At 38.1% G+C, this 72,089-nt stretch overlaps 2 protein-coding genes across 2 annotated transcripts; both read right to left on the reverse strand.

Moving 5' to 3' along the window:
* Positions 1-18,869: 18,869 nt before the first annotated feature.
* LOC149594062 (uncharacterized) lies at positions 18,870-20,965 on the reverse strand. The gene is made up of 4 exons (XM_089861604.1): positions 20,608-20,965; positions 19,833-20,544; positions 19,474-19,763; positions 18,870-19,382 (listed from the first exon to the last, which is right to left on the reverse strand). The coding sequence occupies exons 1-4, from the start codon at positions 20,963-20,965 to the stop codon at positions 18,919-18,921; spliced, it is 1,824 nt and encodes a 607-aa protein (XP_089717730.1). The 3' UTR covers positions 18,870-18,918.
* Positions 20,966-45,247: 24,282 nt separating this feature from the next.
* On the reverse strand, positions 45,248-45,769 carry LOC149594063 (uncharacterized). Its single transcript, XM_089861605.1, has one exon. It carries the CDS (start codon positions 45,767-45,769, stop codon positions 45,248-45,250), a length of 522 nt encoding a protein of 173 aa, XP_089717731.1.
* Positions 45,770-72,089: the final 26,320 nt, after the last annotated feature.

Raw genomic sequence — 72,089 nt, forward strand, 5'->3', positions numbered from 1 at the left:
TAAGGAAATTACTTTGGAATCCAGCAATGAAAATTCAAATATGGATATTTTTGGATAATGGATATTTGTGGCTGAATAAACACAAATTTTCACTGTGCATCTTTATATTGATTTGAAAGCGGAAAATAATTGTATATGTTGTAAGCATAGTCTAGAGATGAATGCCAAATTTCAGACAGATTCAACTCTTATCTAACACACAACCAGTAATTTCTATGTTTCCATTTCCCATAGGATGAGAGGTATAATTTTGGTTTTTCCCACCAGGGCCGGCGGATGCCGTGGGTATGGTGGGTAGGCCTACCCACCCGGAATCTCACGGGGAGTATGTGTTTAATATTAAAAATACACATTTCATGAAATTTTTCAATTTATGTTTTTTTACAGTTGAAAAGTTAGAATAAAATTTCTTAAATCAGTAAGAGCAAATTATCATCAGCTTATGGCATTTTTAGACGATCGTTCTGTGGACTAAGCCGACTAAATGTATTTTCTGCGTGGTATTTATGGGGCGCGTCACTACACCGACTTGAAACCTTTTGATGTAGACAACCCTCTGTATTGGGACATACTAGGGGTTGATACACTGCTGTCTCTGAGCATTCTCATGATTCAAAAGGGTTATAACGCCGGCTGTCAAAAAAGTGATACGGAAGGCAAAATTTTAGCGCCTTGCATTTCCCTCTTAATTATATCGAAAGGGTCTATTACTCTTTCTCTATTGACTTTGAGACGAAAATCAAGATTATATTAAATATTAAGTTAATATTATACATTTTCTTCGTTAGTTATTCACATCCTTGTGCGTTATATCGTTTTAAAGGAAGAAAATTAAAATTTTTGCGACACTTCTCTAACACTGAGGTTTGAAGTGCAGCGTATGCCACTTTGTTTCGCCTCAAAGAAATCGATAGTATAAACGGGTTTCGAATCACAGGTTAGAGTTGTAAGCCCCACAAAACTGGTAGGCTTACCCTAGAGTAATAAAGCACTGATTTCAATAAGATCCTTTTTGGTCCCCAGCCCCTCCTTATAGAGACACAGGGTCTCAAGTCGGGTCTATGGGTTCCTACCCCCTTGACTTTTGGCCAAGGCAGGGCTCCCACCAAAATCTTTAAAAAAATAGGGAAATAGGGGATTTTTCAGGCTAATAATAGGGTTAAATAGGCACCGAACTTTTTAACAAGGGACCAAATTGGAACCAAAATGAGATCTTTATTTAAACTAATATTTTCACAAAATGACAAAGTCAGATATTTGCAAAAATATTTTCTCATAAAACTGACTTAGTTTTTGCTTATTACATTACTGTGTTTTATCTATCACAATTCTATCACACTTAACAATCAGTATTTTTTCGTTTTTCAACGAAATAAGAAATATAAATGTGTAAATTGGACTTTGGGTTGAATATTATAAGCTGATGGCACGTTAAACTAGGAATATGGTGATTTAGGGACCAAATAACAATTCTGTGGTGGTTTAGGGACCTCAAAAGAGTTTGGGTTTTAGGTATTTTAGGGAAGACGAAGAGAGTTGTAGGGTGGAAAGGAACTTTCTTAGACCCCCTGATAGTTTTACAAGCCTATGCTCGTTCCGCTTCCACCCCAAGCTCGCTAATTTTAACGTTATGAGGAGCAACGGCCTACCAAGGGTAACGCCATTTCGCGTTTGCGATATGGCTGTTACAGAGTATGAAAGGTAGCTATGGAGGAAACCCGCCATATGGAGACTAGATGATTCTCGTAACCATACCCATCAGCTGAAACCAATCGAGTCGGGCCGACATCAAATCTGATCAATAGGCCCAGTGGAGTTATCTGACTGTCGGTCCACAATACTCCATGTCCGAGCCATTGAGTAATCAATGTGCATTCGTAGAAGAATCCAGCGACCTTCAAGCCAACCAAAATCTAACTATTCAAGTTACAGTCGGAATATTGTAATACCGTCACCCAACCAACTCAAAACTGACTAGTCGAGCAGTAGTTAGAAAAGGAGATGAGCGTCACTAAACCGACTTAATATTATTAGTCGGTTTAGTGACGGCATCTCCTTTTCTAACTGCTGCTCGACTAGTTAATTTTGAGGTGGTTTAGTGACGCGAATACAATATTCCAACTGTCGCTCCACAAGTTAGTTTTTAGTCGGCTTGAAGACCGCGTTATTTTTATCCGAGTGTACCTTGACAACTCAATGGCTCAGACATGAAGTATTGTGGACCGACAGTCCGATAAGTCTATCGGGCCGATTGATCAGGTTTGGTGTCGGCCCGACTAGTATTTGCTACTGGGGTCCATTTCCAAAAATGAAAAGCCCACTGCAGTTTTTTCATTGCGCGAATAGAATAAAAATTTTTAACAAAATTATTAACGATCTCTTTAAATATTATCTTTTTCTCAATTACTTCACATACTACTACTAATTATTATAATTATTATTATATTTTATTTTATGTAAGATAATACAAAATTTTCAGAAATCAGTAGAGCACAAAGTACCCACCCGGGATAAACATGATCCGCCGGCCCTGTTTCCCACTTGTAATTTTATTTCATAAATACTACCTGAATATGTTTTAAATATTAAAGATTATATTGTTATTTTAGATTCATTGAGTTAAAAATATTGGTATCAGTATTTCCGTTAAGCTTTGATATTGACATCGGTTAATTGACATCCCGTGTGCAAACGAACCACGTATCCTTTATGGATTAAGCGACTCCTGAGGTCGATTGCCGGGGTCAGGTCGATGTTATAGGCCTTGACCTGGCCAAGGCCGTCGACTGCGTTTCTCACTCTTACCTTCGTGATAAATTAGAGGCCCTTGGATTGATTGGTCACATTTTGGCATGGATTGGTGACTATCTGGATAATCGAGTCAATGTCATAAAATGCAATTCGCTAGCGAAAACTACGTAGACGCCACCTATCCACACTGCGAGGAACTATATAGTGTTGATCCGAAAATAATGAATCGGCCGGGTTTCCCGGGTAGACTCGAATTCCCCAAGCCTTGCCGGCTTTCCGCGTTGGTATTGTTAATGCCAAGAAAGAAACGATGGAATCTCAAATTGGTATGACATAGTTTAATTATTATGAATTAAGTTATATAGTGCTTTAATTCTTATTTTTTTCATAATAGTGAATCTCACCATGTTTGAAATTTTAAAGTATATTGGAGACAAACCACGGGCATTAGAAGAAGGGGAGAGAATGTTCAGCCAGAAAGGGTCCCTAAAATTTTTTTTTCAAACGAAAAAGACGGTGTAGTTTTAATCGAAGGATTTGTGATCCAGTCCAGTGCACCGAGTGGAGAACCACATTCCTTAAAGATACAATTTGAAGTACATGATGGGAAACATGCCATTAAGAATGTGCACTGTACAAGTAAAAGCGGGTAAAATATTTTATTACTAATATAATTATTTCTGAATCTAAACTATAACGTATGATATTTTCATAGAAACTCAGGATTTTGTAAACACGCTGTCGCGGGTTTATTTTACATAAATCGCTAGGGAGAGTTAGACCAATTGGCTAATGATGTCTCGTGCACTTCAAAGCCTCAAAAATGGGGGAAAATGAAGGCAAATGTGCAATTTCACTATCACGCAAAGAAAATTAAAGATTTAGATTTTGTAAGAAAAGTCGTGAAACAAGTATTTTGTATTAGTAGTTTGGAAAATTGTGAGAGTAGAATTATATCTAGTCTGGCTTATGAGCCAATGTGTGCCAGACATTTACCCCCTAATTTAAAATAATTTGTTAATTGGAACGAGAAACCAAAAAACCCTTTGAAGATACAAGTGCCGTGTCTAGTATTACGACTGTGGAGGCAAATGAGGAAGTTATTTACAACCCATGTAAACGTCGACAAATTGATCACTCTGATTCTGCTGAGTCAGATACACAAATTTCTATCGATATCCTTTTGGGAGAAACCCTCAATGTTCCAGTCCACAACAAAAACACTTTTACTAGTAATATGTCAACAGAAGAAACCCAATTCTTCAAAGAATTTGTTAAAGGAAAAACGCTTCCTCAATTACACCAAAAATCTGATGAGTGGAAACAGGCAAGGAAAGTGAGATTAACTGGGACAACTTTAAAAAAAATTGTGTCATCAAGAAAAAAAAGAAACCACCGCTTCCAAGCTTCTCGAAAATCATTTGTCGGGTAAAGAACTTAATGTACCGTCTATAGTCTATGGAAACAAAATGGAGAAAGTTGCCAGAGCCAAATTTTCGTGGCTGAAGAAAGTCCAAGTAGAAGAATATGGCCTCATAATAAGCCTTCGAAATCCATTTCTAGCTTTTAGTCCAGATGGAATGTACATGGAAAATGGAGAGATGACCCCAGTAGCACAAGCCTTCCGCATAACAGTCGGTTAAAGGTCAAATAGTCGGTTTACGGTCCAGTCAGCTGTACCATGCTTATTCCGATACTTTTCCGACCCATGAAGCCGACTACTTCTTTTAGTTGGCAATGCCGACATCTATCTGACAGTTGGAATTGAGATGGTTTAAAGTAGGCTTGCCTACCGTCTAGAAAATTTCAACTTATTTTTTGCCAATTGATTACCGACTCTCTCGCGCTAGTCGGTATTGTGACGTTTAAGAAGAGTAAAATTAAAAGCAAAGTTATGCTTAGGCCGTTTAGTAACCGACATTTATCCGACAGTTAGAACTGAGATGGTTTAAAGTAGGCTTCCCTACCGTCCTAAACATGTAACCCACTTTTGCCAATTGATTACCAACTCCTTCCTGCTAGTCGGTATGGTCACGTTATAAAAGAGTAAAATGAAAAACGAAGTTGTTGTATAGGCCTTCTTTTCCGTGGGACGGTTTTTTTGACTTTTACTATTCCGTATATGCCACCAAATTTTTTTTGTTATATATTTAACTTATACTATATTTCGACCCACAAGCAGAAGTTGATAATACTATATTTTTGGCAACACTAGAAACATAAGGTTACAAAAAAACTGCAAAGCAAGAAAACACATCTTATTTTCTAGTTTGAATTTTCCCTCCTGTAATTTCTCGGGTCAGGTGACACGCCTCTGTTCTATTGGCGTAACTAAGATAACGCCATGCACGTCATCATCGAAGAGGGCGCTGCTAGTGCGAAAGCAAGTTAGCCTTTCCAGAGAAAAATGTGTGAAATAATACCCTTTAGAATTGTATGTTTTTCTTTTTCCTTAAAAAAATCTGTAAGTGTATATCAGGGTTGCCACAGTACCTGGATATCCTGGAAAAGTCAGGGAATTTAAAAATGGTTCAAAAGGTCAGGGAAAAGTCGGGAAATTTTAAAAATTTTGGCAAATTCTGGGAACTTGATTTTAGTGGGTAAAAGTATTCATTGAAAGAGTAATGAAAGTTTCTCCTTATCCTCTCTTAACACAGAAAACTCCATGAGCAATCCTTAAAAATGTCTAGAATTGTTTTTATTAAGTAAATGCCTTCAAAAAAGCTCTTAAGACTGTTATTTATAGTAAACATTATTCTTATTCATTTTGGTGCAACAAATACGGTGGAAAACTTAATGTAGAGGGTTTATTTAATTATAAGCACTTAAAACGTGCTGTAAAAATTTACCCTACCGCCTTCAAAGGTCTGGGAAAATCTGAGAAAAAGGTCAGGGAAAACCTGGAAAAGTCCGGAAATTTTGTTCTGAAAATTCCGTAGCAACCCTGTATATTTTTCATTAAGATTTTTGTAATTTAAGAGAAAGTAACTGGCCACATCGAAGATATTAACAATGAATATTAATAAATGCTTTAATTGTTGTAAATATTATACTCGCCCTAAAACATTTACTTTTGGTTAAAACCAATTAGCTAGGCAGCTAATATTTCCATTCGACTAGTCGTGTAATATCGAATACATTGTTTAATATTTGAAATTGTTATAATTGATGCTCAACCTGTATGTTACTTGAAATATTCAAAGTACAAATTCTAAAGTGATTTTCATTGAAAATGTATTAAAGAAATTTCAATACTTGGTATCAGTATCCTCTACTATAAGCGAATGAAGCCTCGAGTTAAGGCTTGATCGTCGCAAAACCGTCGAGCCTCGAGTTAAGGTTTGATCGTCGCAAAAGCGTCGGACCTCTTGCTGACAGGCGGTTAAGTCGACTCTCAAACGGTTGGATGAGGGTCCTATTTCATTCGTGTCGTAACAGTCGGTAAACCAGTGGGCAGTCGTCCCACCTGGCGGACATTTCGATTCTCAAACCCTTACTCTACCAGCACTTTCCTGACGATTTACCGTTCCTATACTAAAAAGCCGCGAAATCGTCGGATTGAGCGCGGCTTTAGTTAGGCATAATGACGCCGACCTATAGTCGGCCAACAGTCGTTTTATGGTCGCCTCATAACAGTCTGAAAACCGGCGGGCCGTCGTCCCGCCGGGTGGACATTTCGACTCTCAAACCCTTACTCTACCAGCCCTTTACCGTCGATTTACCGTTCCTATACTAAAAAGCCGCGAAATCGTCGGATTGAGCGCGGCTTTAGGTAGGCATAATGACGCCGACATATAGTCGGCCAACAGTCGTTTTATAGTAGCCTCAAAACAGTAGGAAAACCGGCGGGCCATCGTCCCTCCAGGCGGACATTTCGACTTTCAAACCATTACTCTCCCGACTTATTAGTGACTTTTTACCAACTCGTCGGTAACACACAAAGCCGACCATGTAGGCCCTACGTCGGCAGTGCTACTGGGGAAGCCGACCATGTAGGACCTACGTCGGTAGTGCTACTAGGGTAGCGACTGCGGCGCCTCCTATTCCCGTTTCGCTAGCGAATCCACTTAGCAATGGAAGCCAGAAACTGACAAGACATAATTATGGCGATATAGTTAAGAATTCGAGTTATGAAATTTAACTATTCATTTGTGCGTGAAATTAATTTTGCCTTGCACCGAACCGATAGTGCATCTTTAAGATGACACACATGTCTTTGAAAGTACGGACTTACATGATGAACATAAATATTTTACTGGTAAAACAATTTGTCAAAATCCAATTAAAACAAGGTCAGTCGGTGAGGTAATACGTTGGATATTTCGGGGTGTGTAGGTGTCAGTCATCGCGTTCGAAGTTGGAAAATCGGACTATATGTTTTCGTAGAAAGCAATATTGGCTCTTACTATATTATCATCGGTAGGATTAAGAAGTACTCGGCGATCGTCTAGGGTTCCGAGAAACGTCTAGCCTCCCAATGGCAGGGCATCCACCAAAGATTCACGCAATTGCGGGTTATCTTATCATTTATTGTGAATCAATCGCCTTATGTACCCCAAATTTCCAAAAATTGTTAAAGAGGCACACACGAGAATTCAAACATCAAGAATAGCTATGTTTACAATGATATTAGGAATAATTCCTTAAAAGGATTTTAATAAAATTTAGGTTAATTAATGAAAATTTAAATAATCATTATCAAATATATTTATTTAATTATTTAAGATAAACCTCGTAATTGCGTCTCGGCTAGGAGAGGTTTATTTTGGTTTCTCAACTTGTTAAATTGATAAGATCGGCTTTTAACCCCACAGAGTAACGTATGTCACTCCCATGTTTTGTGTGTCTGTCTGCCTGACTGTCTTTCCGAGTCCGTGTTCACAGTTCGCAAATGGGAGGAAAGTTGCTCGCAATATCCGGATCGCGTTCGATAAATTACATATAAAAACCTTTTCTTTAACGCCAATCGTTATCTAGACATGGGCTAGCTTAATGCCAATTCATTCATTCACTAAATAGAGCCTCTGCTTTTTAGACACCAATCTGTACTTATCGGCTTCTAACAACAACACCATGTGCGGTAGCTCCTTTATATTAGACTTCATACTGACTATAATGTATAAGGATGGTTTTATGATACCATGTGTTAGTGCGCACGTCTATTTCATGTGTTAGTGCTTAAAGATATAATTTAGATAAGAGTACTAATTTTACACTTTTGCTTCTACTGTGAAAACTACGGGAAAACATTTTGATTGTTAATTCAAGCAGTCAGGATGGACAATTATATAATAGATGGTTTATAGTCCAAACGCGTTATCTAATGTACACGTAACGCCCAAAGACTAGAAAGAGTGCCTGATTTTCTCTCACCGTGACACTTGCATCTATTGAAAAACATAAACTCCTTTATTCGAATGTGTATTTAACATTTTGAAATGTAGCAAAGCTTAATTAAATTTTTCCTAATTTAAAAATTAGGAAAATTAATATCAGCAGAATAAAGAACGAAACATCTACAAAAAGAGACGGGTTTCTTTCCTCCTGGTGTAAATGGTATGATTCCTCCAGATGTGCAAATCCTGTATATTAAGATCAAACTTTTGTGAAGCCTTAAAACATAATTAAATTTTTGTAATATTTTCTAAATAAAGTGGTAAATATATGGTATTTGATGTTCATTATAACAATTTCAAGTTTGTATTATGGATTGAAGCGTGGACGTCATCAATATTGACTGTAGTAGCCCATTCGTGTGACACTGTCAATTATACCACTGTTTTTCCCAAATCTTTAGCACGACAAAACTCATTCACATTTACATTGTTAGACACTTTAGTAACCATATTTACCGATTGAACGTCGTACTGCAACATTTACTTTTAAACCCATCTATCATAATTTCTTTCTTTGATTATATCACACTTACAGTCAATGGTATCCCATAGGGGTAGGGTTGCCTATGGGGCTGTGATACTTTGAATGTTTATACTGAATGACGTTTTTGTCTCATAACCCTTGAGTGAACCCACTTCAGCATATAAGTAGGATGTTATTATATACTATAATTAATATTCTATATTGCATTAATTATATAATTATTATGAGAATTGAATGGCTTTAATAATGGTCAGTTGGCTCATTCGATGCTCATGTTATTTTCTAACGACGCAGGACGATAAATGAAGTCACATTAATGATTAAACTTACATAACACCTAAGCCTTGGTTGAAATAATTTTCGATCACGAGCTGAAACGTCTTACACTATAAATGAACGTTTAATTTTATTCAACTATATTGTCACTGATGATTTGCAATTGATAAAATAAAAGCATACCCGTCCAATGCGACGATTTAAGTAAATCGCTCTTCTTCAAATAGGCATACGTACTTAGCAAAATATTAACCGTACCGGTGTACCCAAGTCGCCCCTAACAATGGTGAAGTGTAGTCTGCTACGTTCAGCATCAGAAACTAAAGCAAAAGCACCGGTGAGTTAACCGGTTGATGACGCTGAACGATTTACCCATCGAAAAACCGTATTTCAAATTTGGTGGATATCCGCAATTCAATTTCGTCTTGAAAGTCGAAACCTAAGCCGCCAATAAGAAGCCAGAATCCAGTTCCTTTACGGACCAATGAGCGACGAGAATCCAAGTGGGCGCGGAAGGCTAAGCCTGCAGAATACGGCGGCTGTTTCGATTTTTAATTATTGAAGTCTAAGTATTGTACTTTAACTAATTAACAAAGTACATCAAAAAAGTACTTTTGGATCAGAAGTCAGCCTAACCTTATAGCGCGCTTAAACCTATTTCTTCATTTCGTTCTCGTTGACAACTAGAAGGGCCTAGGTTTGTGGGTGCTAACAAGTTACGTTGAAATATTTCAAATGTTGGCTTTCTTGCCGATTTTCCTAATTTCTTAGCAGTAGACGTTAACAAATTATGCGGCATTTCATCCGAGCTTGAGCACCTTTATATGTATTTTCTAATTAACTGTAGCACCCTAATAAGAAATACGTCGTTATCAGGTCGAATTTTCGTCTAGAAAAGTAATTCAGGTAAATAATTACAGTTAATAGAGGTTTTTATATCATTTAAAGTAAGCTTTTCGACGTTCTTTACGGCCAAGGCTTAAGTTGCATTTTAGTTTGTCTATGTAATATAGTTTTTATAGTGTCTTTCCTTTTAAAGATTATAAGAAAGCTAATTTCCAGCTCTGTTTTGGAATTACAAAATACGTAGTCTGCTTCGATTCATGCTACAAATTCCAACCCTATAGCCTAGGTTTTACCCTACTTAATACTGTATTCATGACAGTGTGTTGGCGCGTCTAGTTTTAAGTAAAAAATGGCATATCTATCCAAATTATTATGGTATAGAAATCAACGGTAATGTTTTCACCCTGTGAAGAATTCAGCTTCAAAATATTACAGGAAAGACGACAAATTTTCTATGTGTTTTCCCTGCGGCAGTTAAAAGAGTGGTGTTTACGTTAGCGCAGTTGATTCAACATTCTCATTTGAAAACAGGTATAAACGGTTTCATTATTTGTTAATCTCACTAAAATTCTATTAATTGTGAAGGTGTGTACTGACTTTCCAGACCTAACCTTAATAAACTAACACTATAAAAAAAACATGTACATAAATGATTATTATTATAGCTTGACACTCGTTTGCGTCAAAGGACCGATCAGTTAGGCGGTGTATATTTATTAGTGTTTACACCATTTTGGAAATTACATACAGAGGAACTAAAACACAGGGGCGATGCTGCCATTGGGGTCGCGACATAGAAATGTAGCATTTCGATATTCGAAGTTAAATGTATAAATTCGCGTCAAACTGTATATGCGTCTGCTATTAAATATTTACATTTTACTTTCGAGTTACATCAAAGTTCGTTTGCTCTTTTTAGACACTTAGTATTATATTTCAAATATTCAATATTGAACCCTCAACACGTACTCCCTTCAAAATAATTAATTTCATGATAAAATGTTTTCGGAAAATGGAATTATTCTTGAAAAAGCGTAGATATGTAATTTTTTAAATTAATTTAGAGGGAATGGATCGATTAACAGTAAAATCAGTTGATTGAATTAAATATTAATTAAGGATTAAAGGAATAAAAATAATTAAAAATAAATTGCAATATCTGATACTTCAGTCAAATGATAAACCTCACACATATCGTTTGTTTTTTAGGCCTTGGTCCAAACCAAGACATTTTTTTATAATAAAGAATAGACTTAACTAACAAGAAAGTTTCCACAATTCGAATAACATTTCTAAATAAAAAAATACGCGATGATTGGATTAAACTAGCTAAAAAACACAAGAATTTAAAAGCTAACGATGTTAACAAAGCCCTAAAAAATGAGAAAATATACTTTAACGAGCAACTCACGCCATTAAACAAAAAAATATTGTATGAAACCAAACAGCTTGCTAAAAATAATAACTTTAAATACGTATGGATAAGCGATGGCAAGATTTTTATCAGGAAGAATGATACTTCATTGGCCAAAAGAATCAAATCCTTAGCTGATTTGAAATCAATCTAAGTTGATATATTAATGAACTGATTAACTTAGAACGAAATATATAATTATTAATTATGGTTAATTCTAATATTGATTTTTTGTTAAATAACTCTCACCTGGATATATTAACTAATTCTAATGACCTTAACATAACCGATATATTCAATATCATTCATTTGAATATAAGTAGATAGAAAGTACCGAATTGGGGACATGGCGTCAGTGTGGCAGATCTGCCACCAGTAAATATGGCGTCAATGAATCAAACATGGCGCCCACAGCATTTTTTCTTCTTATGGCATCAGTGAATCAAACATTTTTCTCACAATCTTGTTGTGACGTCAGTGAAACGTACATGACGTGTCAGTTAATCAATCATGGCGTCAATGTTAGGCTTATGCGTCATATTACCTTTCGGATATATTGGTTCAAACGCATATGACGGTAGAACCGTTATCGTAATTAACACTGTAATTATGTTCTATCAACACGCGGTTTAAACGCCATGTTCACTATAAGAACATGATTGGTCTAAAAGAGTGACATGTTTACATGGTCAGAAAGTCACGTGACATTAAAGTATAAAAGACGAGGACGGTTTAAAGATAAGGCATTCTACATCCTTCCTTGAAGTACCGATCCAGATTCGCAAAATGTAAGTATAATTATTTTCATATATTTATGCTAGTTGATTTCGCCCTTATTTATGGATATGGTTTTCTACCACAACAGGGTTGAACCTTTAACATCCTTTGAAACCAGTAATACACAGAACGGGCTTTCCAACTCTAATCGGTGTAATGTGGATCCGAGATAGAATTATCCCATTATTGTAGAATCTGTCGTAAGACGAAAGAACTTAAGAAGAATTAGGAAATTCGAAACCATCGGACAGGATAAGGATTACGGGAGAGCCGAACGTACCTTAGATTCAGAAGCGGGGGATTTAGTAATAAACCCCATACCGAATGAAGTCTTTAATTTATATGAGTGTGGCGAATATTACATATTACAATACGTTAATGCCCCTTACATAAATTTAGGTTTGAAGCACTTAGCGTTGTACAAGTTACTAACTTTCTCCGTCCAACTCCCACCAGGGACATTAATCGACATGTTTGCTAGACAGTTTCCATGTATCATAAATAATAGGACTCATTATTTCAAATTGAAAGAATTCGAGGGGGATTTGATCTATGCACATTATGTACATCTCTCCCCCCACAAAATGTACGGAATGCCCAACCCAAATATTTGCCAGTTAGGAGTTGCCATCCTCGCAATGAGGAGGAATGTAAATTTCGCACCTTTTACTACGGGGGATACGAATTTCATTGTCCCTACCAGTACTTAAGAGTTCTAAACCTAGCTCTCCATATGTGCATGTTTATGGTTTATAAAACTAACAAGGCAGTTAGAAAAAACTATAAGGATAAAAACGAGACGGCCATGCATTATATGTTCAAGGCCATGTATATTTGCAAGTTAGCCGAGTGTCTGTATGATAACACCCACAGTTTAATGTTTTACGAAGTTCATTATCATATGAGATCCAACGGATCGAATCATTATTTCGCCAATAATTATTTCGCAGACTTTATTTAACTTATTGGTTAAAATAGATGTTTAATAATTGTACTTAAGTTTTCAATTCTGTAAGCAAATGGTTTCTCTAAAAGTGTATGTAACTCATCCTGTAAATAATACTTTGAATTTAAATAATAAATATTCGAATTTAATACTTTCTCATTTTTTTAACTAAATATAAATAATACATATTATTACAGCATATTATTATTATTATAAAAAAAATCACACGCCTTATGTCCCCCATGTACCTAAAGGTAACATTTACCCTTTCTTTTAATGAGGGGTTGAAATCCTTGGGAACGGAATGCTCCCAATCTTTTTGACAATTCAAACCCCTCATTAAAAGAAGGGAACCGTTTCTTAAAAGAACCGAAATGGTCGCCCGAGATTCGCCTTTAGGCCGCATCTGAAATGTCCTTTCAGCACCGAAGGATAGGGAGGCGAAAGTTGAGTGCACTCCATATTCATCATCGGAGTGCCACCCAACACTATCCCTCCCATTCCTATACAAATTCATAACCGCGACATTGAATTGTGCCCCGCACTGCGCCTCCACTTTTTCTTTTAAGCCTCGCAGGCTTTTAGGCCACTCAGCTATACTCCTATGGGATGTCGTCCCATAGGAGTAATTTAAAAAGTTTTGGTTTTCGCAAACGTAGAAAACTTTACGTAAAGCCCCTGAAACTCGGACAATAGTTTGCCGATCGTGACTTCCTCTTCGAATCCGTCGCGGTAGGCTATCGATGCACCCATGCCGAGCGTCCTCTCGCACAAAGGTGCACCTCTTGGTGTTGTCGGCAGATCCAAAGGTATAGGGTCGAGCGGTCGAGATGACATCAACGTTGTTTTCGACGCCGATGGTGACGATGGTGGTGGTGGTCGGGCATCCCTCCCTGATGACTCGGAGTTTGGAGGCGGAGGAGGTAGTGGCGACGCTGAAACGTTCCTCATCTTTTTTCCCGCCGTTTTCCCGAGCCTGCACGTGGTAGCCTGATGCGCGGGGGTTGAGGAGGATCCGAAAGGGTGTTAAGCCTAAATATAAATATAAATAAGTAAACTCTGACAAACTGGTAGAGTAAATTCATGCAGGAGAGAAAAAAAAGGTTTAATTTCTACTCGCCCTTGAGAGTTCATTTTCTTGATGTCGTCCATTTCTTGGTTCTTACCCTCCGCAAAATATCTTCCAACAGCAAAAGTTACAAAGTATTGAAAAATACTATAAGTAACTAAGAGAAAGGCAGGATCTCGTCTGAAGTCAGGAACAAAAAAGTGATTGAGCTGGATCTCGTCTGAAGTCAGGAACAAAAAGTGATTGAGTTTGAGCACGCGTCAGGCTTTTATACTCTTGGCGTCGTCCATTTAATCCCTGTTTCATCCATCATACAGGTTTTACATTGACGTCACGTTGAAATCCTCGTCATGTTTCGAAATTCGCGTCAAGTTTCAATCTAGATCGTATACTTGAAAGTTTCCCAACAAAAACAAATATTGCAACCCCAACTATCATCCCATGTTGTCACTAACCGCTTTCTACAAGTGTGTGTATCGCGATTTCGAATTATTTACTTGGATCGTTTATTTACCATCCGAGTTTCTCCATTCCCTTTCACCAACCACGTTATTTACATTTCCTATCCTTGAAATAGGTCTATCAATAAAGAGAAATTGGTTTAAGTTGAAATAATTTCTAAAGTTTTAGGAGTTATTATGTACATATTTAAAACTATATTAGAAGTATTAACTTGAAGAATATTGGCTCGAATTTCTTGAATATGACAGCGGTACCGCTATCTTAAATAGTTTCCCAACACCTGCTTCAAATCCCATATCATTAACGTAGGCCGAAACAGAGGTGTCAGTTATCTAAATATTGGCATATTTCAAATTTTAGGTGTTTTTATATGCAAATTTAATACTATATTAGAAGTATTAAGTTGAAGTATATTGGCTCGAATTTCTTGAATATAACAGCGGTACCGCTATCTTAAATAGTTTCCCAACACCTGCTTCAAATCCCATATCATTAACGTAGGCCGAAACAGAGGTGTCAGTTATCTAAATATTGGCATATTTCAAATTTTAGGTGTTATTATATGCAAATTTAATACTATATTAGAAGTATTAAGTTGAAGTATATTGGCTCGAATTTCATGAATATGACAGCGGTACCGCTATCTTAAATAGTTTCCCGACACCCGCTTCAAATCCCGTATCATTAACGTAAGCCGAAACAGAGGCGTAGGTTATCTAAATATAGGCATATTTCAAATTTCAGGAGTTATTTATATTCAAATTTAATACTATCCCACTAAATATAGGCATACTCCAACTAAATATTTTCATTTAATATTTCTAATTAAATTTCAAACTTTATAAATTATTTCAACTTGAACCAATTTCCCTTTATTGATAGACCTATTTCAAGGATAAGAAATGTAAATAAAGAGGTCGGTGAACGGGAATAGAGAAACTCGGATGGTAAATAAACGATCCAAGTAAATAATTCGAAATCGCGATACACACTTGTAGAAAGCGGTTAGTGTCGACATGGGATGATAGTTGAGGTTGCAATATCTGTTTTTGTTAGGAAACTTGCAAGTAAACGAACTAGATTGAACTTGACGCGAATTTCGAAACATGATGAGGATTTCAACGTGAGGTCAATGTAAAACCTGTATGATGGTTGAAACAAGGATTTAATGGACGACGCCAAGAGTATAAAAGCCTGGCGCGTGCTCAAACTCAATCACTTTTTGTTCCTGACTTCAGACGAGTTCCAGCCTGCCTCTTATTTGCTTAATAGTATTTTTCAATACTTTGTAACTTTTGCTGTTGGAAGTTATTTTGCAGAGGGTAAGAGAAAATTTACGGGCTAGTACCGAAATTACTAAGTTTTCCAAGTTTAAGTTACTTGCGATTTTTTTTCCGAGATTAAGATTCTCTTTACCCCATTCATTCTTTGAGGATGTTTAAGTGTAATATGTGTGAGTGCGCGTATCTCAGGAAGAAGGAACTTTATAGGCACAAGAGGGAGAAACATAAGGGTGTTTCCTTCCCGTGTACTGAGTGTTCAGCTAGTTATACCCGGTTTGCGAATTTAAAGATACATATGTATACCAAACACTCTAAAGCTTCCCCTAAGGTTCCACACCGCCGCATGGACAATACAGACCTATCTACCTCTATCTTTATCTCATTCCCGGGTCCATCAACTTCTACCTTTGTCCCAGTCTCGGGACCATCAACTTCTACCTTTGTCCCAGTCTCGGGACCATCAACTTCCACCTTTGCTTCGCAAGCTGTCCTAACTTCGGACCCCTCCTCCTCCCCTCCCCCTGTTGTTCCAACTTTGGGTTCATCATTCTCCACCTCTGTTCCGCATGTTGTCCCGACTTCGGGTCCCTCACCCCTTCCCCTTATCCCTCCGGTTGTCCCAACTTCGAGTCCTTCAATCTCTATTCCCCTTGTCCCCCCAACCCAACACTTTACCGAGTACGATAGTAGACTATCCCTTAATTTCTCTGAGGGTTCTATTAGTGTAGAAAAGTTAAATAGTACGGAGAGTCAAATTATAAACGATCTCATATGCAGAGGAAATCGTTTGACCCCGCCTACTCCATCTCCTTCCCCTCCCGAGGTGAAGGATCCGAAACGGTCCCCGTCAGACCCTATTTCCCCATCCCTTCCTGGGACGAAGAGGCCGAAACGGTCCACGTCCAACCCATCCCCTCCCCCTGTTACCCCAACTTCGGACTCATCAACCTCTTCTTTTTTTTCGCATGTTGTTCCAACTTCAGGTTCCTCACCCCCTCCGCTTATCCCTCCGGTTGTCCCGACTTCGAGTCCTTCAATCTATATTCCTCTTGTTTCCCCAACCCAACACTTTACTGAGTACGATAGTAGACTATCCCTTAATTTCTATGAGGGTTCTATTAGTGTAGAAAAGTTAAATAGTACGGAGAGCCAAATTATAAACGACCTCATATGCAGAGGAAATCGTTTGACCCCGCCTACTCCATCTCCTTCCCCTCCCGAGGTGAAGGATCCGAAACGGTCCCCGTCAGAACCTATTTCCCCATCTCTTCCTGGGACGAAGAGGCCGAACCGGTCCACGTCCGACCCATCCCCTCCTGAGACGATGAAGCCGAAACTTCATCACTCTACACCCAACCCTATTCTCCCCACCCCTCCCTCTGTTTTTGGCTCTCTTTCCGCCGTCACCCGTAGGGTGTCGTCGGACCTTTCTTCCTTTCATCTAGGTGAACTGTCTGACGATGGGAATCGTGCCCTGAACGAATTCATGGACCTTGAAGAAGAAGAAGAAGAAGGGGACAGACCTGTCGTCATCACGTTGGATGGTTCTTCACTGGATGGACCTACACCACCGCCTCCGAGGGTTGCATGCAGTATTTGCGACAAATGGTTCGACGGTCCGGAAGAATCGAGTCTCCACATGCGGGAACATTTCCCGGTCGTTGAAGATGACGAGATGGATACCCTGACGAGCCAGGAGGAACGTAATCTTCAACGTTTTATGGACCAGGAGGACGACTTTCCAGACCTTTCCAGCCAGGAGAACCACGACATTCACCGTCTTATGGACCAGCAGCAAGTCGGTGGACAATAGCCCGAACCTATCGTCGATCCATCGGAAACCCCTCTCCCCAGCACAAAAGTTTAATAGTTAGTTAAAATTTCAAAGTTAGTTAGTATTTCTTATGTATAATGTTTAAATCATTTAATGTATAGTTTTAAGTTATGTTTTTCTCGAATGAGTTTTTCTCCGTGACACTACGGTTTCTCATTCAAAATAAAATTCCGTTCTTTCACTCTTACTTCATACAACTTAGACATTTTAAAATATTTTAGAAATATATTCAAAATCCTATAGGCATATTTCAAATTTCAGGTATTATTTTCACCTAATATTCAAATTCATCAATCTCTCTTTATTGATATTTAATTCGACGTTTCAGGTGTAGGAAATGTGAAAACGGGGTCAGTGTACTAGAATGGTTTCTCTAAGTGTATGCAACTCTAAAAATTCGCGTAAATAATACATTGAATATAAATAATAAATATTCAAAATTAATACTTTTTTCATTTATCTAAATGTAGGCATATTCCAAATTTTAGGAGTTATTTCTACTTAATATACAAATTTAATACTATTTCACTAAATATATGCATACCTCAAATTTTAGGAGTTCAACTTATTATTAAAATTTAATTCTTCCAATTATACGCATGTTTCAAACTTTAGAACGGGGATAGAGAAACTATGATGGAAATAAACGGCCTAAGTCAATAATTCGAAATCATGATAGGTGTTTGCAGGGAACTTCGACGCTGAGTGTTGACATGGGATGATAGTCGGAGTTACAATGTTTGTTTATGTTCGGAAACTTGTAAGTAAATCCCATATCCCCCCCTACCGGTCGAGGACAAGTAAGGATGAACTCAACTTCACCAAAAATAGTAGCCCTGTCATTGGTCGAGGGCTGGAACCCCTCGCATAAAAATCCTATAAATACCCACATCTATAAGATATTTTTAATAAAGTTTCTTTAATTAAATTGTATGCTTTCCTTTAAATCGCGCGCGAACTTATTCCTACACGCGGGAAAATTTAAACTCGCGCACGCGGCTGGACCCCCGCGCTACACCTTAAGCTGAAAAAAAAATGTTTGCCTTAGTTGTATGAAATAAGAGGGAGGAAATTTGTATTTAAAAAATTTTATTTTGAATGAGAAACCGTAGTGTCACGGAGTAAAACTCATTCGAGAAAAAACAACTTAAAACTGTACAAATATACTTTTGAATCCTAAAATATATACATTAAATTATTGAAACTTATAAACTATACATTAAACTATGAAATTTTTAAAGGAAAAGGGTTGGGCGTGGACCGATTCGGCCACTTCGCACCAAAAGGGTATGGGAGGGGGGCGTGGACCGGTTCGGCCACTTCGCCCCCAGGAGGGTATGGGAGGGGATAGGCTTACAGAAAGTAATTATACATTTGAAATTATTCCTTAATTTTAAAGTGACCATGCGCGTATGTTGACACTCCATCGATGATGAATCTCTTATCATCGCAAGGGTTAAGAGCGAGTTTCTTCTGGGTGATGGAAAATAGTTCGTGTTTGACACTGACTATCCTCTTCATCTCCTCAGTGGTGAGTTTACGTTGAAGCAGGCATTCCTTGTATTGGGCGTGACGTATCTTCTTTTTGACGACGCGACGACAGATTCCCTTCGCCGTCTTCTTTTCACCTTTTGCCGACAAGATGCTGTACATTTTCGGCCGCAAGCCGCAGAACTCCTGAATCTGGACGCTGTTGAGTTCGTCCTTGAACTTTCCAAGGGCCTTCTTGTTTTCCTCGCTGAAGAGAGGATGTTCCTTGGGGTAGGCGGAAAAGTCGAACATCTCCTTCATCTGGGCAAAGTCCCGGGGCAAATCGTCGGTGAAAATCTGATAGGTCAGGCTGTCTGCAATTATACGTAAAAACATTTAATTAGTTTTTTAAATTGAAAGTAGAAAAAAGGATTTAAATCTAGTAAACGTTTTAAAAAATCATACCTGTGTCGGTAAAAAGAAGTTTGAGGTCGTCGCCATATTTTGCCTTCATAGTGTTGTAATGGAAGTCGTACATGACCAACTTTGAGAGGTCCAAGATGGCGAAACCGGTGTAAATGGGTCGGTCCAACTTGAGGGATTTCTTCAGACGATGAATCCCAACCAGCTCGTTCCTAAAGATGGTGAACCTCTGGAATGTCGGCGAACTGGCCTTCTTGATTGCCATCTCCCGGGTCTGGACAAGATCAAAGTTGATCCTGTTGCGGAGGTTTTCTATCGTCTTACCGAAAACACTGTTAATAGATAAAAATTTTGATTAATTTACGTGTGAAATAATAACTTCGCGTAGCGTAGATGCGTACCTATTGTTGGCCAACTTGAAAAAATCTTTCTCAAAGTCGTCCACTGCCTGCTTCCTTTTCTCCGTGTTGAACTCGATAAATGGTTTTAACCACGCACCCTGCTCGAATGTGAGTATTCGATGGATTTTCCCCAATTTCATCCCCTTAGCGATGTAAAACTTGAGGTTCCGGTAGTGGAGAACATATTTCTCCCTATTGTAGAGCGTGGGAACTAACTTTGGGAGGCTATCCTGTACGTTAATTTTCAGTTTGTTCAACTGTTCAATCGAATACGGTGAAAGCTCATCCGCGTAAATAACTCTACGTTCGGGTGCTAAAGGTAGACAGTTATGTTCTTCGTGCAAACTTTCCGGGTACTCAAGATCCACCTCCAGGATAAAACCCTGGGGATCATCGTCTGGGTGATTCAAGATAATTTCACGAGAGAAATCTTGACATGGTTGAATCCATCGAAATCCTCTCATCGGCAGGTGATGACAAATTACGGTGCCGTAAAGGTTATTACAGTCTAGGTAGGTAATGTAAGAGCTACGTTCTGCCGGGTTGAATGTTTCGGGGAGATCCTTATTATTGGCTATGGCTAGTCTATGCGTAATTAGAGAAACACCCCCTCTTATACCCTTCTCAATAAAGAGATGCATATCTGGATCCTGGAGTAGTTCCAATTTCACTTGGGTCATGTGAAGGGCGCTTTGCCAAGCGAAACCAGGACCTGTATATGCATGCGCGCAATATAACCCTGCCGTTTATACCAGACTTGCGAATTTAACGTTACAAGCAGCTGCCCGACACTCTACCCTTAAGGTTCCACTCCCCCTAGTGACCAATGCAGGTCCATCAACTTCTACCTTTGTTCCTCCTGTTGTCCCATTCTCGGGACCATCAACCTCTACTTTTGTTCCTCCTGTCGTCCCATTCTCGGGTCCATTAACCTCTACCTTTGTTCCTCCTGTTATCCCATTCTCGGGTCCCTCAACCTCCACCTTTGTTCCTCCTGTTATCCCATTCTCGGGTCCCTCAACCTCCACCTTTATCCCTCCTGGGACGAAGAGGCCGAAACGGTCCACGTCCAACCCTATTCCTTCCCTAGATGAACTGTCCGACGATGAGAATCGTGCCCTGGACGCGTTCATGAACCAAGAGGAGGGTCTCATCAATGGATCTCTACTGGGAACGCCTCCACCTACCGTTTGCGAAAATCAGGATGAACTGTCCGACGATGGAAATCGTGCCCTAAACGAGTTCATGGACCAGGAGGATGACTTCCCAGCTCTTTCTAGCCAGGAGAACCGCGACATCCATCGCTTTATGGATCAGCAGGAGGGTGGCGGCGGCCAAGAGCAGGAGGAGGAACCCATCGTTGCGTCACCGGAACTTCCCCTTCACGACGAGCTAGAGGAACTGGAAGTACTCGGTAGGGCTATTTTTTGCGCGCGTTTCACACCCGTAGCGACCGAGACAGACGTAGAGCTGTACGTGGGTAGACATAGGGTAGCGATTGAAAATTACCTGCGCAATAAACTGGCTAGAGATAGGGGGATTAAGTGGTATTTAACTGTCAGGGCTCGCTACACCCGTCAGTTAGCCGACACTGACGAGGAAGTAGAAATTTTAATTTATCATAGAACCCAAAACCTTACTATTTTGAACCCCGACGTTATCCCCGGACAGATAGACTTTAGTATTCGGACTCTGAAACGTTTAATGGAGGAGTACGAAGCGCAAGGTAGCGGGTGGGTTCTTGATAAAATTCTCTTCCTGCAAATTAATATCATAACGTACCTCCCGCTTCACGGGGGTACGTACTTTGAAACCCCTTAAAATCTCCTAGCTAAGAGGGCCCTATTAAATGTGCGAAATACAGACAATAAGTGTTTCTTATGGTCAATTTTGGCACATTTACACCCTGTTAACCATGGAAATGCCCCTCATCGTGTAACAAAGTACCTAGAGTATAGTAATGAATTGAACATGGCCGGTATTTTACGTTCCCCGTGGAAGTAAATACCGGTAAATTAGAGAATTTCGAACGGGTGAATAACCTTTCGATTAATGTTTTCGGATACGAGAAAGAGGTCTTCCCCCTTTACGTGAGTTCCAACAGAGTTGAGGAACCACGCCAAGTAGATTTATTGCTATTAACCGAGGGTGAGAAGAATCATTTCTGCATAATCCGAAGCATGAGTCGACTTCTAGCGACGGTGTTCACCGCAAACGGACACACGAACTATTACTGTCGTTATTGCCTCCATCGATTCTCCGGTGTAAACTCGGAGGAAAACTACAAGGACCACATCAAGGAGTGTAGTATACACGGACCCCAGAAGATCGAGATGCCGGTAAAGGATCCTATTCTGGAATTCAAAAACGTCGCATGGCAACAGAAGGTAAACTAAAACTTTGGTTATTTATCAGGGTATTTTAAATAACGCGCCAAAATAGTTTACTGTGGCTAACGTCAGACGGCCCCTATAGCAAGATAAATAAGGCAGACGATAAGATACATGGGAGGGAGAATGTTCTGTTTACATTTTATCTAATATAGTTTTATTTCTATTTTCACAGGTTAAATACGTCATCTATGCCGATTTCGAGTCTATTCTCCGTAAAGTTCACAGATGCGATCCCGATGTCGACCTCTCTTCAACCACGAAAACTTCGCAGCATATCTCCTGTGGGTTTAGTTATGTCATTGTTAGTCACGACGGTACAGTCTCTAAACCAGTTACTTATCGAGGGGTAGATGCCACGGAAAAGTTTTTAGAAAACCTTTTGCGTGAAGACGCGATTATTCAGCGTAAGATTAAAGATAACGCCCCCATGAATCTATCAGACTTAGATAAGGCGCAATTCGCCTCGGCCCAATCTTGTTACTTATGTAACAAGCCTTTCACTGTAAATGACTGTAAAGTTCGTGACCACGACTACACTAACGGAACCTAAAGGGGAGCTGCCCATAATTCGTGCAACCTGAAACTGAAGACCCGGAATTTCGTTCCGGTCTTCATGCATAACTTATCCCGTTACGACGCTCATCTTATTATGGACAAAATTGGATTGGTCAAAGATCACAAGATTACGTGTATCCCCACGAATTCTGAAACGTACATTTCGTTTTCTCTGGGTAATTTACGATTCTTAGACTCAATTAGGTTCATGCCGGCATCGCTAGAGACACTCGTATCGAATTTGGCTCGAGGAGGAGCCGATAAGTTCAAGTGTTTAAACTCTGCGTTCAGCGCTGACGAAGTACCGCATCTGCTGAGGAAACAGGTTTACCCCTATGACTACTTCGACTGCGAGACTAAATTCGACGAGACCGAGCTGCCATCCAAGGATGCCTTTTTCAATTCCTTAACTGACGAAGAGGTTAGTGAGGAAGATTATTCTCAAGCTCAAAAGGTTTGGAAAAATTCCAACTCACTAACCTCGGTGATTACCATGATTTATACGTTAAGACCGACGTTCTGCTCCTAGCGGATGTTTTTGAAAGTTTCAGGGCTATGTGTCTAGAATATTACAAGTTAGATTGCGCGCATGCATATACAGGTCCTGGTTTCGCTTGGCAAAGCGCCCTTCACCTGACCCAAGTGAAATTGGAACTACTCCAGGATTCAGATATGCATCTCTTTATTGAGAAGGGTATAAGAGGGGGTGTTTCTCTAATTACGCATAGACTAGCCATAGCCAATAATAAGGATCACCCCGAAACATTCAACCCGGCAGAACGTAGCTCTTACAATACCTACCTAGACTGTAATAACCTTTACGGCACTGTAATGTGTCATCACCTGCCGATGAGAGGATTTCGATGGATTCAACCATGTCAAGATATCACTCGTGAAATTATCTTGAATCACCCAGACGATGATCCCCAGGGTTTTATCCTGGAGGTGGATCTTGGGTACCCGGAAAGTTTGCACGAAGAACATAACTGTCTACCCTTAGCACCCGAACGTAGAGTTATTAATGCGGATGAGCTTTCACCGTATTCGATTGAACAGTTGAACAAACTGAAAATTAACGTACAGGATAGCCTCCCAAAGTTAGTTCCCACGCTCTACAATAGGGAGAAATATGTTCTCCACTACCGGAACCTCAAGTTTTACATCGCTAAGGGGATGAAATTGGGGAAAATCCATCGAATACTCACATTCGAGCGGGGTGCGTGGTTAAAACCATTTAACGAGTTCAACACGGAGAAAAGGAAGCACGCAGTGAACGACTCTCTTAAGTACTAGTAGGGACAATGAAATTCGTATCCCCCGTAGTAGAAGGTGCGAAATTTACATTTCTCCTCATTGCGAGGATGGCAACTGCCTAACTGGCAAATATTTGGGTTGGGCATTCCGTACATTTTGTGGGGTGAGAGATGTACATAATGTGCATAGATCGAATCCCCCTCGAATTCTTTCAATTTGAAATAATGAGTCCTATTATTTATGATACATGGAAACTGTCTAGCAAACATGTCGATTAATGTCCCTGGTGGGAGTTGGACGGAGAAAGTTAGTAACTTGTACAACGCTAAGTGCTTCAAACCTAAATTTATGTAAGGGGCATTAATGTATTGCAATGTGTAATATTCGCCACACTCATATAAATTAAAGACTTCATTCGGTATGGGGTTTATTACTAAATCTCCCGCTTCTGAATCTATGGTACGTTCGGCTCTCCCGTAATCCTTATCCTGTCCGATGGTTTCGAATTTCCTAATTCTTCTTAAGTTCTTTCGTCTTACGACAGATTCTACAATAATGGGGTAATTCTTTCTCGGATCCACATTACACCGATTAGAGTTGGAAAGCCCGTTCTGTGTATTACTGGTTTCAAAGGATGTTAAAGGTTCAACCCTGTTGTGGTAGAAAACCATATCCATAAATAAGGGCGAAATCAACTAGCATAAATATATGAAAATAATTATACTTACATTTTTCGAATCTGGATCGGTACTTCAAGGAAGGATGTAGAATGCCTTATCTTTAAACCGTCCTCGTCTTTTATACTTTAATGTCACGTGACTTTCTGACCATGTAAACATGTCACTCTTTTAGACCAATCATGTTCTTATAGTGAACATGGCGTTTAAACCGTGTGTTTATAGAACATAATTACAGTGTTAATTACGATAACGGTTCTACCGTCATATGCGTTTGAACCAATATATCCGAAAGGTAATATGACGCATAAGCCTAACATTGACGCCATGTTTGATTCACTGACATCAGATACGTCATGTACGTTTCACTGACGTCACAACAAGATTGTGAGAAAAATGTTTGATTCACTGACGCCATAAGAAGAAAAAATGCTGTGGGCGCCATGTTTGATTCATTGACGCCATATTTACTGGTGGCAGATCATGTGGCAGATCTGCCACACTGACGCCATGTCCCCAATTCGGTACTTTCTATCTACTAATATACGCAGCTTAAGAAAACATTTTGATGAACTAAGCATTTTTTTGGAATCTTTCCCTATTCTACAGGGCCGGTAGGCCCTTGTAGATATGACATGACACTCTTCCGTAATGTTAAAGAAAAAGTCACACCTTTTAGGGTTAGCGTCCCATAGAAAAAGCATTAAAAGGAAATTGAGACAGACCATACGGAAAAACTATAGCGAAGTTAGTCTTAGGAATGCTTCTAAATTAACAAACATTTCTTAAATGAGAAACTTACCTGTTTCGATTTTTAATTAATGAATTCTAATTTTTGTAATTTAACAAATTAAGATAGTACGTCAAAAAATTACTTTTGGGTCAGAAGTCAGCCTAACCTCCTAGCGCGTTTAAACTTATTTCCCCATTTTCGTTCTCATTGATAACTAGAACGGCCTAGCTTTTTGCGTGCTAACAAGTTACGTTGATAAATTTCAAACGTTTGCTTTTATGTGGAAAATTCCTAATTTCATAGCAGACGACAGTAAGGCAACTAAAATTAATTACTTTGGTATTTCATCCGAGCTTGAACACCTTTATTTGGATTTGCTAATTATCTATAACACCCTTAAGAACAAATACTTTGTTATCAGGTCGAATTTTCATCTAAAAATTAATTCAGGTAAATAATTACAGTTAATAGAGGTTTTTATATCTTTTGAAGGAAGTTTTTCGACGTTCTTTACGGCCAAGGCTTAAGTTGTATTTTAGTTAGTCTATGAAATTATAGTCTTTATAGTGTCTGTCCTCTTCAAAGATTATTAAAAAGGCTTATTTCCAGCTCTCATTTGTTGTGGAATTATTTATATAGTCTGCTCCGTTTTATGCTAGAAACATTTCCTAACCAGGCTAACCCCAGTTTTTTTTACTGTATTTACCATGTGCGCTTCCAATTTGAAGTAAAAAATGGCATATTTATTCAAATTATTAAGGTGTTGAAATAAAGATAGTGCTTTTCACCCTTTGAAAAGATCGAGAACTTCAAAATACTACTGGAAAGATGACAAAAAGTTCAATGTGTTTTCCTTACGGCAGTTTTAAGAGTCGTCGTGTTTACGTTAGCGCAGTTAATTCAACATTCTCATTTGAGGTATACAAGGTTTCATTATTTGTTAATCTCACTGAAATGTTACTAATTGTGAAGGTGTGTGATGTAATTCCTGAAACTCAACCAACGTAGAGGACCAGATCATTCGTTAAAACAATTTCTATACTATTGAACGTCGAGGGCAGTGTGGGAAATAGCACACGTCCACTGGTCCAAAACCAGTTTATTAATTGCTTGGACTAGTTTTTAATTGAAACAATTCATAATTAAGTTTTTTGATGGGAATTGAGGCGGGACCAGTTTAAAAATTCAAGCTTCCTTCCAATTTCTACTCTTAACGTTTCTCTTTCAAACACAATAAACCGCATCACTCTAGAGTTTAGACCCAAATGAAGGGCTTGCCAAGTGGTACCAGGTTTTGGTTGTGGTATTAAGTTAGATTTAAAACTACGCGGCAGTCGGCAGTCTCGGCACGATTGGAATTTTAAGTCTCGCAGAGTCAATTTAGTCCAACCTACCCTTTATGGTTAAACTACCTTGAACCTTCTCGCAAGTGGGCTAGCGCCTATATATATCAACAAAAAAATTTTACAATGGGACCAGTAGAAAGACTATTAAGGTAAGGGGCTTAGGACCAGTTTATTTTTTATAGACGTTAGGGGTCACTAGTCCTGAGGACCAGTTTATAAAAACCACTTATTTCTAAGCCTTAACAATACAGACCTTGTATTTCTAATGGGACCGGCAATACCGCAACGCTGAGCCGAAAAACCAGGATGGTAATTGGTTGGACCTATCGGGAGAGGACATCGGAGCACCAAAAACATACCGCGGTGTCACGTGTCGAAAGTGAAAGCAACCTTCACCACTATAACCCCATGACCCGCTCAATCTGGCAATCTTTGAAAACTGTGAGGTACTTCCGGTCCCTTTTGATATACAGGGTCTTCAGTGTAGCAGCTAAGTAGTAGAACTATAGTAGTTAGTTTCTTTTCCTAGCAAAATGCCAACCTATTCAAACCAGGACAAATTGGACATGATGTTTATTTAAGGTGAATGTCGCAGTAACGTTCAACTAAAGGCAGTATTTTATGCCGAACTGTTTCCACACCGACAACATCCGGTGCGAAGCACCTTTGCCGACATTGGCGAGCACCTTCGTGATTTCGGTAGTGCAAGATCGTGAATGTAGAAGAGACAGTATAGTCTGTAATGAGGATAGAGATTTTGACATCGTAGCACGTTTTGAAGCCAATTCATACTAATAGTAGAGCGGTGGAACAAGAAGTTGCACTAAGCCATTCTACTGTTTGTGCCATTTTACAATGACATCACTACCGGCATTATCATACCCCCTACATCATGCCTTAATGGACGAGGATTACCCAAGACGGCAATACCATTAGTCTTACCAGGCGTCATGAGCTTACTGCTTGCAAATGTATTGCAAGACATGGACAGTCGTCTGGAAGAGTGCCTTAAAGGGATAGGTTCAATGTTTTCCGACTAGTACAAGATGAGGGCAGTTTTAGGTAAAAAAATGTGCCTAAAATTATGAGTGCCAAGAAAAAAAAAGAATTAAACCATTTAAAATTAAAAAAAGTACGTTAGATATTTTGAAATTCAAACTAGCCGCGACATACCGCCCAACTTGTTTTTCACACTATGACGTTGCAAATGTCTCTTGATTCATTGGTTGTTTGGAAATAGGAGAATGAAGGGAGCTCTAGACCACCAGCTTTTCACTTTCACTATCACTGGGGAAGCGGCGCATATTTGAGGAGACCTTTGTAAACATAATTCTGATTTTTCATGTTTATTATCCTTTGTTCTCTTAACTCTCGGTTACGTTGTAGAGTAAGGATGATAGAGATTTGACAGGTAATGTCCAAAACACCACATTTTTGCGATATTTTGGCAAAGGCTTAGCTTCCATGTATAATAATGGTATGGCCATATTTTAGCCTAATGGCTCTAATCTAAGCTTTAACATATTTTTAATTGTAAATGAACATAGTAAAACTATTACTATGAACACAAAAATTACAGTGAAACTATTTACCTTCCTTTATAACTTTCAAAGCATCCCCGTATCGAAATGAGTTATATTAATTTGGCGAAAATGCAGAATAGTATGAAAACTACTTTTAGGAGTAAATCTACTGTACCTCCGAGCGAGAGGAAAGTCGCGGGAGTAATTTAGTTTTTTCGCTCGTGTTTTTGCAAACGCCTGTAGAGGGAGCAGTGATCGGAGCGGCCCCGAAAACTAATACTTTTAAAAATTAATTAAAAATAGTTAAGTTATTAAAACTATCAATATCTATATATTTTTGAAAACGTAATTTTAGGTTCTATCTGATTTAAAAAATGAAAGCTTTTCATTGGTAGTCAATAGATCGATTCTATCCCTTTAACCACAATTCTAGAAACGTCGAATATTTTCGTTGATGTGTTTACCAAACAGTTAAGAATTAAGTTTTAATTTGAGGCCCACGTTTTAAGACCAATCGTAGGACTGTGCTTTAAAATATTTTGTTGTATTCAGGCATATTATCCAGTATTCTTTTTGTAACTTGTCACTAGCATATAATAATCATGAATTCCAGACATTTATTTACACGCTGTATAATTTAGTATGACATCAGCCGTTGGCAGTATTGGGGGTTGTACATAAAGGAAGGTCTTGGTCTGATCTCGACCACACTGTATATGTATACAGTGTACGAAACAAATAAACATTTTTATTCTATATTTTAAATATTGTGATTTTTAAACTTTTTCTTAAATAAAGTACATATTATATGCTTATCGAAATCTATGTTTTTTATATTTTTTATTTAAGTTATATGTAATTAACTTCTTCAACCCAAAATGTATGACGGTAAAGCAAAAATAAAATTATTCAAATTTTAATTACAATAAGACTGAAGAGACAGGTATTATAAAAAAACGTCTTGGTTTGGACCAAGGCCGAAAAAACAAACGATATGTGTGAGGTTTATCATTCGACTGAAGTTCAGATTTTGCAATTGTTTTAGTTATTTTTATCCATTTAATCCTTAATCAATATTAAATTCAATCAACTGATTTTACTGTTAATCGATCCATTCCCTCTAAATTAATTGAAAAAATTACATATCTACGCTTTTTCAAGAACAATTACATTTTCCGAAAACATTTCATCATGAAATTAATTATTTTGAAGGGATTTCGTGTCGTTGATCACTAACTTGTAAGCACCTTGACGGACATAGTTTTAATTGTTGCTGGCTTAACAAATTTTCAAGTTTGCACCAAAAAAGTTTAAATCTGTAGTAAGTTTCTGAGAAGACTGATGTTAGAGAAAATATGATAAAGAACTTTTTTTCTCAAACTAATATATAAACTAATGTCGTCTTCTTAAGACAAAGAAACAATCTTTATCCTGTGTGGTTTCGTTTAGTAGGTGGCTCTCAGGAAAAAGATGATATCGGTTTAAATATAACCAGCAGTAAGATAAGGGACTAGAATTAAAGTGCCCTAGCATTGGTAATAGAGCCTAGCACTAGTGAACAAATTTGACGATTTTATGCCGCTTCCATCGCCAAGTGAAGAATTTGGTTACCTCGATACTTCTAGTCCCTTATCTTACTTCTGATATAACCAAAGGTAAGGGTAAAGATTACATTTCATGCGGAAATAATATGGGTATACACATTATTCATTACCAGTTATGCGAAGAAGGTCACACTTTACTCCGACCCCCTTCCTCTATTTTCCCAATATAAACAATTTTGGGTTCAAGTGTATTGGTCATCTGAGCCGTCGGAACACACTCAATACCATATAGTTCGAAACCTTTTCACATTAGTGACTCTCCGGACTTGCCCGCCAACCTTAATAACCTAAAACTATAAAACATTCGTTTACATGAATGATTATGGTTGTGGCTTGTCACCCGCTAGCGCCTGAAGGACCAATCACTCAGTGTAATTTGTGTACATTTGTAAGTGAGAAGACCATTTTAGAAATTACATACAGAGAAACTAAAACATAAGGGTGATACCGCCATTGGGGTCTTCTCTCTCTCTCTCTCTCGCTTAGAAGCACCGCTATATGCAGAGCGAGTTGACTAGCCTCCTGCCTCTTTAAACTTTGGCACCGTCTGGCGGTGACCCTTGGTGCGAGGGAGAATACCCCAATGGTGGCCTCGTCCCTGAGTGTTTTTCGAAATGGTCTTTAAGCGTGCTAAAATGATTACGCGTAATATGTAACCGGTGTACAAGTAGCGCCAACAATGTAGAAAGGGGTGGAGACGTTTCAAATGAAGACTGAATTGTGACCAAGAAATTCTAAAGCACGGAGAGGGAAATTGCAGTGCAATCTTTTCTTCGTAGAGGCGACAATAGAGATGTAGCATTTCGATTAACGAAATTAAATGTATAAATTCGTGCAACACCCTTGTTTGGCATCCACTATTAAATATTTACATTTTCCTTTCGAATTATGTCAAAGCTCAACACGTACTCTCTTCAAAATAATTAATTTCATGATAAAATGTTTTCGGAAAATGTAATTGTTCTTCAAAAAGCGTAGATATGTAATTTTTTCAATTAATTTAGAGGGAATGGATCGATTAACAGTAAAATCAGTTGATTGAATTTAATATTGATTAAGGATTAAATGGATAAAAATAACTAAAACAATTGCAATATCTGAAACTTCAGTCGAATGATAAACCTCACACATATCGTTTGTTTTTTCGGCCTTGGTCCAAACCAAGACGTTTTTTTTATAATAGAGTAATGGCACCTACTTGCCTTTGACTTATTAAGCTCTATGGGTAGTTAACATGGAGTGCCACTACTCTATAGTCCTAATGGTAGTTTATTAACCAAATTAATGTAGAACACTTAATTAAATCCTAATGATAAAATTTTTAATAAAGAAGACTTACCCTAATAATTTTTATTCCTGAATGATGCGTTATTATAAATTAACAAAGCTTATAATCATTAAGCCTTGGTTCTTTTCCTTTCCCTTTGGAAAAGATGAGTAAGTGGATGAATAGGGGCTATTTATATCTCACTTTGAAACTGTACGAATAACAATAATAAAACTTAGATCCATGTTTAAAATTGTAACAAAATTTTAACAGCGCTATTTAAAACCACAAAATCTACAGTTAAACCATAGCCCACTCGATCACGCGCGTCACGACGCAAGCTGCTCGCGCTATAGAAGCCCGATCAAAGAATTGAGTTTACATGTATAACCGCGACTTTTGAAAAAAATCCAAGTCTGCGAAAATTAACATTACGTTCTATGGGAGGAGGTCGGTTTTTGGGCCAGATCCTCTGTCCTATTGATCCAAATGACCTGCAATTTTTATGAGACGTGTGTTTTGACGTGTTTTATTATTCTAAAAAGAATTCAAGCTTCTAGAGTGAATAGTTTTTAAAAAAAAAAATATTTTCAAAATCAAAATGATGGGTTCAGTGCTAAGACTGATTAAATCTTTGGATCTACTGGTCCAAATGTCCTGAAATTTTAATGAGAGGTGTGTTACAATCTATTCTATTATACTGAAAAGGATTCAAGCTTCTAGAGTGGATAATTATTTTAATAAAAATTAATTTCCAATGCCAAAATGCTAAATTAAATACGGGCAGAGAAGCAGATGTCGCCAAAAACCTTGTGGTGACGCTCTGAGAGTGACGGCGTCCTTTTCCAAACCATTCGCCATTTTTAAATGTTGTTTTTAGCGCTTCGGGTCTTGATTTACCAAAGAGGTTAGTATTTAGGGACTAAAGCAATTTTTAAAAGCATTTTCTATTAATTTAGGATCATGCCTTCTTGCTGCGTACCTTTCTGCCGCTCTGTGAGCAGTGCAAAAAAAGCAATGTTGTTTTTCACAAGTTTCCTGTTGAACCAGAACTGCGACAACATTGGCTGAAAAACATCTCTCGAAAGGATTTCGAACCAGGCGAGTATGATAGGGTTTGTAGCCTGCATATCAAAGAGAAAAAGTACGTTCCAGGTAAAGTTTAAACTTGATGAACAGTTAATAGAAGATTTAAGATTAGATATGAACGTCATAAAACTTAAAATTCAGGATTGAAAATACGAAAGCTTCTAAAAGGAGTTGTACCTAACATTTTTCATGGATATCCCAGTTATATGGTCCCAAAAGAACCGGCTAAAAGACCTGTTAGAGAAAGATCACTTTCAGAGCCATGCAAGCGGGGACGTTTCTCTGATGAACTAAATCTTTCAATCCAACCATCTACATCTGTTTCAAGTCAAACAGTTTTATCAACACCTGAGCATTCCGATAACCCAAATAATGACGTTTTTATTTCAGAACCTTCAGCATCAGAGGTATCAGTATCTGCAGGGGATACTGATAAAATAATTAATGCTTTAAAATGTAAAGTTTATCGGTAAAATAAGAAGTTGCAAGATCTTCAAGAAAAACTGACAAATGCTAAAACAAAGATTCGGGACTACGATGAAGCGCCACACCAGAGGCTTGAGAATGTCTTGGAATAGCAGTGGATGGCTGCTAACAAGCTATCTTCTTGTTGGACCTCCTTCACAACTACGGGAAAAATAGACCATCGTGGAGTCCTGAAGTTGTTCGTCACTGTGCACTCTGGAATTTTGCCTCTCCAAAAGGTTACACTTTTCCAATAAAATCTGGATTTTTGAATCTTCCATCTAAGAGGACTCTCAAAAGATACACCGGTAATATTGATGGTAAAACTGGATGCATATTTCTAGTTAAAGAGCGCCTTAAAGCTGAAGCTAGTCGCTTGGAACCCCAAGAAAGATATGTTTCTCTAATATGTGACGAAATGGCAATAAATCCAAAATTAATTTATGACAAAAAAATTGACCGAGTTTTTGGTTTGAAAGACACAAACAAGCACATTGAAAAGCTGTCAGCGGCTGGTGACGAAAGTAATTGTGAGTCGACTTTGACTAAAGAACCAGTTTTTGCCAACCAGTTGCTGTGTTTTGTGATCAATGGACTCTGAACTTCCTATACCACCCCAGTGGCTTACTTTTTTTCCAAACAAACTACAGGAGAAGATCTTCATGCAATTACATTTTCCGTAATCCAGGATGTTGAGGCTTGTGGATTTTTTCACGTGAGACTCGTTACTGACAACGCTAAGACCAACGTGGCAATGATGCGACGATTTGGTAACGGTCCTCGAACTACATTAATTTCCTCAGTTTCACACCCATGCGACCCCGAGAGGAAGCTATTCTTAAGCTTTGATCCCAGTCACGCCGTCAAAAATATCAAAACCCAACTTTTGGACAAAGAAAGTAAAGATGGATCACATGAAATCTCTGGTAAGTATATTAAGTTTTTGTATGAGCTCCAGAAAGACGAAATAGTTAAGCCTGTCAGATTCTTAAGTCGAAAGCATGTTTATCCATCAAACCTTGAAAAAATGAATGTGCGTAGAGCAGTTGATATCTTTTCAACCCCTGTCATTGCTGCGATTGAATACCTACAATCGCATAGTAACACTCATTCTCTGGCTTTTAAGTTCAGAACAGCAGGCGCTACAGTAAAATACATGAAAATTATCCAAAAATGGTATGATTTGCACAACATCTGCAACAAAAAGCATGCATTCCAGTCTAGGAATGAAAACAAGATCCCTTTCTCTATTGACGATGAGCGTCTTGGGTGGTTGAAAACGGATTTTCTTGACTATTTGGAAAATTTACAGTTCGAGAAACAACCGTACATCCTAACCACTGAGACGTATGAGGCAGTCAGGATCACCACTGAGTCCACAGTTGCATGTGTTGGTTATCTGCTCGAAGAAGGGTTCCACCGTGTGTTAACAACGAAATTGTTGAGTGATAATGTAAAACTTTTTTTTCCAAGCTTCGTTCATCATCAGGAGGAAATGATATGCTAGATGCTCGAGCCACTACTTTCGCCATAGTGAACATTTTGAAGAAGGGAAGGATCATTGCTTCAAGTTGTTCAATCAGCTATGCCAATGTTCCAGCGGATGACTTCCCAGAACTTCCAGCGCTTCCTGAAATTGATGATGAAGACCCTGATGAGCACAATTCCACGTCTTTAGTTCCAGTGCTTCCTGCTCATGTCCTGTCTATACTAGACGCTCTCTCTGAAGTTCCACCACCTGAAAGAGCTACCCTGAAATTAGCTAGTATGGCGGTATTAGCTGGCTATGTACTGAGGTTAATGGAAGAAAGACAATTTTGTGGTTTGCGCCAAATGAATTTGTCGATGCCTCGTCAAAATTCCCCTCTTCTAGACCTAATCGCAAATGCTGATCGAGAGGCACTGCGATATCCATGCCAGTCATTTGTGATATTGATATCTGTTGTAGCAAGATTTGTGGAGAAATCCTTTCCTATTTTCCAAAATTCAGCTCACATCTGCTCTAACATAACTACTTATTTACAGCCAAAAATTGAAAATTCACCAATCCTCTTTTGTGAATTTGGAGACGACCATCCTCCATTAATTGCTAAACTAATTTGTGAAAAAATGGTTCCCACGTTAATTGACAACTTCTCAAGAAACATTTCTGCGCGATATGAGAAAATGAAGGAACTTGTTCACAAACCCTTGTCCAGAAAGGTTCAGAAAGTGTGAGTATTTTAATATTTGGGGTTACTGTATTTTCTATTTCATGTATTCATAGCTAACATTAATCTTGATTCATTCCAGTTAAATCCTCTCTATAATTAATATGACAATAGAGAACCCAAAATAGGCTCGGGAACCTAGTCCAAGAGACCCAAAATAGGCTTGGGATCCTACTTAAGAGAAACCCACCCGTGGCTAGTCTTGCATGGCTATCGGGCGTGGCCCCTAGGCGATGGGGTTACCAATTGCGCAGAGCCACCATGGACCAAAGCAAGTTTTATTGTTAATTTCTGAGTGGGTTGTTTTCACCTCGCAGCAAGAGAAGGTTCAGAGTTCGATCCCAGCCAGTGACACTGGGTGAAAACTCAAGGTAGAAATCCTGCTGCGTAGAGTTTGCAAGTTCTTTTCCCAATTGTTAACCGTGTTTCCCTCTGTGGTGTTACCCTGTTTCTTTTCATTTTATTAAGAATGATTTAAAACTATTTCTTCAGTTTTTTACAAACTTCAACAGGTATTATGATACGTTCCACTAATAAATATGTAAAATTTTAAATAAATACTTTAACTTAATAAAGTTTTCTTTCTTCTGAAGTTCCCCAAAACAGGCGTGTTTTGGGCTTATAATTGGTTAATTTTAGGATGTTTGGTGTAATCAGAAGTCCACCTAATTTAATGGACTTCTGGTGTAATGTGTAAGCAATATTTTTAATCTTGAAAAGGGGGTCAAAGTACTTAGGGCTCGGAGTTTTTATAATATAAGCCATTTGAATAATGATGACTATCATGTCATTATACATAATACGATATGCATTAATGGATTGTAACTGAAGTAGACGATGAATTTGTTCATATACAAATATTTATGAACAAACAAAAGAAGTATATATTTATTCAATTTACTGTTGTAATTAGTGATAATTGAAATACTTTATCAGTTTAATTATCGTAACTTTAGACTTGATAACAACCAACAAAATATAAACAAGGCGTATCAACAAATAAATGTCGGTGTTCATTCGTATACAGCGTTTTTTATAGATGAAAGAAAATAATTTCGTCATATACTTTATAATCCATTAAAAAAATTGCAACTTATTACACATCTTTTTAATACTCATAAGAATTTTTTCAACTAATAGAAATTATAAATCAACAATATGTTATATTTTGAAAAATTATCTGCAGACCTCATTGAGAGTTTAAAATCTTCATGTTTTTAAATCCTTCGTTTTGGCTACTCGCTTTTGGTTTCATAACTTAGTTGCGATCCATTTTCGTTTCATTATCCATTGCGATCATGTTGGAGATTCCGCGTACCCGCATCAGTGTTTGGCATCATTTTGATATATTATGTGAAGCAGTCGGCAATAAAATAAAACGTGTTGCGAAATGAGTATATTGTTTCCGAGTAGTAAGTGTTAAATTATTTTTGTTGACTTTAACTTTAACTAAAGAAATTACTAAATAACTAAACTGATTTTGATTATTAACCCTATTTTGTTTTGTGAACTGTAAATGTGTGTCATAACTCTGTACAAAAATTTAATTAGAAATGTTTTGTTTCATATTGAAATACTAACCCTTCAAATAAAAAGTTTTATCAATAGTCTTTCTGGGTTTCTCTTGCCCATGGTTCTATTTCACTTTCACGTGAGTCACGCTTATGGTTTAAAGTAATAATTTTGTTTGTTAAAATCAGTTCATTATTCCACCGAATTACTTCTGATCGACCAACCCTTTAATTTTATTCAAAGGAAAAAAGTTGACTTTTAAGTTCTTTTTCAGTCTCAAATTTTAAAGTAAACTTAGCTCTCCCACTCTTGGGCAACCCTTCGGCCAAATTCCCATTGCACTACGCGGGACAGCTATAAACTTGAATTAAATACAAGCGGGATTAGGTGTCCCTGCCCAAGCATTCTCGGTTTAGTGGCTTTGGTCAAAATGTTTCAAAGTTTCCCAGAATTCAATCAAATACATGTGTCTAGTCCAAGCTTACTTGGTTTAGTTTCTTGTAGAGAGCTGCATTTCAGTTTCAAACCAGTTCCATACCAATTTTGTTTACCAATTCCACCCATATTTTTCATCAGCCTCCCCATCCGTTGCCGATCCGTGGTTTCCAAATACCAACCATTCCCATTCCCAATTAAAAAACGTTATTGCAGTTCCAACCATTAACGAAATGAACAATAGCAGAAAAGCATATTCCTACCAAAGAGTTCGAAAGAATATAACCTTTGAGCGTCTTGGTTTGGCCCAAAATTACCACTGCAATACGGGTTCTTCATCAAGAATTTTAGTAAAAATAAGGAGGATGAACAACTCTAGAAAAATTTAACTTGGCTGAGGGACTCCTGTTCGCCTGTCGCCAAGTTGCATGAGTCACTTCCTCAAAATATCTATTCCGAGAATGAGATGACTAGTAGTGGCACCTATATATAGTGGCTTAGATTGAGAAGTATTTCATGTTTATCAGAATACTGTCAGATACAAATGTACTCCGTCTAGTGTAGCGCCCGGAACCTTTTCGCACTTTAGTTTCGTTAAGTTTACAGTTCCAAAGAACTTGAAGTAGTTACGCCTAATAAGACAATTTTGAAATGAAAATGGAAATGCACTCGTCATTTTTCTCGCACCAAACTTGAAAGATCTTAAGAAAGGTTTTCATTCGCGTTTTAAGTCAATACTTTCTGTACCGGAAAATAAATACCTCGTTAATGAAATTGCGGTTGGTTCTTCATGTATTATAACAGATGTATATAATACTTTTCTTCGACAGAGGTGTACCGCAATGCGGGGTAATTGTAACATGATTCTCTCTCAACATCAGAATATTTGGAGCAAGGTTACTAAACCTAATCACATACGCGATGTATTGTTCACTCATCATTACTTTCTTACGGCTTAACTATTTGAAAAGCCCCGCTTGTGGATTTATGTCCCGCGTCAGGACGAGGTTTTTGAGGTGATTGCTGTGGACTTAGTGTAGGCTTATGGAATTCACTAGATTTATTATTAATAAGTCAAACCTCATTTAAAACATTTAAATTATTTAAAAACATATTTACAAAAAGGTGCATAAATTTTAATAACATAACTCAGCTGACTTGTACATCTCGTACTGCATAAAGCTATTTAACTTTAACCGAATTGACCTGGGAATTACTTAACGCTAGGGAATTTAACTTAAAGGACTCTTGTGCATAGCTCATAAGAATATCCACGTAACTAAAGCTTTATTATTATTGTTGTGGCACCGATATTTACAAGTAAACCTAATTGTGTTTAAATACTTGTCAGTTTCTGAAAGTAGAGTTACCCACCGCGTTTGTAACGTTCGTCCTATGCATACACATCCGTTGACAATCTTTGGATCTCTTGTGAAAGTTTAAAATGTTACTGAGAGGCTATCTCGTTCAAATCATTTTTGATACCAAACACACACGTTATTTCATTAACGTCTTGGTTTAATTTATCATTAAAACACCAGGGAATCAAGCTAAGAGTAATGAAAGCCGTAAAATGACAACCCTTTCGTAGTAAAACACGAGTTTGGTCGCTTACAGCTGTAACGACTGATGTCATCTTGAAGCATATTTTTAAATATTAAACAAAGCCAGATCCTATATAGGCACGGAATTTAATTTAAGCCTCTCATGGATATACGTTAGTAACGGTAACGTTGCTATACATCGTCTGTGAGAGACTACTTTCAGAAATAAAGCTTGTATGAATGGTTATGGAAAAGCGCCAATATGAAGAAATATGTTATCTTTATCAGTTGCCAATATTATACGGGAATAGAAATATCTAGCGCTAATGTTGTATACTAACAATGTCAATTGAATATCCACTAAGGTCTTCTATATACATGTGTTATTGTTTGTAAATAACGTATTCATTAGCATTATTCGTTCCGCTATATTTATAAATAATATATATACATCTCAATATCTATAATTTCAGATAATGTATAACGGAGTCCGAGCCCTTAAAGTACTAAATATATCATTTTGATATTCCAAAATGAAATTAAAATATTCTAAATCTTAACAATTTTTACTTTTTAGGTATAATAATACCTCTCAGGACATTTGGATCACTAGATCCAAAGATATTGTGCATTAAGTACTTAATTTACAATTGTGACATTAGAAATAAATTTTTATTAAAATAATTATCCACTCAAGAAGCTTGAATCCTTTTCCATATAATAGAATAGATTGTAACACACCTCTCATTAAAATTTCAGGACATTTGGACCAGTAGATCCGAAGATTTAATCAGTCTTAGCACTGAACCCATCATTTTGATTTTGAAAATATTTTTTAAAAAAATTATTCACTCTAGAAGCTTGAATTCTTTTTAGAATAATAAAACACGTCAAAACACACGTCTCATTAAAATTTCAGGTCATTTGGATCAATAGGACAGAGGATCTGATCAAAAAACCGACCTCCTCCCATAGAACGTAATGTTAATTTTCGCAGACTTCGAATTTCCCGCCAAGAATCCAAAAGTTGCACTTTTTTGCCTTTTGAAGGGGCTTCTATAGCGCAAGCAGCTTGCGTCGTGACGCGCGTGATCGAGTGGGCTATGGTTAAACTTAAGGAGTATCATTTACAAGTCAAGGATTACGTTTTTGTTTACCGAGCTTCGCCAGCCTTTCACGGCAAACGGGGGAACTCTTGTAACCATCTTAACCCAAAAATCGAATTAAATTTACAATTAATCATTAAATTAATAACGAAATACCTTAAATTAACATTATAAATATATTACTAGCCCTTTAAACTTAAACCTATCCCTTTAAAAAACTGAAAAGAAATTCGTTCGTACAAAAGAAAAGGAACTAGCCCCTCAATGTTGACATCCTATATTACTATATCCATAGTGCAAAATGAAATACCTAGCAACGAAAACTCTTTCCAAGAACCCAGGGAAATGTTACGCTGATTTAGACCCCAAGCAACAAGACCTTGAGTCACTATCCTGGTACGCGGCCCGAGAAACTTCTAGAACATTTTTCTTAACCCTTAAACTGACCAATCCTAATTGGGTCCTAGATTTAAAACTTTTACCTATTCGTTGATAACATGAATCCGCCCGGCTACGTAATGAATATGGTCCACCATTCGCCAAACCGAAGTCAATCAACAAACGTCATTGTCCCAGAAATCCATGCGAGAAACTAGAAGTTATATATACGAAGTCCCTCCTGTCCCACCCTCAGTCGATTCCTGAACTGCTTAACTTAACCCTGTCGGCTCACCCTTAAGAAACCCTTAGAAGTCCGGAGTATTATTTTATATCGGAGATATTTTTTATTCATTTTGATACCTTTATTTTTCATCAATTTGAATCCTTAATTTTTCGGAAGAGAATCGGAAATTTTATTTTATTCATTTTGATACCTTTATTTTTCATCAATTTGAAAACTTATTTTTTCGGAGAAAACTCAGAGACATTTTTTTAACCCCTAAGTTGAAGAAGAGAAGGAGCGCGAGTGCGCGAAATAAATCGAGAAAAAAAAGAATAATATTTAACCCTTAAATCGCGAGAAAAGAAAAAGATCCTGAATTAAAACCCTTAAATCGCGAGAAAAGAAAAAGATCCTGAATTAAAACCCTTAAATCGAGAAGAAGAAAAAAGAACCCTTAACCCTTAAGAAGAATATGGAAGAGGAGCAACTTGTCGTAAGAAATTAAAAAACTTCAAACCATTTTGATAAACTGACTTGAAACATGGATAAAGAACTTAGATTATGGTTGACGGATTGATTCATTTTTCAAAATCTTAACTTTTTATTTTTGAACATTATTTTAGTGCATAACTGCACGATTTGAACCTAAAAAACCCCTAAAATTAAAATTTGAAACTTAAAGGAGACATTCCATAGAGGTTATAAATTGAAAACCCCCTGTTGATTTTTGTTTAATTTTTTATTTTTGACCCTTAAAAAGTGTGTGAAAATTTATGAACAAGATTGAATATTATGTTGAATATAAAAATTTGGATTAGAATCTATTTTGACTCTCAATTGACACATACCCAGGCAGCAAATTCACGTTGACAAAACGATTTCATGTGACATTGTATAAACGTGTGAATTAACGTCTTTTAAACGGTGATCATGTCACCTTAAAACACGGTGTTTACACACGTCTTAAATTTGTCACAAATACATAAAAAATCCCGTTTATTTCGCGTTCTAGAAACGTGGATTTTAAAAGTAGGTAAACGTGTCTAAATCGTGCATTAAGCGGTTCCAAGCTTGTTTATTTTACAGGACACTTACAGTGAATAAGACGTGCTTAATACGGTAATTGGACTTGCTTAATACGGTAATTGGACGTGCTTAATACGGTAATCGGACGTGCTTAATACGGTAATCGGACGTGCTTAATACGGTAATCGGACGCGCTTAATACGGTAATCGGACGCGCTTAATACGGTAATCGGACGCGCTTAATACGGTAATCGGACGTGCTTAATACGGTAATCGGACGTGCTTAATACGGTAATCAAACGTGCGTAATGGGATAATTTAACGTGCGTAATGAGATAATTTAACGTGCGTAATGAGATAATTTAACGTGCGTAATGAGATAATTTAACGTGCGTAATGAGATAATTGAACGTGCGTAATGAGATAATTGAACGTGCGTAATGGGATAATTGAACGTGTGTAATGGGATAATTTAACGTGTGTAATGGGATAATAGAACGTGCGTAGTGAGATAATTGAACGTGCGTAGTGAGATAATTGAACGTGTGTAATGGGATAATTGAACGTGTGTAATGGGATAATTTAACGTGTGTAATGGGATAATAGAACGTGTGTAATGGGATAATTGAACGTGTGTAATGGGATAATTTAACGTGTGTAATGGGATAATAGAACGTGTGTGATGAGCTAATTGAACGTGTGTAATGGGATAATTGAAGGTGTGTAATGGGATAATTGAACGTGTGTAATGGGATAATTGAACGTGTGTAATGGGATAATTGAACGTGTGTAATGGGATAATTGAACGTGTGTAATGGGATAATTGAACGTGTGTAATGGGATAATTGAACGTGTGTAATGGGATAATTGAACGTGTGTAATGGGATAATTGAACGTGTGTAATGGGATAATTGAACGTGTGTAATGGGATAATTGAACGTGTGTAATGGGATAATTGAACGTGTGTAATGGGATAATTGAACGTGTGTAATGGGATAATTTAACGTGAGTAATGGGATAATTGAACGTGAGTAATGGGATAATAGAACGTGTTAAAGAAAGAATTTCACAATGTAATATCAATTTTATTTGAAACATTATTTTGACTTTTGGAACATTTTATGTGTTATTTCATATCGTGGTTTTTTCCACATCAGTGATTGAGTCTGTGGAATGAGAACTGGCTTTTTCGCTTATCTGTTCCACTCTTACATTCTCCATGATTTCATGTTCCACACTGGTAGAAGCATTTATTGATGTGGAGGCACTTATTGATGTGGAGGCGACGTTGGAGCTTATTGATTTTTTGCGTTTAGATATTTGCTCCAGCCTGTTGGTTGCTTGTTTTAACAATTCCTGTATTGAGTCGGGTACCTTTTTGAAAAAGGCGTTCGATCTAACAGCGCCTTATAGGAAAATAAAAAATTTTGTTATTTAATTTCGGTTCATTTATTAAGAATATCTTACTTATAATCATATCTTTAAGTTTCAATTCTCGAAATGCGAATTTTCCTCTTCCAGCCCAATTAAACTTCTGGGCTAAACTGTCCTTCATGACGGTGGACAATATTCTCCTGGTGGCGTCAGAAACACTCTTACCACCAAGCCCCCCCCCCAGATATGATAACTAAAGTTCGCAACATTAATGGAATTGACCTTTGATATTAATACTTTAAAATCAATTTTTACCGAAGTTAGCTGGTTATTTTTGTCTTTCAAAAAATCTTCTGAATCCAACGGCAAATTCAGATCATCTACATCAAGTTTAGAGTTATGAGGATCCTTTTCAGCCATCATTCTATTGACCATTCTTTGTGTTACTTCCATTGTTGCTTTAATACTTTCTAGTTGATGAAGCATCACATTTTGAACGGACTTTACGCTTTCAAACTCAAGTAGAAACTTATTTTGAGTATTTTTGAGCTCATTCAGAAACAGTGTTTGAACTGAAAAGAACGAAAACATTTACATTCACTGACATTTTTAGAATTATATTGATTATTTTTACAGCTTGCAACATTTAGCGAATCATTAGCAGGCATGGTCATGTTGGATGACTTTGGAGCTTGTAAAATTGTGTTAGTAAATGTTGCAGATGATTCATTCTCACAATTTCTAATTTCAAAAGAATCTAAATGTTTTAAAATGTAACAGATTTAAATTATAAACAAATATCGAAAGGAACAGAAAGAACAAAGCTTTAAATGAAAGTAAATAACATTTAACGGTCAATATTTCTCACAATTTTAGGTAATGTTTAGATCCTAAAATCTACAGCCCTATCACCGATATGACAAAAAATAATACACACTTGATTGACTATCAGATGTATTCCAGTTAATGGAAAAACTTGGAGGTATCGGCAGCACTGGCGTTTTCTTGACATTCTTTTCTAAAAGGTAAACAAAATTAGAATATGTAGTTTCAAACACTAGCAATCTTACCTATATCGTCTCCAGATTTCTCACTGGTGTCACTATCAAACTATTCAAATTGGTAAAGCGGTGAAACGCGTTTTCTTTTCTTACTGCTGCTTTGTCCACCTGAAAGATCTGCATTTTCAGTCTCGGTAATTTCTCCAATATCCGACGTCATTTCACATTGTTTAACTTTAGATTTCGCAGTTTGAAAGCAATCTCAATAAAGCAAACTTCAACTTAAAAAAAGTTCTTGCAATATAATGTTCTTTAATTACCAGTTCTAAAAAATATTCTAGTAACTTCATACGTTTTTCAAGTGTCGTTTGGAAGCTCAGAGTTATTCAGGGATTTAATTATTCTTGAATCAGTCCGATAAGATGGCCAAGCGCAAGTTTTTTTACTTGGGTGATACCACAATTTATTTATAATTCCGCATTCTTTAATACCCGATTTTCCTAGCTCTCCAAATTCTACAACCGTGTACATATTGTACTCTTGTTTGGCTACAATGAACAATAATATATTAGCTTACTATACACTCCAGCTTCCGTATTAAAGTATAAAGAGCATATTATCCATTTATTATTAAGCCTTATTTCAGTTTTTATTCGAGATTGTCTCATTGAAATGCCAAGAAAAAATGGGTTCTCAATACAAACATAACATTTTTAAACGTTATGTAAAAGTGGCACAACTACTCCAGAAGATATCGATTCGGTCATAAAGTAACATTTTTTATCAATTAATTTACTTGGCCATGCTTCAAGGGTCGAAAAATTGGATACTTTAAAAATACCTAACTTAGACGATGGGCACGGGTAATCGTAAGCATTATCAAGGAGTAAAAATTTGTTCCCTAGAACGAATATTTCTGATTTTACTTTAACAATATTCTTAACTATAATTATGTCCGAATTTTTAAGCTTGAAGCAATTGTCGCCTGGTCTGTTAGTTAGAACCCAGCTTTGGTGAATTATTTTTCTATACTGTTTTCCTTCAATGTTATCTAGCATTGGACCATCGTTGTGTTCATTTTTTACCAAAATATTAGTTGGACAATTTTTATGCTGTTTTTCATATTGGCCATGTTCCGCAAGACGTTTTACAACTTGTTGCAGTGGTTTATTTGGGCTGCGGATTAAACTTTTCACTTTGCCAAGATACGACTCAAATGGAAAAGCGCTAAAATTGTCCACTCCACCAAATCTTCTAACATGACCGGCCTAATGAATTAAATTGTGAATATTATAAACATATATACCCTTTCCATATATTTCTTTAGCACTTTCTACAAACATTTTTAGCAGGCTTTCTGCATAGTTAATACTGCTTTCTGAGGGCGTTTTTTCACTTAAAATATATATGGCACAATGAAACAACTGAAAATGAGCCACTAAATAATCTGGTAAGAGTCCCTTGAAAACAAAAAAACCTGTGTATAGTAAGAACTGTCTAAATTCAGTTGCTTTCCATCGGTCAACATCTGTCAAACTACGAGGCTTTCTCGAGAATTCAACTGGGGTGTGCTTAGAAATTTCCAGTAGCTTCAGTAAGATATTATTTAACACTGTCCTTTTTTGTTTAACCTTGCTTTTCGGTGCACTGAGATTGTTAATTATTCTTCTAACAGAACCCAAACAAACTAAATGCATTTAATCCAATGGCAAATCTAAAATTATGTCAATTGGAATGTCAACAAAAGGGGTGTTTATATCTAAATGGTGTTCGCTCTGTGATTTACTTCTAAAACTCTCATTAGTTCTTAATGGAGCATTTATCTCGTCAAAAATAACTTTATCCACGAAACTTCCTTTCTGTTTGCAATTATCACAACCATAATAGCCGCTATGTGATTTAACGCTCTTTAAATATGACTTGGCTGGAGCGTCGCATATAAATGGGCCAAGTTCAATTTTGTAGATTCTACCTTTAAAAGTTATTCCTTCGAATGAGATTGAAAGTGCCTCAGTGACAAACTTTCTTAGATAAGAATCTAATATTTTTGGCTTTCCAGTACCGTAAAACAAACCAATAGTAAATGGTTCACTGACAGACGTCACAAGGCAACGGGCTAATATGGGCCAAAATTGAAAATTTGTACTTTTGTGCAAGGGAATTCCGTCTATATTGAATGATATTTTGAGAACTGTACTTTCACATAAATCACTTGACATTAATTGTCGTGTAATCCCCTCCGTCAATCCAATATGATAGTAAACGCCATTGTCTAATGAATCTACAGCTAAAGCTTTTGAAATCTGACACTCAAGCAAAGTTCGAGAATCCAACGGTAAGCAGCTATGATAAGGTTTTAAAATTCTCAGAAGACCATTAAGAGCCTCGTGACTTATTTTAAATTTTAAACACCACTGTTTGATTTCTTCACGTCAATCATTCGACTCTTCCTCTTCATCAGAACTCGACACTGAATTATTGTCAGAGAAATTCACGCTATTATTTTCCGAATAACTCTCGCTATTATGTTCGCCAGAATTTAAAGCCTTGTCGCTTTTCCTATTTAAAACATCAGCTGGAACCGAAATTTCTGGTACACGAAGCCTTTGAAACTGAATTTCATCCGATAAATTTAAATCCGCACTCAATACTTTTGCTGCTTGAACACCGTGGAAATGTTGCTTAACTGCCGCGTTGATATTGCGAATTTTTTGACGTTTTGAGACTTTGTACATTTTCGTAGGTTAACTAAGACTGCAGGTTAAACGGCACATAATTTTCCATACACCTTAGCACTCTAACATCGGTTCTAGTTTTTTCCGGAAATAGCGCAGAAAATGGCCTAGCTTTGGGAAAGGAACAGGCGATATTATGAAGCCTGTTGTCTTCCTCCACTTGCTAAAGAGAGACGGGGGAAAAGCAGAAGTGAAAGGCATATCTCCCTTGATCTCGCGTCTGTGTGCGCCCCTAGTGGATAGTACATAATAGTGTCGCATATTAACCATACTAAAGGGGCGTTAACAATCCACCAAAGTCCTTACTGTTTCAACCTTTGAAGTTTTGTCTGTCTTTGGATAAATATACCGGATGTTCCGTTTTAAGACAATAAGGTCACAAAAATCATTATCTTACCCCCGACACGTATGCTATAAAATTTAGGTGACCGGTGACTACGTTTTGGCCATTTGGAAAGGCTTATTAATTTTTCATGAAGAATCCATCTTATTTCCTATCGCGGGAAGTTAGGCTTATCTCGGATATCGAGGAGGGAAGTAAGGGAAAGAAATTAGTCTCTTGTCTGCTACAGTTCGTTGTTTTGCCTTTGTAGCAGACGACAGACGAATTTCTCCCAGTTAGTAGTTACTCCCCTCGACCAGTCTGGGAAATAAGGATATTTCTCAAACTAGTTCTTTGCACCAGTGTGTGAAATAATAAACGGGTCCTGAGGACCAGTAACCCCCACTTCTAGAATTAAAAAACTAGTCCAAGCAACTAATAAACTGGTTTTGGACCAGAGGAAGTGTGCTATTTCCCACACTGCCCTCGACGAAGTAACGAATTTCGAGATAAGCTTAACTTCCGGCGATATGGATTTTAATGTAAAATAGAGACGAAGGAAAAATGACGTTTCTTGTTACTACCGTACTATTCTGAATAATTAACCTGATTAAGACCTTATTTTTAAGTAGATTTTTATCACATTTAAAGTGCTTTACAGTGTATTTTATAGTCTTACCTGCGATATATTGATAAGTTGAAATCTTTAGTGGTGATTGAATAAGTAGAAAAACGTAAAAAAGAAGTTTTCTAACGTAGCTCCTACGTTGCTGTTGAACAAAATCGCTTAAAACTAAACATCTCCCACGAGGTACGGCCCTAACACGCGACTTAAACGCATGGGCTATATTTAAAGATGAATAAAGAAAGAATCCACAACGGGAGGGGCTCGGGATCGCTTCGAATCGGCCCGTAAACGATATGGAGTATTAACTCTAGATTCGTGTAAAGTGTGGAAAAAAACCACATGAAGACCTTGGTAGGCTAAAAGCTTAGCCTAGGCCTATTCTTTTCTAGAGTTTTATGCCAATTCATAGTTGAAATTAGGTCGTTTTACATAGGCATTTCCATGGAGTAATATTACTGGGTGAGAGGGCACGTTTCCTTTTAAATGATTTACATTATAGCTAGGTCTCCTACAATATTGCTCCATTGTGGAATAGTATTAGCGGACAGTGGTAAAAAGTAAGCACGAAAACAAAACGTAAATAAAAAACGACCATACTCCAATTTCCAATAAAAAGAGTAAAATTGTCCAAGTACTTATTTATCATAGCATTACTATGCGGTCCTAAAAAAACAACGATAGATTAAAAAATTTTATGACGTCTGATAATATGATGGATGAAATATCAACCATGCAGACACGTACAGTATTAACGCAAAACAAACGGTCAATTTTAAACCATATTCACACGCGTTGTACACCTAACATATATACCTGAAATAAACGCTTTAATTATGACTTTGTATAAACGTGTTAAGAACGTTGCGAAAACGTACGGTAATAACGCAAAACAAACGGTATATTTCACACCATTTTTACACGCGTTGTACACCTGTCATATATACTTGAAATAAATGATTTAATTATGAATTTGTATAAACGTGTTAAGAACGTTGCGAAAACGTACGGTAATAACGCAAGAGAGTAAGTCTGGCCTTATAACACCAAAAATTTTACCCCCCTTCCTTCTCCCCTTTCAGGGGGGAGGGGTAAAATAACATGTTGAGACTTGTCTGGATAAGGCCTTCGGGGCAAACACCTGGAAACAATTAAATATTTCGTGGTAGGAAGAGTCACCGACTAACAAAGCAATAAATCCGAAAATAGATTCCATTCATAACAATACAACTGATTCGACCATACCCCTAAACCCATTAAGACACGTCTTTATAGTAAAAATAAAAACGGATGGGGATAAATTCTTTTGTTCAATTTCTGTCCCTTTTTATGGCCATAGACCAGTCTGAACGATGTAACGTATAAATATAACGTATAAATAAAAAGCCGATGGAATGTCTTAACACGTTTGTGTGAGTCATAAATCGCTCAGATTCCATTGATAACAATACAACTGGTTTAGCCACGCCCCCTTTTAAGGTCCTATTGGGGTGGGCAATAAAGGACAATAAAAAAAGAAAAGCATCAGTCAATATACCCTTAGGCTAATTATCAACCCCGCACTCAAGAAAATCACGCAATAAAGATCATTCAGTCCTCAGCTTTTAAACCGTAAAGACCTGCCGTAAGAATGCCCACCAAAGTAGGAGGTCGTGTTTTAGATTACCGCGTGAACGCCCGTGTTAGACTTGGGGCTGAATGCTCTGCTGTTTTCGGGGCAAATGGATTCGAGCCAAGTCTTCTTTTGACAAAGAAGGACGGGACTATTCTCACCATCTCGGAAGACGTTTTGAAGGAATTTATGGAGGAGTGGACGGAGATCTATTCATCTATAGAAACTGGCGACTGGGGTAATTATCGTTACTTGAACTTGAAAATAAAAATAACCGTTATGGAGTGGAGCATAGTGTTCGACGATGGCAGCGTATTCACTCTAACAAAGGCCGAGACAGGGAAACTGAACGAGAAATTTAGTTTTATGAGATTTCACTTCAAGCTTTTAAACGATCAAGCCGAAGTTATTAAATGCATGTACGAAGCTATTGTAAACCGCATGAATGATATATATCAAAAATATTATGTAAGTCGCGGTACTATGTCTCACAATGATTACGACCGTGTAAAAAATTTCCTAGCGGCGTGTATATTTCCTTCGAGCATTTTCGAAGATTTTTGTAACTTGGTTCGTGACAAAAACTTGACGCGTAAACTACAATTATATAATTTATTCTACATTTGCTTAAATAACGACGCGTACATTCGCGAATTAATTGGAATTGATTGTGTTCATTAAACGTTTTTGACTAAAATTCTGATTCACAATTATAATAAGCCTAGAATAACCTAGCATAAGCCTATCTTTCAGGATCTACAATACCATAAGCCTAGCATAAGCCTATCCCTACAAGAACCAGCCACGTGACGTCATAAAAAATTTGCCATGACGTCATACCAATACACTTAAAATAAATTCAAATTTCCCTCCAACACCATCACGTGACGTCATCAATTTCCTCCCATCCAAACACCACGTGACATCATCAATTCCCCCCCCCCAACCCATGGGGTGGCTTTATAACACCAAAAATTTTACCCCTCCCCCCTGAAAGGGGGAAGGAAGGGGGGTAAAATTTTTGGTGTTATAAGGCCACCCTTACTCTCGTCGAATACTATATTCCCCTCCATAACGGTTATTTTTATTTTCAAGTTCAAGTAACGATAATTACCCCAGTCGCCAGTTTCCATAGCTGAATATATCTCCGTCCACTCCTCCATAAATTCCGTCAATACGTCTTCCGAGATTGCGAGAATAGTCCCGTCCTTCTTTGTCTAAAGTAAGCTTGGCTCGTAACCATTGACCCCAAACACCGCCGAGCATTCAGCCCCAAGTCTAACACGGGCGTTCACGCGGTAATCTCTGATCTTGGTGGGCATTCTTACGGCAGGTCTTTACGGCTTAAAAGCCGAGGACTGATGATCTTTATTGCGAGATTTTCTTGAGAGTGCGGGGTTGATAATTAGCCTGAGGGTATATTGACTGGTGCTTTACTTTTTTTATTGTCCTTCATTGGCTACATACAAGGTGGTTTAGGACCTTAAAAGGGGGCGTGGCTAAACCAGTTGTATTGTTATCAATGGAATCTGAGCGATTTATGACTCACACAAACGTGTTAAGACATTCCATCGGCTTTTTATTTATACGTAATATTTATACGTAACATCGTTCAGACTGGTCTATGGCCATAAAAAGGGACAGAACTTGAACAAAAGAATTTATCCCCATCCGTTTTTATTTTTACTATAAAGACGTGTCTTAATGGGTTTAGGGGTATGGTCGAATCAGTTGTATTGTTATGAATGGAATCTATTTTCGGATTTATTGCTTTGTTAGTCGGTGACTCTTCCTACCACGAAACATTTAATTGTTTCCAGGTGATTGCCCCGAAGGCCTTATCCAGAAAAGTCTCAACATGTTATGTCTTTGTTGCGTTACCCGAAATTAAAGTAATATTTTTAAAATACCAAAATGCAAATTCAACTAGAAATACAGTTACGAGGATGAAAGTAACGGCCACTATTTTCCCTGTCTTTGAAAGAGCTTCGCGAATTAACGTCTGCTTAGTAACAGCATCCATTACAATCTAACCTTTCATCCCCTTATTTGGGATATAAATAGCGGCTGATTTGGTCCGGACCTCATTTGATTGTTAGACACCGCCAGGATAAGATGAATTGAGAAATTACCCGTCTAGAAACGTTTGGTGCATTTGCGAGTACGTTTGTAAAACCGTCAGAACTAGCCCGTCAGGGGTTTTACTATTTAAGTTCGGGGACCGACGCTGTTAAACGCCATTTTTGTGACTTAACGCTACGAGGATGGGAACCTAACGATAATGTTTTCGAGGAGCATCAGAAATTCAAGGCAGACTGTCCATTACTTCAAGGATTACCAACAAATAACATGCCTATATTCATCCAAAATCCATTGACTAAAGACATGCCACCAAACAGAAAGTACAGAGATGTCCCTCAAGAAGAGTGGGAGAAAGAAAGGGTCATTCCGCCAACCCAACCCATACCAACAACACTTACTCCGAATGACGATATTGTACTAAGAATTAAACGCGTTAATCTCGAGAAAGCTATAATTGAAATGTTTATTCAAGAACTTTTGCGACATGAAAGTTAGATCCTATTATTGTAATATATTCCATACCTTATTACGTTTCTAAATTATAAAAAGTTTTAGAACCAGTCAAAAAACTTGAAATGTAACTTGAAATAAATATAATTTTTTCCTTAATTTGTTCTTTGTAATACTATTATACCTACTACAGTCTTGACAAAACCTTTTCAGTGGTGATAGTGTAGGATGTTACTTAGCTTTTCTCAACACATTTCGTGTTAAAAGTAAAACGTTTTTGAACATTTACATTGCATTGTACCCACACGAAACGCGTCATTTAAAATTCCTAAAATCCCATAGGAATATATGGGGAATTGAATAATCCATTGGAACGAAAACAGTCATATACATTACATTTTAACAACACGAAACGCGTCATTTGAAAAAACATTTCAAATGTTTAAAGCGTTGAAATAAATTCTAACTAAATTTATCAAAATCATTCCTATTTTCAATTTGGTTCCTCAGAACGATTTATGGCTTTTGGGATGGGGTAAAAGACCTCGGGTCCCTGAGAAAGGTGGGATTTTATTTTTCTTTAATTGAAACACCCCACAAGTTGGTTTATGACCTTGAAAAGGGGGGGCTGAACTTGAACAAAAGCATCTATTCCCTTTGTCCTTTTGGGGCATTCCAAGACTTCTATGGCCATAAAAGAGGGCTGAACTTGAACAAGAGAGTTTATTTTGTCAATTCTTTAGTTGGACCACCCACAAGGTAATTTAGGACCTTAAAAGGGGGCGTGGTCGAAACAGTTGTATTGTTATCAATGGAATTTATATTTAGAGTGTTTTATGACTACCCCAAACGTGTTAAGACATGTTTATGACATTAAGGGGGATCTATTTTTTTCTAATTGTATCACGAAAGTATAAAAGAGCGGATCACTCTAGGCTACTCATCAGTTTAGTTCTGACCGCTGTCGATGCAAGCCAAGAAATCTTCTGCTCCCAAACAAAACTTGTGAGTTTTTCAGTGCCGATATCTTAGTGCTTTAGTATTTTTAACTTAGTTTTTACAAGTGTTTTCAATTTAACTTAGATTTTTTACAAGTGTTTTAGTAGTTTTCACAAGTGTTTTCAATTTAACTTAGATTTTTTACAAGTGTTTTAGTATTTTTTATAAGTATTTTCAATTTTTTATATTTTTTACAAGTGTTTTAGTATTTTCAATTTTTTATAAGTAATTTCAGTTTTTTATAAGTATTTTCAATTTTTATAAATACTTTCATTTTAACTTAGTATTTGACTTTTATAAGTACATTACTGTTTTAGTATTTTAGTATATTTTTGTGTTTTAGTATTATTATTTAGGCCTATTCAGATTTATTATTAGTATTTTGTGGTATTTGTATTTTTAAATTATCGCAAAGGCCAACTCTAATGTAGAAATTGAACTCCCAATTGAAGTTGATAGTTTTTTAGTCGACTTTCCAGACTCGTTAGAAATAGCCTTTTTAAATGCCGATGACACGTTTAGTAGTAGGGACTATACAAATACGCATGGATCCAAGATGGCCGCCACCCCAAGATGGCCACCAGACCATCATCTACCAAACTCAAACCAAACTTTTCAGACAAGTCTGGACTAGCCCGAGCTCCTGCCTGTTAGTTTCAACCCCCCCATGACATCATCTTCTTAACTTAGACCAAAACTAAAACTATAGTCAAGCTTGACGTCATCCCTGGCTTGCTAACATTGGGTGTTACCCTTTAACCACTCCAGCTTTTCTCTCTGTAAGCCTAAAGTTAATAAAAACACAGATTTTAAGACATCAAATATTTACTTTTACAGATATGCGTAATAAATAAATACAAAATATAAAGTACAAAATAATCAACAACCAGCAAGGATAAACAAACATGTTTTAACGAAGTCATTTTTCACATTGACCCCGTATCGTTATTTGACTCGGAAGTGCAATCGGCGGAGGGCCGTTTGGGTTTATTTTCTAATTGTTTTCTGCTTCGCCGCTCGATTTCGTAAAGAGTTAACAAAATGTTGACTATTAACCCGTAAACAAAAAAGAAAATGAGGCACAGCATATTGAGTCTGTTACGATAGTAAATGATATTTAAAATAGGTAGTACGTGATATATATGTAACATACTAGCGAGGTAAGCGACAGTTTTAATTGGTTCCTACTGGTTTAGTAGGCGGAGCGTAAGTAAAGAGATAATTTCATTGGATAGGTTAATTAAGGTAAGGCTAGAAAATAAGCCTATAATTATAAGTCTGTAAAGGATAACAAATATACGAATAAAGATTTTTAATAACATATGATATATACAATAAAACACAGAATAACAAATATTTATAAAAAAAAACCCACCACCATTAAAAAAGACTAAACACCGGTCGAGCCAAACCCCCCACTGCCGCGTGATGTAGGGGTCAAACTCTAGAAACAACATAAAAATGTGTTACATGTTGAAACCTAAATCAAAAAACTTTAAAATATTTACCGCCGCTTCCACAGGTCTTAGCAATATAACCGGGGTAACTATCAATTGGGCGACTCTATCGCCACGCCGAACAGTGTAGGGGGTCCCCCCGACATTGGCAATGACCACTTTTAGGGGTCCCCGATAGTCGGCGTCTATTATTGTTAAGAAATATTATACTTTTGGGGCATTATAAAATAACTAATAAACATACCTATCGTCCCCTCGGCAACAAACAGCCCTTGGGCCGTCAAGCTGCTACGGCCGACAATGCGACCGTAGCTATCCGCTGGCAGCATAACGCCTAACCCAGTCGACAAGATTTTGATACCGTGCGGTTCGAGCATAGTATCAACTGGACAATATAAGTCCAGTCCGGCCGACTGGGGAGTGGCACGACGAGGAGTAAGCGCTGCCGGATGGATTTTAATAAACGACAGGGCGGGCAATCGAGTAGTGCTGGAGAAAGACATCTTTGTAAAAGAGTGCTTAAGGTACAGAAGTTAAACAACTGATAACTTTCACGTTGAAACACGGGGCTTATATAGTAAATTATGGAGGTTAAATCTAATAGTGTCTAGCTTTCAAGATTCTTAAAAAACTATTTTTCGATAAATAGCAAAAAGGTAATTAGGTATATATTCATAAATTTAGAAATCTCTCCGAGGACCAAGTTTTTTCTATATGCAAAACTTGTCTAGCCACGATTTAAATAATTCAAATATGATCGTGTTATATAAAAAAATTTATGGGCGAAGGTTAAAAAGGAGTTACCTTGGTAGAAGCCCGAGGGGGCAGGTTTTTTATTGGTATGCAAAGTTTGTTTGGGCCTGTCTGGGCATAATTTGAATAATATAATTTGAATAATCTGCATGAGATCGCCTTATAGAAAAATTTTTTGATGAAGGTTAAAAGTAATTATTTTGGGAGGAAACGAAATTATTTTTTAACATGATTTAAATCTAAATAAACGTATATTAATATTAAACTATAGAGGTATTTTTTATATGTGTATTTATTCTAATATCCTTCATAATCTCTATTATCAACTCATCAATAAAAAATACAGTTAAGGTTAAATTAAAAAATCGCTTGTCGGTACATAATTATATTTTTTAAACACTTAATAAAAGTAAAATAAGGTTGTCTTATAAAAACCATGCCTGGGCCTGTATTCTAAAAAAAAATGGCCCTGAGATTTTGGGTATAAAAGCTCGAGCATGGGCATAGGGTTTTCACAATCAATCCAGCCATGAGTAGCAAATATCTCCAAGAATCACAGTCTATGTTTGACTCTCCACCGTCTTCTCCTGGGGATCGAGCCGGAACCAGCAGCGGTAAGCGCACCATAAATCAATTTTTGAAGCCCGACCCTGTCGAGGTGTTAATCGACTCGGACGACGAGACGTTCGTCCAAGACGTACTACAAAAACACGTCGTTGGCATTCACGGAATTGAAGGGTCTTACCGGCTGAGGAGCGACGGTCAATACTTCGAGACAAAAGTCCCCCCGCGAAAAGGGGACTATTTTGTAGACATAAGTGTCTACAAATATAAAGATATAAAGGACTCCCAAGCCGACAAGCTTTGGGAGTGCAGCCACAAGAGGCTGAAGCGAGTCGTTAACGGGAAAGATAAGGACGCGGTCAAACTCCTCAACGCCTTCCACCGGTTGGTGGAGGACATAAAGGGTGACGCTCAGGCCACGCAGCAGCCGCCAAGCAAAGTAAGTATCTTATTAACAATAAATTTACAAACCAAAATTTTGTTCCAATTTTTTTTATTTCTGATAGAAATTTAAAAAATGAGTTCGAGCAGCAGCAGCGGCAGCGACTCGGAGGGTAGTGAGGGAGAAGAACACGCACAGGTAAACCGGTACTACACAATTGAGCGGCAGATTGACAAAACGAGTCGCAAGTGGCATAGTAAACAAATCGATTTGCGTATAGCTTTTAAAAATTTGGATGACATTCCAACGCGAGATTTTTTTCGAATTTTTCGAAAAATTCTCGACGAAGTTATACGCAAATTAGTAACCGAGAACCCCGGGTATAATCGAGTTCGATTTGTTTTAAACTCCCCCGGATTGACGACCCCTGTAAATATTAAATTTATAAAAATTGACAAATTCACCAGTAAGCGAATTATGCGCACCATCTATAGAGTGACGCAATCTAGTCGGTAATTTGTCTTTAATGGTGAAGATTTTCAGTTTGACATAATTTTTTTAAACCTCGGTGCAAATATAGGAGTTTATTATAAGTCCATTAAAAATAGAACTTTGGTTAATTTGGATTATTTTGTTAAACAAAATAACCAATTTATTTTTATGGAAAACAATGATAACCTCTGTTTTGCTCGGAGTTTAGTTCTGGGTAAAGAGTTGGCCGATCGCAATTTTTATCGACAAAATAAGCAAGGTCCGCCTTTTAACCGGAACAATTTTGACAAACTGAGACGCAATAGTGACCTTCAAGGTAACATTGCGAAAATCTTGCACCGAAAAGCCGGCGTCCCCGAAGGTTTCGTTACTCTAGAAGATATTCAAAAATTTCAAAATTATTTAGCTCCCCATTATCGGATCGTAATAATTGATGCTGCGAATAATTTTACCATATTTTTCAAAGGACCCCAAGCTCCTAAATTTATCTATCTCTTAAAAATTGGTGACCATATCCACCCTGCGAAAACTTGGCACGGCATGATGGGGGGTGTTATCTCTTGCGATTTATGCTTAAAATTTTTTTACAAATACGAATTGTTAAAAGAGCATAAATGCCCCGAGGATACAAAACCCTATATATGTTTTCGATGCCAAGGAGAAGCTTTTCATTTAACTAACGAGGATGTTTTAAAACGTTGCGACGAATGCCACCGCTATTTCTTCCCCGGCCCCTGCTACGAAACTCATTTACTTAATGGCACCTGCGCGAGTCAAAAACGATGTTTAGAATGTGGGCGACTGATGGGTGACGATCACGACTGCAATCCCGAATGCTCTCAATGTAAAATAGTTCATCCGCCAGGTGAGCATTTTGTTATGCCTTTGGAAACCAAAATGAAAGCCTCGCGGTTTATTTATTACGACATTGAGACTATTCTGAGAAATAATATCCATGTCCCCATTTTACTAGTTTGCGACGTAGAGACTGAAGCTGGCTTTGAAACCAAAAATTTTTACGGCGCCAATTGCGTCGAGCAATTTTTAAATTACTTATTTAGCGTAGAGCAGGTAGTTTTGACTGGACAGAAGCGTAAAACGTACCAACCGCGCTTTACTAACACTCAAGTCGTAGCTCATTACGCGAAAGCTTTTGATAACTTCTTAATTTTTAACGCTTTAGTTCATAGACACGTCACCCCTGCCGTTATTTTTGACGGCAGTAAAATTTTAATGATTCATCTTGAGGGACCTCAAATTAGATTCCTTGATAGCTTTAATTACATTAGTCAACCTTTGCGTAATTTCACCAGCATGTTTAGCCTCGGCGATGTGGCGAAAGGATTCTTTCCATTTGATTTTCATACCGAAGAAAATCTCAATTACATTGGCGTCATCCCTGAAGCTTCGTACTTTAACGTAGCTCAAATGAAGGCCAATGATTATCGAGATTTTCAAACTTGGTACGCGTCAATGGAAGGGTCTATTTACAACATCAAAGAGGAGCTTATTAAATATTGCATTCAAGACGTTCGAGTTTTAAGACAAGGCGTCGAAGCTTTTAGAAAAATTTACGTAGACCTAACCAAATTAGACCCTTTCTGCTTAAAAAATATCACTTTGGCGGGTGCTCTAACCACTATTTATCTTAACAATTACTATAAACCTTACAGCATGGGTATTGTTCCTTCTAACGGCTATAACGCAAAATTTAATCACAGTCAGATTAGCTTAAAATATCTTGCTTGGGTGGAGAAAACTGAAAATATAAAATTGCGCACTGCTTTAAGCTACGGGGGCGAGTATCGCGTGGGTCGCTATTTAGTGGATGGTTATAGCGAAACTCCTACCAAAATATACGATTTCCACGGTTGCTACTTTCACGGATGTCCATGCCAAAAACTTAATGCCTACAATACCCAACTTAAAGCCAGCAACAGATTTCTGTACGAGCGGACTCTAGATAGAGAGCTGTTTATTAAAGAGAAGATGGTCGGGTATGAATATACCTCCATCTTTGAGTGTCAATTTGCTAAGCTTTTAAAAGAAAACGCCGAAGCAAAGGCTTTCTGCAAAAGTTTAACTTTTCGACCTCAAATATCAGCCCGTAGCGCTCTCTATGGGGGACGAACGGAAAATTTTGTTCTTAACTGCCACGTGCAAGGTGAGGAGAAAATTTTCTACAAGGATACTATTTCTTTGTATCCGAAAGTTTGTCGCGATTGTCCGTACCCTAGCGGCCACCCCAGAATCTATAACAGATTTTGACAAATCGCCAGGGTGGTATTTTGGCGTTATGAGTTGTCGTCTGCTGGCCCCTCAAGATCTCCACATCCCCTTAATTCCCTTTCGCAGCGGTGGTAAATTAGCCTACGCCCTCTGTCGCACGTGTCTAGAATTGCGAGCGGAAATCTGCGATCACACTGTCAACGAACGGGCTTTCGAATCAGTCTGGCCAACGGTAGAAGTCTATGCCGCTATGGAGCATGGTTATAAACTACTCGATATATTCGAAGTGTACCATTATCCAAAAACGGAATATTTCTTCGCGCAGTACATGACTGATTTTATCGCCCTAAAAGTGAAGAATTCCGGATTTCCCGCTCACGCGCAAACGCCTCTGCAAAAAGAGGCGTATATCGCCGATATAAACAAGAATGAAAAGCTCTCGCTGACGGTGGCGGATATTCAATCAAATCCTTCCCTGCGTAATATCGCTAAAATTAATTTATATTCTCTTTGGGGTCGCATGGCGTTGAATACGGGTAAGATTCGCAGCATTTTTATCAACAATTATTACGAATTGATACGATACGCGATCGATTACACTCTGGAATTAGTCGACTTACGGCCAGTTACGGAGTCGATCGCTCTCTTATCGTACAAAGCCAAAAGCGATTACGTTTCGGACTACAAACTGGGGTCGGCCATTGTGGGTAGCTTCGTCTCGTGCTACGGGCGACTCGAATTGAACAAGATGCTGCTTCAATTAGACCGCGCAGCCTTGTATTGTGACACCGACTCCATAATCTACCGCCATCTACCGGGAAAGTTTGACATTCCAACTGGCAATCATATTGGTTGCTGGGCGGACGAACTCGGCGGTGATTATATAACTTCCTTTTGTAGTACCGGTGCCAAAAGTTACTCGTTTCGCACTAGCAAAGGAAAAGAAGTCAAGAAAATTAAAGGGTTGACGTTAAATCGAGAAAATCTTGAAAAACTTGACTTTGAAACCATAGAAAGTGTAGCGATGAATCCGGAAAAGGAAGTTACAGTCAATGTCCCTTTTAATTTTAAACGGGATAAATACAAGCTGCAGCTAGAGGCCGTTAAAATCACCAAAAGATTTCGCCAAACCTCGAATAAGAGATTGGTGAACGCCGATTTGACAACCAGTCGACCCTACGGTTTCAAAGAGGCAACACCCGCTTCAACATCTCTTTCGCATGAATTACGAGGCTAGGCGAAGACATACTTTTGAGGGCTTGTGGGAATCTTGCGTTCCTATCGAAGCCCTGGCCAAAGACGGTTTCTATCTTGCAGATGTAGAAACACTGACGACGCGCTGCGCCTTTTGCGGCATCGCCTTGTACCAGTGGCGTTGCACGGACCATCCATCGAGGGAACATCGGAAGCACAGGCCATCGTGTCCGATGGTTTCCAAAAAACCGTGCAACAACAAACCACTGCGTCAGGGGTTTCCCGAATTCCCGACCAGCGAGGGCGAGGATGTTTGCGAGCCTCTAATCCAAACATGCCCAGTCACCAACAAAGAGCGGTCGGGAAACGAAAAAGTGCGCGTGCGCATAAATCCGTCGTGTTTTCTTCTGTAGTGCGTGTGTACCAACCCTAGTAGCACTGCCGACGTAGGTCCTACATGGTCGGCTTTGTCTGTTACCGACGAGTTGGTAAAAAGTCACTAATAAGTCGGGAGAGTAATGGTTTGAAAGTCGAAATGTCCGCCTGGAGGGACGACGGCCGCCAGTTTTCCTACTGTTTTGAGGCTACTATAAAACGACTGTTGGCCGTCTATATGTCGGCGTCATTATGCCTACCTAAAACCGCGCTCAATCCGACGATTTCGCGGCTTTTTAGTATAGGAACGGTAAATCGTCGGTAAAGTGCTGGTAGAGTAAGGGTTTGAGAGTCGAAATGTCCGCCCGGCGGTACGACGGCCCGCCGGTTTTCCGACTGTTATGAGGCGACTATAAAACGACTGTTGGCCGTCTATATGTCGGCCTCATTATGCCTACCTAAAACCGCGCTCAATCCGACGATTTCGCGTCTTTTTACTATAGGAACGGTAAATCGTCGGTAAAGGGCTGGTAGAGTAAGGGTTTGAGAGTCGAAATGTCCGCCCGGTGGGACGACGGCCCACTGGTTTACACGACACGAATGAAATACGACTCTCATCCAACACGTTTGAGAGTCGACTTAACCGCCTGTCAGCAAGAGGTCCGACGCTTTTGCGATGATCAAACCTTAACTCGAGGCCCAACGGTTTTGCGACGATCAAGCCTTAACTCGAGGCTTCATTCGCTTATAGTAAAGGATACTGATACCTAGTATTGAAATTTCTTTATTACATTTTCAATGAAAATCGCTTTAGAATTTGTACTTTGAATATTTCAAGTAACATACAGGTTGAGCATCAATTATAACAATTTCAAATATTAAACAATGTATTCGATATTACACGACTAGTCGAATGGAAATATTAGCTGCCTAGCTAATTGGTTTTAACAAAAAGTAAAATTTTTCAGGGCGAGTATAATATTTTTATCAATTAAAGCATTTATTATTATTCATTGAACTTAATATCTTCGATGTGGCCAGTTGCTATCTATTAAATTACAAAAATCTTAATGAAAAATATACACTTACACATTTTTTTAAGAAAAAAGAAAACATACAATTCTAAAGGGTATTATTTCACACATTTTTCTCTTAAAATGTTTGAAACCGCATAAAAATTCTGTAACTAAAACATATTGAGATCTATTTTGGAATTCAGTATAATTTTCACAACCAAAATCTTTAAAATGCTTAATATATAAGGTTTTTGAACTCCAAGCGCCCCAAAACACTTGCTTCTGTTATATTAAAACAAAGAAACTGAAGGTATACGAAAACGTTTAAGTTTTGGTTTCACTTTATAGGGGTGTGGTTCCCAGCAGATGAGAAGCTAGGTAAAAAGCATAGGCTTATGCATAAAACTGAATCTAAGAGGTAGATAAATTGATAATTCAATAACAAAATTCACACCTTACGTGACAAACGAAGACGTTTCTAGATTATATAGTGTGACAAAGAACCTTAGCGATGAAATTAAAAGTTAGCAAGCCTAGAACTAATCATTTTCAACCACAAAAATATCCCTTATACATTCTAACGACCCAGCCGCGTCAGAGAACAGAGATACTGGAAAGGCTGACTTGCTTTCGCACTAGCAGCGCCCTCTTCGATAATGACGTGCATGGCGTTACCTTAGTTACGCCAATAGAACAGAGGCGTGCCACCTGACCCGAGAAATTACAGGAGGGAAATTTCAAACTAGAAAATCAGATGTGTTTTCTTGCTTTGCAGTTTTTTGTAACGTTATGTTTCTAGTGTTGCCAAAAATATAGTATTATCAACTTCTGCTTGTGGGTCGAAATATAGTATAAGTTAAATATATAACAAAAAAAATTTTGGAGGCATATGCGGAATAGTAAAAGTCAAAAAAACCGTCCCACGGAAAAAGAAGGCCCACCATTAATCAATTGGCAAAAAATGTGTTGGAAATTTCTAGACGGTAGGCAAGCCTACTTCAAACCACCACAGTTTCAACTGTCGGATAAATGTCGGTTACTAAACGGCCTAAGAATAACTTTGCTTTTAAATTTACTCTTCTTAAACGTCACAATACCGACTAGCGCGAGGGAGTCGGTAATCAATTGGCAAAAAGAAGTTGGAATTTTCTAGACGGTAGGCAAGCCTACTTTAAACCATCTCATTTCCAACTGTCAGATAGATGTCGGCATTGCCAACTAAAAGAAGTAGTCGGCTTCATGAGTCGGAAAAGTGTCGGAATAAGCATGGTACAGCCGACTGGACCGTAAACCGACTATTCGACCTTTAACCGACTGTTATGCGGAAGGCTTGTGCTACTGGGGAACTACCCTCCGAGTCTCGCGTGAACTTTGACCTCATCAACGACCAACGCTTTCGCCAAAGGATAACGGAATTTGAAAAAAAAATTTTAAAAACAATTAATTAATAGGGATTTTTTTTTGGGTAAAAGGTTTTGTGTATATATTTTTTTTTTCAATGCTGTTTAAATATGTAAGGGTTTTTTGGGGTTTTTGGGTTTATAGTGTTTTAATTTTTTTGATTATTAATGTTTTTTAAATATCTATGTTTTTAATATAAATAACCTGTGAACAATAATAAAATGTTTATTATTTAAAATGAATTCGACCGAGTCAGTCTCGCATTCTTTAAAGTTCCAAACACCCGCCCAGTTTCTAATCGTGGGGCCAACGCAAGCGGGGAAGAGTTTTCTTTTAAGTAACTTATTGCAAAATCATCAGCTTATGTTTGACCCACCGCATAAAAAGGTTATTTATTGCTACGCCGCCTGGCAGCCAAACTACGAAAAATTGAAACAATTGATTCCGGGAATTCAATTTATTCAAGGCTTGCCAACGGCGGATCCGGACTTTTGGGAAATGAATCGCGACTCCTACTTGATACTAGACGATTTAGCTAGTCAATTATTTAAACAAACTCATATTGCCGATTTAGTGTGCGTGACATCGCATCATTTAGGGTATACGGTTATTATTATTACTCAACAACTGTTTCCCAAGGGTAGCCAATCGCGGATAATTTCTCAAAACTCTTCCTATTTTATAATAATGAAAAATCCTCGAGATGTCGCCTCTATTAGATATTTAGCGCAACAAATAAGTCCAGATAACCCGAAGCGTATTACGGACGCGTACAGACTAGCCACTAAAGAACCCTATAGCTATTTGTTAATTGATTTAAAACAAGAAACTCCGGAAAATTTACGATTAAGGTCGCGTGTTTTACCTCACGAATCACCTATGTATGTCTATGTCGATTAAATTTAATTGTCATTTGAATAATGGCCCCACGCGTTAAACGTCGATCAGCAAAACGCTCCCGACTCGTCGTAGCGCATCCCTCAGCAAAGTTTGCCAAATTTGTCCCTTATTTACAGAGCTTGCGTCAAACTAGCTGTAAACAACGGCGAACCCTCTTAAACAATAGTAGCGCGCCTCAATTAAAGAGCATTCAGACAATTTGTAAGAATTTAATGGGCGGGGGTATTTTTTTGAGTAAAGACCGCAAGAAAAAGCTAGCAAAGTACAAGAAAATTATTAGACAACTCGGATCAAGTACCTTGTCGCAGAAAAGCAAAAAAAAAGCTGTTGTTGCAGCAATCAGGTGGTTTTCTTACGACGTTGCTTGCAGCAATTTTGCCTTCAATTGTCCAAGCCATAGCTGCTAAACTATGAAACAAATGGTGCTTGTGCCCGCTAGCGCAGTAACTTCAACAGCTGCCCAAGAACACTCGGCTTTGGACCGAGAGATTGAGGATATTTTAAAATCGCCATTGAATGCCTACGATAAATTATATAAATATTTAGACGCTTTTAAGAAATATTTAAGTATCGAGAAACAAATTCCTTTACCTAAATTTGAGGTCGTAACACAGGCAATGTCCAATGTCCCCACGCCGCCATTACCGGTCACCCCTAAAATGCCCCCGCGAAAAAAACAATTGTCATGGCCGAGCTATGCCACGTCATCACCGACAACAAGCGCGTCGGGCAGTTCTTTTACTACGCCTAAACGAACCGAGCCTCGGCAAAAGGTTTTTAAAAGCGAAACGGCTGTTGGGACACCAACACAAGAAGATTTTTACCAGCAATATGGGCTGACCTATGTTGGAGATATGGTGAAACGGCAAGCCGAAGTTCTTGCAAATCATTTGCAAAACACATTTTTTACGCCAAAAAGAGAGCTAGAAGAAGGAGCTGTCGGTTATGCAAATCGTGACGACGATTTTCAAGAAGAAATTGTCGATGAACAAGAGAATTTAGCGGAGGAAAACGGGGACAATTTAACGGACTTGGAAAACCTGTTTGAGACGGCCTCCGCTAAACAGAAGAACAAGAAAAAAAAGAAAAAACCTCGGAAAAAGAAAGACGAGCTTCAAAATCTCGGTCCAGTAGTTCCATCTAACGAACGAAGACCTCGACATCATAAATGGCGCGATATTGATTAATAAAATGTAATATTAAGACAAATAAAAAATTGTTTTATTGCGAACAATATCTGTGTACATGTTTTTTTAAATGTAAAGATAAATATAATAAGGCGACATAGTCGTTAAGTTTAAGATTCTGGTCATAGATGGCGTCTAATATCGTCTTTCTAGCCACGCCCTGACAGCGGAGTGCTAGGTACAGACTACAATGCAAACCGCACAGTTGAAAAAATGGATGTTGAATTTGTTGTTTATTGTAAACAACTCGTTTCCCCGTATCGTTTTAAATTAACTTTATAGTATCGCGGCGACTTTCCGTAAGTGCAAAACATTTCTACCGTGTCATTGTTAGAAAAGCACGCTATCCAATGTTCTCCAGCCTCTCCAGCAGCTTCGTTATTGAATATAAAGCAAAATTTGGGCCTTTTAGGATGTGCTGGGAGTCTGTTTACTGGGAAGCACCCTAAATAGTAGGGTCGCGTTCTTTTGTCGCAAGTTAAAAGAGCGTTTATTTGCGAAGTGTTCATAATTTATTCTTGACAAGGCCTGTCTCAGGTAACGAGACTTTTTGTAGTTCAGCGCCGTAGAAAACACCCAAAATTTGCTCCCCCTTTAAATCCGCTACGCGATAGACGGGTGGTGACCTGGGTATGACGTCAACAACGCGAAATATTTCGTCAGTAAACGTGCCTCCCGAGCTGGTTTTTCTAAATACTCTACTAGCTATAGAGAGACGCACGTAGTCGCCAACTTTAAGCCTCGGTGCGTATCGATTAATTCCGTTTGATTTCCCGTACAGTTTATTCCAAATGATTGATTCGTTATCTATATTAACATGAGCCGGTGCAATTCCAGTAGTTGAATGAACCCGTTCATTATAGGCTTCAGTAATTAAAGGTAAATATTTAACGTAATTTTTATTCCCCGTGGCTGTAATAACCCGGGCAATTTGTTCCTTAATTGTTCTAATAAAGCGTTCCGCTAGACTGGCCTTATGCTGACTCCGGGCAAAATGTATTTGCACATTGTTTCGTTTCAAGAAGGAAGCAAATTTGCGCGAACTAAATTCACCCCCGTAGTCGGTGTATATTTTTAAAGGGATTCTCTCTCGAAATATTTTTTTAAAAGCTTCGATAACCTCGCCAGATGTTTTGTTTCTAAGAGGTACTGTCCATCCGTAGCGGCTTAAGACGTCAATGACGCACAAAACATAGCGAACATTTTTATTAAAACGTTTTAATTTTGGTAGATCCAACAAATCAGCTTGAAAAACGTCATCGATAGTCGAGGCGTACACTTGATTGGTTTTGAATCGGAAACGTCGAAACCTATGCTTTGTGTAGGCGGGTTGTTTCTCGAGAAAGGCGACTAATTGGGCTTTTGGCACGTGCGGTAAGGCCTTTTGTAACCTCGCTAGCGACCCATAGGCGGCCGGATTAGCCACGTCGTAATAAATTTTTCTAATTTTAGCGTTCATGTCTTAACAAGTATAAATAACGACTAAATAGTTTCCCAATAAACAACTTTATTTAATACACGCAGAGGTATTTTATAAAAACAATATCAGTTAAACAAATACGATATATCAGTACATTTATCTTAATAGCCATAAATCAAGGCATTTTTTAAATCGGCAAAACTGTTGACAAAATAAGCGTAAATATCTTCTTGATCCTCGATCCATCCATGGTCGGTCTCAAATTGATGCAAAATTTTCTCACGATCCAGTTGAGGCAACGCTTCGTGCAAATTACGCTCGACTCGATCGCTGAAATTTGTGTCAAATTCCGAGCAGCTTTGAGAGTGGCATATTTGTTTTCGACACTCGACGTTGGCGCAAGTGGAAGTGACGTCAAACAAAGTGGTAGTGAGCTCGTTTAAAATTAATTCGCGCATACGACAGACAGCTATCCCTTTAGCCTTGAGAGCCTCGTCAATCAACGGTTTTAAATCGATCAATGTCTGCCATCCTGTTTTGTTCAGGCTGAATCCTTCGCTGGTGCTAAAGTTGAGGAAATAACGACTGCCACTGCCTCGTTCATAGTATCGAAGATCGATTAGACGTTCATCTTTCGAGTTGACGAAGCATTCCAGCTTGATGCGCTCTTTGACGGGCAACCAAATATGATAGCGAGGTATTTTTCCGTCAAAAAAGGACGTGAGTTCATTTTGAAACCGAAACAAAGCGTACCAGGCGTTAGGTTTTAATATAGTTTTTGTACGCGTATCCGATCTTTGAATTAATATTTTAGGTTCAATCGATTCAATGATGCAAATGTCGAGCTTTGGTGTGACGGTGTGTACTTGGTGCATCTTGGCTCGCGACTGATATTGTGTTTATAAAGTTTTAGTCTTTTATACATTGGGGTGATTATAAATAATTTCTCTGTTTTTAGATATTATTAATTGGTTGTTTGGAAATTCGGCCATGACAATGCACGTGACGTTTTCGGTTAGCGGCGAGCTAAATCTTAACGATAAGCGCAAGTTACCAGTCTGGGGCATGGAATTTAGACCTAACGAAGCGAGATGTTCTCTACTCAAATCAAAAACAACGACAAAAAAGCCTTTTTTATATAAATCGTAAGAAATAATATTTCCTCGGTCAAGACCTAATATCTCGAGCCCCTCGAATAAAGAATTGTAACATCTAACGTATTGATCGTCGGCAAAATTAGGCGTAAAGGGGATATCGGGATAATTTTGTGAATTTAAAGAGAATTGCATGAAATCGAGTTTGAAGTGTTGGAGATCCAGGGGGTTGGAAGTTGCTTCCCCTACAAATTTTTTATTAGTAACGAAAGCCACGACAGTTCGCGAGGGTAATTGCCCCGTAAACAAGCTGTCCCTAATAAAATCTTGCGTTCCGGTGGTTATTAAGAAATTTTTCATAACAATAGAGTTTACTTCGTAACGAGCGTTTATTCCCGAATTTAACATCTGAGCGTGAGCTAGCTGCAGCTCTGGATTAACTTCAATTTCGCGGGTAAACAAGGTGCATTCCGTTAAATCAATCTTATACTTTTTGCCCGTTTCATTGTGAATAATAGCAAAATCCGTGGAGCTTCGATGAAGTCTAATTCGCACCTCGATATTATCTAGTAAGAATTTGGGCGTTTTGAACATATCCAAAAATAATTCGCCAATTACATCGCACGTCTTTGATTGTGCCACGCGTTTAGCGCGACGACCAATACCATTATCTTCCTTGTTGATACTGGCGTCCGCTAAGGCCGTCGCCGGATCGATAATGGTATCCAAATAATATAACATAGAAGTTAACCAGGAATTGGCCGCCGTTTGTCCATAATTGAAAAGTATTTTAAAATAGGCCATATATGGGTACATATTATTAGGTTGCTGGACAGCGACGCCATTAAGAAATAATTCTACTTGACAAAATAGCGAGGCAATTATTAAATTTGTTACCGAGACTTTCTTTTCCGCATCTGGAACGGCCGTGCCGTCCTCGTGTAAAACGCGAAATTTTAATCTCAAAAGAGTTTTAGTCAAATCGTGATAATTGTTAGAGGGGGGAATGATAAATTCTATATATTTAGCATTAGTTAGGGGAGCAATTGGATAATGAGCAGTCGTTTTAGTCCCAACAATATTATTATTCACCACTGGCTTTTCAAATACTTCAAAGTCGGAAAGAACACTTTCGTAGGTCGACATGTTTAGTCTAGAAAATCGCGTTTAGTGCGTCGCTTAACACGTTTGCTCCGGCTTGTTTTAGCAGTCCTCTTTCGTTTTCGGCCCGTCCCGCTTTGAGTGTTGACGAACCGATCCACGCCTTTATGTAGTAGGGAATTTATAGATTGTTTGACATTTCGTTTAATCGATTCTCGAGGTGATATTCCGGGGTTTTGGGCATCGCTAATTACTCTACTAGTTAACCCAACAGCTTCGGACGCTAAAGTACTAATGGCCGGTCTAATAAAGGGTGTAATTTTGCGCAATAAAGAATTAAAGATGCCGCCGACACTAAAACGACCCCCCGATTGGAAAACGTTTGCGTGTAAAGCCGGACGGGACGATCCTCTTTGGAAATACAGAGTGTATCTATTAGGCACCATTGCTCCTGTTCTATTGACGTCGACGCCTAAAAAAACAGTTTAATATATACTTTGCCCAAATTAAACGGGATATTTTCCCCGTAATCGGATTTTAATTCAATTTCAATTTCTTGTATATCGCTGGTTGAAATTGGATAAAAGTCGATATTATTAAATATTTCCTGGTTCTCTTCGTCTAGCAGCGAAAAAGCCGGCATTTTTATGAAACGTAGCAGAGGGGCTTGACCACCACCCACTACTTGTTGACGGATAATATTGGTATAAACAAACATGGCATCGACGCCTCTCATGATATCAGCGGGGTACTCCGAAGTCTCGTTATTAAGATACCGATATAATTGATTGGTACTAAAGCCTAACAGCCTCCCGAGCCCTCTTCCGGGTGTTGTTTTGGGAAACAAAATTGAGACCGTATCGTTTAATTTTGAAACCGTCACGGTTCCGTCTACATTCTGCGTAAATTTTAGACTTTTCCTATGCGCCGGGGACATGGCTTCGCTCATAGCACTTAAAACATCGCTAATATGATAATAAACCCCGGGAGGAATCTCGCACGCGTAATTGTCAACTCGTTTGCCTTGAGGGTTATCCTGTTGATATCCGGGTAGGGACGGCTGGTCAGCCATATTTGGATCTTCTGGAAATCTATCAACATCGTATTCGCTAGTCCAAAAATTATTAGCCTCTGTCAGTGTCATTGATCTCAATCGGGGGTTCACCAACGCTACACCCGAGTGGCTATGTTGCAAAACTTCTCCCTCTTCGGGAATGTTAAATAACTTGGCCATCGGTCCAGCTACCGATACGCGAACACCTCGCTCTATTTCGAGACGCGTGTAGTATCTATCTTCTGGCGCCGTTTTGAGAATAAAGATTTTAAAATGACGGCGAGTCATAAATTGCTGAACTTCCAATAATTTGTTAATCACTTTCAAATGTAGCGAAAAGGGGATTACCGCACCGGTCGGGGTAAGATCACAGGTATATTCACGCGCCGGTGTTTTGATTTTCGTTGTCTCCGTCTTTGTAAAAAGATACATTAATGAAAAGTGGACGCGATATGATACGCCTGTACTGTTAGTAGTTTTAAAATGCGTAAAATTACGCTCTAGAGGCCTCTTGGATAGAAACGTCCCCCCAACGTATTCATTTTCTAAATTTAATATATCCTGCAAATCCGGCGAAAATTTCATTTCAATTTTTGCCGGACAATGGACTCTAAAATAATGCTCCGCTCCTTGTTTAATAACGCTAAATTCAGCATTGTGCAATCTTAAAGGATCGTGGTTGTTCGAGCTTATTTTGAGCTCTTCAGCGATTTCATAATAAATTTTAAAATCATCCTCCAAAGATTGTTTCGCTTTAAACTCGCCTGACACCGAGAACAATAAATAAATCCATGGCTCCTCCCAGGCGGTATAATGCTTAATGGTTCTATTGACTCGATATTCTAGATAGGCATTGTTTTCATTTATGGTATATTCTTGTATCGTGAGGCTTAAGGGACCGCATTGCTGCTTTCCGGTATAATATTTATCGGGGTCGAGGTTGAACAATTTAGCTAATTGGGGAGAAAATTTAATTTCCACCCATTCCGGTGTTTTGAAATTATACACGATAGCATAGCCCCAATTATCTACTACGTGATATGTGAATTGAATTTTATTTATTACTAATTTTTCTAAAGTGTTGGCTACGGCTCGATAAAGCCCTTCGGCGTTTTTCTCTGGCGTTTTACTGGCTCTAAAAGTTTGCGGTAAGAACAATATTTTATAGTTTTCATAATCTTCAGAGTTAATTGGTTTTGGCTCTTCGGGAATAATTGGTTCAGGCTTTTTTTTCGGCGGATCAACTGGCTGCGGAAACAAGGGTTTTTCATCAACCGGTAATATGGGTAGCTCAAAAGTAGAGGATGTTGTAGAGTCTGGAGATTTTGAGAGGTCAGGCTTGGATGGGTCGGGTTTTGATAGGTCGGGGTTCGGTAAGTCAGGTTTTGAGGGGTCTGGAAATATATATATTTCCTCAACCTCTGTTGGTGAGGGGGTCGGCGTCAGTGGTTCGAAGGTAGAGGGTTTCGGAACCTCGGGCTTCGGTAACTCCGGCTTTGGTGGCTCGGGAGCAGGAATTTCAGGGGGTTCTGGAGTAGTTAGCTTAGTTGGGGTAGTGGAGGGGGCTCAGCTGCTGATGTTGCAGTGGGGGTGGGCTTAGCCGCTGTTGTTGTTGTTGTAGTGGAGGCGGGCTTAGCTGTTGTTGTTGTTGTTGTAGTGGAGGTGGGTTTAGATGTTGTAGTTGGGATGGGCTTATCTGTTGTTGTTGTTGTTGTTGTAGTGGAGGTGGGTTTAGATGTTGTAGTGGGGCTCGGCTTAGCTGGTGTTGTTGTTGTTGTTGTTGGCTTAGCTGTCGTAGTGGGGATTGGTTTAGTCGAAGTTGGCGGTATCGGTTTATTCGAACTTGGAGGTAACGGTTTACTCGAAGTTGGAGGTAACGGTTTATTTGAACTTGGAGGTATCGGTTTAGTCGAATTTGGAGGTAACTGTTTACCTGAAGCTAGCGTTTTAGAGGGGTCAGGCCCTGAATATGTTGGATAATAAGGCTTTGGAGAGGTTTGTTTCGGAAGCGTTATTTTGGGTGGTGGTGGCGGGGGAGGGGTTATTTTGGATGGCTGTGGTTGTACAAATACTACGGGTTCAGTCGTAGCAATAGGTATCGGAAGAAAAGGCGTAGTTCACGGTAAAATAGGTATAGATGGCGGTACAGGTTTATATTCTGGTTGAGTTTTTTTCTTATTGGCGGAACCTCATGGCTTGTTTTACGTTTAATGGCGGCCTTAGGAACGTACTTGTAATCAAATTTTTTTTTAAAACTATCTCCAACATTATCAATTTCGATTTCCACGTAATTATTAGTGTAATTTAAACTTATATTTTTAGCATGCTTTGATACAGGATATTTGGATATATAGGGAACATCTTCGTAATTATTCTCCTTAAATTCAAATAGCGTGGCCAAGGGGGAATCAGCTGGTATTTTGAACCGTATGTTTTCCTCTCCTAAAACTTGCAGGTAAACGGGAAAGTTTGTATCTAACTGTTTTCCTAGGGCCCCGTCTTTATATTTATTCACTAATTTAAAAGATAATTTGCCTTTTAAATACGGATGACTGTCTACATCATCATTTAACAGCTCGACAAAATTTTGGGGCAGTTCGTATTCTTTGGTCTTGGTATAACGATTGACAGGTATCTCTATTTTTTGATATTCAACAGGCTCTCTAACAGCTGCATAGTTGTCACGGTTTGGGTCACTTACAACCTGAATTTCAAACTTGTTAAACTCTTCGCTTATATTCACCCAATGATTTGGAAATATGATTTCTGCCAACCCAACTTCATAATCACTAGTCAAGTTCAAAGGTTGATGCAAATAATTTTTAAAACTTGATTGGGTATTGTTTGGGTATATATCTAGACACGTATTAGACGCTAAAGTTAAAAAAAAGTCGTCATTCATGACTAACGTCTGTTTATCAACTAACCCCAACTTCTTAAACAAACCTTATTTTATACATAAAAAGATCGTCCATAGCTCGGTAGACTGGCCGGGATTTGAACTCGCCACCTTTTTGGGTATTACATTAGTAGACCCTGCCTTTAACCACTGAGCTATGGACGATCTTAAAAACCACTCAGTTTATTTTCATCAA

Source organism: Phalangium opilio, unplaced genomic scaffold, assembly GCF_054372755.1.
Source record: "Phalangium opilio isolate 3A_F unplaced genomic scaffold, DU_Popi_V2 ptg000391l_1, whole genome shotgun sequence".
NCBI lineage: Eukaryota > Metazoa > Arthropoda > Arachnida > Opiliones > Phalangiidae > Phalangium > Phalangium opilio.

Bases quoted from the DNA above. Each gene is read 5' to 3' on its own strand.
- LOC149594063 (XM_089861605.1), bottom strand. From the start codon at position 45,769: ATGTCAAGTGATTTATGTGAAAGTACAGTTCTCAAAATATCATTCAAT.
- LOC149594062 (XM_089861604.1), bottom strand. From the start codon at position 20,965: ATGAACGCGTCCAGGGCACGATTCTCATCGTCGGACAGTTCATCTAGG. The intron at 20,545-20,607 runs GTAACGTTAAAT...ATGCATATACAG, and splicing joins AGAGTGTCGGGCAGCTGCTT to GTCCTGGTTTCGCTTGGCAA. The intron at 19,764-19,832 runs GTACGCATCTAC...ATCTATTAACAG, and splicing joins TTCAAGTTGGCCAACAATAG to TGTTTTCGGTAAGACGATAG.